The sequence below is a fragment of the Loxodonta africana genome, chromosome 4 (genome assembly GCF_030014295.1).
Source record: "Loxodonta africana isolate mLoxAfr1 chromosome 4, mLoxAfr1.hap2, whole genome shotgun sequence".
Lineage (NCBI taxonomy): Eukaryota > Metazoa > Chordata > Mammalia > Proboscidea > Elephantidae > Loxodonta > Loxodonta africana.
In genome coordinates, this window is record NC_087345.1 from 82674770 (window position 1) to 82746858 (window position 72089).

General features: G+C 37.5%; 3 protein-coding genes across 3 annotated transcripts; 2 read left to right on the top strand and 1 right to left on the bottom strand.

The window, feature by feature from the left end:
* The first annotated feature begins 42068 nt into the window (after positions 1 to 42068).
* Positions 42069 to 42995, top strand: LOC100662634 (olfactory receptor 2AP1-like). The gene has a single exon (XM_064285232.1). It carries the CDS (start codon positions 42069 to 42071, stop codon positions 42993 to 42995), a length of 927 nt encoding a protein of 308 aa, XP_064141302.1.
* A 7308-nt stretch (positions 42996 to 50303) lies between these two features.
* Positions 50304 to 51315, top strand: LOC100662351 (olfactory receptor 6C4-like). Its single transcript, XM_064285136.1, has one exon. It carries the CDS (start codon positions 50362 to 50364, stop codon positions 51313 to 51315), a length of 954 nt encoding a protein of 317 aa, XP_064141206.1. The 5' UTR covers positions 50304 to 50361.
* Positions 51316 to 60303: 8988 nt separating this feature from the next.
* On the bottom strand, positions 60304 to 61275 carry LOC135231363 (olfactory receptor 6C2-like). Its single transcript, XM_064285233.1, has one exon. The coding sequence runs from the start codon at positions 61240 to 61242 to the stop codon at positions 60304 to 60306; it is 939 nt and encodes a 312-aa protein (XP_064141303.1). The 5' UTR covers positions 61243 to 61275.
* Positions 61276 to 72089: the final 10814 nt, after the last annotated feature.

Genomic DNA, 72089 nt, shown 5'->3' on the forward strand with positions numbered 1-72089 from the left:
GGGGTATACTAAAACAAACAAACAGAAAAAGCAAGAAGCTACGACACAGTAAGTAAGCATAAACTAATACAATAACTTATAGATGGCTTGGAGACAAGAGTCAATATCAAGTCACAAAGAAACAGACCACGATCACCTCAACAGGCTCTCAAAACAAAGGATCCAGGGATCTTCTAGATGAAAGTGCATTCCTGGAATTACCAGAGCCAGAATACAAAAGTTTAATATACAGAACCCTTCAAGACATCAGGAAGGAAATGAGGCAATACACAGAACAAGCCAAGGAACACACAGATAAAGCAATTGAAAAAAATTAGAAAGATTATTCAGGAACATAATAAAAAGATTAATAAGCTGGAAAAATCCATAGACAGCAATCAGAAATTCAGAAGATTAACAATAAAATTACAGAAGTAGACAACTCAATAGAAAGTCAGAGGAGCAGAATTGAGCAAGTAGAAGCTAGAATTTCTGAACTCAAAGATAAATCAATTGGCACTAATATATTTGAAGAAAAATCAGATAAAAGAATTTTAAAAAATGAAGATACCTAAGAATTATGTGGGATTCTATCAAGAGAAATAACCTATGAGTGATTGGAGTACCAGAACAAGGAGGAATAACAGAAAATACAGACAGAATTGTTGAAGATTTGTTGGCAGAAAACTTCCCTGATATCATGAAAGATGAGAAGATATCTATCCAAGATGCTCATCGAACTCCACATAAGGTAGATCTTGAAAGAAAGTCACCAAGACGTATTATAACCAAACTTACCAAAACCAAAGATAAAGAGAGAATTATAAGAGCAGCAAGGGGTAAACGAAAAGTCACCTACAAAGGAGAGTGAATAAGAATAAGCTCAGACTACTCTGCAGAAACCATGCAGGCAAGAAGGCAATGGGATGACATACTAAAAAAATTGAAGGAAAAAAATTGCCTGCCAAGATTCATATACCCAGCAAAACTGTCTCATAAATATGAAGGTGAAACTAAGACATTTTCAGATAAACACAAGCTTAGGGAATTCATAAAAACCAAACCAAAACTACAAGAAATACCAAAGGGAGTTTTTTGGTTAGGAAATCAATAATATCAGCTATCAACCCAAGACAAGAACACTGGGCAGAGCAACCAGAAGTCAGCACAGACAGGAAAATCCAAAAATACAAAGCAAGAATATTAAAAAAAAAAAAAAAGCCCAACACAGGGTAACAGCAATGTTATTACATAAAAGAAGACAACATTAAAATAATAAAGAGGGACTAAGAAATGTAATCATACACCTTCCATACGGAGAGGAAGATATGGCGATATAAAGAAATAAAAGTTAGGTTTAAATTTAGAAAAATAGGGGTAAATAATAAGGTAATCACAAAGGAGACAAACGATCCTACTCATCAAAATAAAATACAAGAAAAAAATGGAGACTTAGCAGAAACAAAATCAACAACAACATATATGAGGGAAGGACAATATATAAAGATAATCCACTCAGCACATAGAATTAAGTGGGAAAAAGAAACTGTCAACAACACACAAAAAAAGACACCAAAATGATAGCACTAAATTCATACCTATCCATAGTTACCCTGAATGTAAATGGAGTAAATGCACCAATAAAGACACAGAGAGTGGCAGAAGAATTAAAAAACAAGATCCATCTATATGCTGCCTACAAGAGACACACCTTAGACTTAGAGACATGAAAAACTAAAACTCAAAGGATGGAAAAATATATATCAAGCAAACAACAATCAAAAAAGAGCAGGAGTGGCAATATTAATTTCTAACAAAATAGAATTTAAAGTTCAGTCCATCAAAAAGGATAAGGAAGGACACTATATAATGATTAACAGGACAATACACTAAGAAGATATAACCGTGTTAAATATTTACGCACCCAATGACAGGTGTGCAAGATACATAAAACAAATTCTATCGGCATTGAAAAGTGAAATACACAGGTCCACAATAACAGTAGGAGACTTCAACACACCACTTTCAGTGAAGGACAGGACATCCAGAAAGAAGCTCAATAAAGACACTGATGATCTAAATGTCACAATCAACCAACTTGACCTCATAGACACATACAGAGCACTCCACCCAACAGCAACAAAGTATACTTTCTTTCTAGTGCACATGGAACATTCTCTAGAATAGACCACATATTAGGTCATAAAGCAAGCCTTAGCAGAACCCAAACCATCAAAATATTACAAAGCATCTTCTCTGACCATAAAGCCTTAAAAGTGGAAATCAATAACGGAAAAAGCAGGGAAAAGAAATCAAACACTTGGAAACTGAAAAATACCCTGCTCAAAAAAGACTGGGTTATAGAAGACATTAAGGATGAAATAAAGGAATTCATAGAGTCCAACGAGAATGAAAGCACTTCCTATCAGAACCTTTGGGACACAGCAAAAGCAGTGCTTAGAGGTCAATTTTTATAAATAAATTGCACACATCCAAAAAGAATAAAGGGCCCAAATCAAAGATTTATCCCTATAACTTGAACAAATAGAAAGAGAGCAACAAAAGAAACCCACAGGCACCAGAAGAACACAATAAAACTTAGAGCTGAACTAAATGAATAGAAAACAGAAAAACAATTGAAAGAATTAACAAGACCAAAAGCTGTTTTTTTAAAAAAAAATCAACAAAATTGATAAACCATGGCCAAACTGACAAAAGAAAAACAAGAGAGGAAGCCAATAACCCGAATAAGAAATGAGATGGGTGATATTACAACAGACTCAGCTGAAATTAAAAGAATCATATCAGATTAGTATGAAAAATTGTACTCTAACAAATTTGAAAACCTGGAAAAAAAGGATGAATTCCTAGAAACACACTACCTACTTAAACTAACACAAACAAAGGTAGAACAACTAAATAGACCCATAACAAAAGAAGAGATTGAAAACATAATCAAAAAACTCCCAACCAAAAAAAGCCCTGGTCCGGACAGCTTCACTGCAGAGTTCTACCAAGCTTTCAGAGAAGAGTTAACATCACTACTACTAAAGGGATTTCAGAGCATAGAAAAGGATGGAATACTACCAAACTCATTCTATGAAGCCAGCATATCTGTGATACCAAAACCAGGTAAAGACACCACAAGAAAAGAAAATTATAGACCTATATGCCTCACGAATGTGGATGCCAAAATCCTCAACAAAATTCTAGGTAATACAATTCAACAACATATCAAAAAAATAATTCACCATGACAAGGTGGGATTCATACCAGGTATGTTTATGCAGGGATGGTTCAACATTAGAAAAACAATTAATGTAATCCACCACATAAATAAAACAAAAGACAAGAATCACATGATTTTATCAATTGATCCAGAAAAGTCATTTGACAAAGTTCAACACCCATTCATTATAAAAACTCTCAGCAAAATAGGAATAGAAGGAAAACTCCTCAACATAATAAAGGGCATTTATACAAAGCCAACAGCCAACATCACTCTAAATGAAGACAGCCTGAAAGCATTCCCACTGAGATCAGGAACCACACAAGGATGCCCTTTATCATCGCTCTTATTCAATATTGTGTTGGAGGTCCTAGCCAGAGCAATTAGGCTAGATAAAGAAATAAAGTGCATCCAGATTGACAAGGAAGAAGTAAAAGTATCTCTATTTGCAGATGACATGATCTTATACACAGAAAACACTAAGGAATCCTCCAGAAAACTACTGAAACTAATAAAAGAGTTCAGCAGAGTGTCAGGATACAAGATAAACATATAAAAATCAGTTGGATTCCTCTACGCCAACAAAAAGAACATCGAAGAGGAAACCACCAAATCAATGCCATTTACGGTAGCCCCCAAGAAGATAAAATACTTAGGAATAAATCTTACCAGAGATGTAAAAGACTTAAACAAAGAAAACTACAGTACACTTCTGCAAGAAACCAAAAGAGGCTTACATAAGTGGAAAAACATACCTTGCTCATGGATAGGAAGATTTAACACTATAAAAATGTCTATTCTACCAAAAGCAATCAATACATTTAATGCAATTCCGATCCAAATCCCAACGACATTCTTTACTGAGATGGAGAAACAAATCACCAACTTCATATGGAAGGGAAAGAGGCCCCGGATAAATGAAGCAACACTGAAAAAGAAGAACAAAGTGGGAGGCCTTACTTTACCTGATTTTAGAACCTATTATACCGCCACAGTAGTCAAAACACCCTGGTACTGGTGCAACAACAGACACACAGACCAATGGAAGAGAATTGAGAATCCAGACATAAGCCCATCCGCATATGAGCAGTTAATATTTGACAAAGGACCAAAACAGTTAAACGGAGAAAAGATAGTCTTTTTAAAAAATGGTGCTGGCATAACTGGATATTCATCTGCAAAAAAGTGAAACAAAACCCATACCTCACTCCATGCACAAAAATGAGCTCAAAATGGATCAAAGACCTAAATATAAAATCTAAAATAATAAAGATCATGGAAGAAAAAATAGGGACAACGTTAGGAGCCCTAATACATGGCATAAAGAGTATACAAAGCATTATTAAGAATGCAGAAGAAAAACTAGATAACTGGGAGCTCCTAAAAATCAAATACCTATGCTCATCCAAAGACTTCACCAAAAGAGTAAAAAGACTACCTAGAGACTGGGAAAAAGTTTTCACCTATGACATTTCCAATCAGCACCTGATCTCTGAAATCTACATGATACTGCAAAAACTCAACTACAGAAAGACAAATAACCCAATTAAAAAATGGGCAAAAGATATGAATAGACACTTCACTAAAGAAGACATTCAGGTAGCTAACAGATCCATGAGGAAATGTTCATGATCATTAGCCATTAGAGAAACGCAGATCAAAACTACAATGAGCTTTCATCTCACTCCAACAAGATTGGCATTAATCCAAAAAACACAAAATAATAAATGTTGGAGAGGCTGTGGAGAGACTGGAACACTTATACACTGCTGGTGGGAATGTAAAATGGTACAACCACTTTGGAAATTGATTTGGCGCTTCCTTAAAAAGCGAGAAATAAAACTACCATACGATCCAGCAATCCCACTCCTCGGAATATGTCTTAGAGAAATAGGAGCCTTTACACGAACAGATATATGCACACCCATGTTCACTGCAGCACTGTTTACAATAGCAAAAGGATGAAAGCAACCAAGGTGCCCATCAACGGATGAATGGATAAATAAATTGTGGTATATTCACACAAGGGAATACTACGCATCGATAAAGAGCAGTGAGGAATCTGTGAAATATTTCACAACATGGAGGAACCTGGAAGGCATGATGCTGCGTGAAATTAGTCAGTTGCAAAAGGACAAATATCGTATAAGACCATTATTATACGAACTTGAAAAATAGTTTAAACTGAGAAGAAAACATTCTTTTGTGGTTATGAGAGGGGGAAGGGAGGTGGGGTGGGAGAGGGGTATTCACCAATTACATAGTAGATAAGAGCTACTTTAGGTGAAGGGAAAGACAGCACACAACACAGGGAAGGTCAGCACAACTGGACTAAACCAAAAGCAAATAACTTTCCTGAATAAACTGAATGCTTCGAAGGCCAGTGTAGCAGGGGCAGGGGTTTGGGGACCATGGTTTCAGGGGACATCTAAGTCCATTGGTATAATAAAATCTATTGAGAAAACATTCTGCATCCCACCTTGAAGAGTAGCTAGCAAGCAGCCATCTAAGATGCATCAATGGGTCTCAATCTACCTGGATCAAAGGAGAATGAAGAACACCAAGGACACAAGGCAATTATGAGCCCAAGAGACAGAAAGGGCCACATGAGCCAGTGACTACATCATCCTGAAACCAGAAGAACTAGATGGTGCCCTGCTACAACAAATGATTGCCCTGACAGGGAACACAACAGAGAACCCCTGAGGGAGCAGGAGAGCAGTGGGATGCAGACCCCAAATTCTCATAAGACCAGACTTAATGGTCTGACTGAGACTAGAAGGACTCTGGTGGTCATGGCCCCCAGAACCTCTGTTGGACCAGGACAGGAACCATTCCCGAAGCCAACTCTTCAGACATGGATTGGACTGGACAATGGATTGGAGAGGGATGCTGGTGAGGAGTGAGCTTCTTGGATCAGTGGACACTTGAGACTATTTTGGTATCTCCTGCCTGGAGGGGAGATGAGAGGGTAGAGGGGTTGATGAAATGGACACGAAAAGAGAGTAGAGTGAGAGAGCAGGCTGTCTCATTAGGGAGAGAGTAATTGGGAGTATGTAGCAAGGTGTATATAAGTTTTTGTGTGAAAGACTGACTTGATTTGTAAACTTTCACTTAAAAAAAAGCACAATAAAAATAAAAAATAAAAAAAAAGCCAGAAACAGAAATTCCATACCATCCAGCAATCCCACTCCTTGGAAAATATCCTAGAGAAATAAGAGCTGTCACACAAATAAATATATGCACACCCATGTTCATTGCAGCACTGTTCGCAATAGTGAACAGATGAAAACCACCTAGGTGCCCATGAACAGATGAGTGGATAAAAAAATTATGGTACATACACACAATGGAATACTACACAACAATAAAGAACAATAGTGAATCCTAGAAACATCTCACAACATGGATGAATCTGAAGGGCATTATGCTGAGTGAAATTAGTCACAAAAGGACAAATATTGTGTGAGACCGCTTTTATAAGAACTCAAGAAAAGGTTTAAACTCAGAGGAAAACATTCTTTTATGGTTATAAGAGAGGGGAGAAAGGAAGAAGGGAATTCACTAACTAGATAGTAGACAAGAATCATCTTAGGTGAAGGGAAAGACAACACACAATTCAGGAGAATTCAGCATAACTGGACTAAAGCAAAAGCTAAGAAGTTTCCTGAATACAACCAAACGCTTTAAGGGACAGAGTAGCTGGGGCTGGGGTCTGGGGACCATGGTTTCTGGGGACATCTAGGTCAATTGGCATAATAAAGTTTATTAAGAAAATATTCTGCATCCCACTTTGTGAGTGGCGTCTGGGGTCTCAAAAGCTTGTGAGTGGCCGTCTAAGATGCATCAGTTGGTCTCAACCCATTTGGAGCTAAGGAGAGTGAAGAACACCAAAGACACAAGGAAAATATTAGCTCAAGAGACAAAAGGGCCACATAAACCAGAGATTCCATCAGCCTGAGACTAGAAGAACTAGATGGTGCCTGACTACCATCAATGGCTACCTGCCAGGGAACACAACAGAGAGTCCCTGATGGAGTGGGAGAAAAGTGTGAAGCAGAACTCAAATTCACGTAAAAAGACCATACTTAATGGTCTGGCTGAGACTGGAGGAGCCCCAAAACCATGCCTCCAGATGCTGTTATCCCAGAACTAAAACTATTCCTGAAGCCCACTCTTCAGACAAAGATTAGACTGGATTATAAAACAAAATAATGCTCATAAATAGTGGTTTTTAGTTCAAGAAAATACATGAGACCAAATCGGCGACTCCAGTCTGAAGGCAGGATGAGAAGGCAGGAAGGGACAGGGACTGGTTGAATGGACACAAGAAACCTGGGGTGGAAAGGCAGAGTGTGCTGTTACATTACAGGGATTGCCACTAATGTCACATAACAATATGTGTATAAATTTTTGTATGAGAAATTAACTTGAGGTGTAAACTTTCACCTAAAGCACAATAAAAAAAAAAAATTCAGTATTTCCATTAGCATAGATTAATAGTAAGAAATCTTCTTTTGTTGGTTTTACTTTTCTGAAAATGTCTTCATTTTACCCATACATTTGAAGGTTATTTTTGTTAGGTATGGCGTTCCAAGTTGGTAGTTATATTAGCTCAGCACTTCAAAGATAGCACTTCATTATGCCCCAGGTTCTATTGTCTCTGATGAGTAAATCAAATATCCTCTGAAGGACAGCCACTTCATCTTGATCATTAAAGAATTCCTCAACACTCATTTTTCCAGGTCAATGAAAAGTCTTACACCAACCTATTTAAGTATGTAAGATATGCCACGTGACTAAAACCCAACAGAGCAAAGAGCAAATATATATCAACCAAACGTATTATTTGGAAATTATCAGACTCAATTTATAGAATATATCTTACTATGCTTAGAGAAATAAAAGACAAGCTTGTATAATTCTACAGGAAATAGAATACTCTATTAAATAAGCTAGAGTATTTGAAAAAATTCAAATAGAAATTCTAGCAATTAAACCACAATAAACAAAATCTCTGTAGGTGACTTTAATGACAGAAAATACTACAGTATTAGAAGGCAGATAAAAAAGGGACAATACAATAAAATGGAACGGATCTAGAAACATGGAATAAAGAGTAAGAAAGAGTAACATGCTAATGTACAGAATTCAAAGAACAGAGGGAAAAAGAAGAAACAATATTCATGGTAATGGAGCCTGAGACTTTTCAGAACAGATAAGAGACACCAACCTATAGATTGTAAAAATGAATTAAACATTCATATGCTATATTCTGTGTCCGAAGCATTGTTTATGTTGAAAGTGGCTGAGAATTTTCCTGAACTTATGAAAAACACTAATCCACAGATTCAAGAAGTATCCAGAAATTCAGCAAGGCCAGTGAATCCTAAGAAGGATAAACAAAGGAAATCTGAATATAGACACATTAGAGTTAAACTGCAGAATACCAAAGAAATGAGTTCTAGATCTTAGAGATGGAGAAAGAATAATTGCTACCTAAGGAGCAACTACAGCCTTCAGTATGGATCACACCTCAACATAAAGAACACAAAAATCCTCACAACTGGACCAATAATCCACTTCACAATAAATGGAGAAAATGTTGAAGTTGTCAAGGATTTCATTTTACTTGGATTCACAATCAATGACCTATGGTAGGAGCCGTCAAGAAATCAAAGACTTGTTGCATTGGGCAAACCTGTTCTAAAAGACCTCTTTAAAGTCTTAAAAAGCAAAGATGTTGCTTTGAGCACTAATATGTGCCTGAGCCAAGCAATGATATTTTCAATTGCTTAAGCTGGACAATAAATAAGGAAGATTGGAGAAGAATTGATGCCTTTGAATTATGGTGTTGGCAAAGAATATTGAATGTACCATGGACTACTAGAAGAATGAGTCAATCTGTCTTGCAAGAAGTAAAGCCAGAGTGCTCCTTAGAAGCAAGGGTAGCAAGACAGTCTCACATGCTTTGGATATGTTATCAGAAGGGTCTAGTCCCTGGAGAAAGACATCATGCTTGTTAAAGTAGAGGGTCAGCGAAAAAGAGGAAGACCCTCGATGAGATGGATTGACACAGTGGCTGCAACAATGGGCTCAAACACAGCAATGATTGTAAGGATGACATAGGACTTGCAGTGTTTCGTTCTGTTGTACAAACGGTTGCTATGAGTTGGAACTGACTCAAAGGCACTTGACAACAAGTAGCAACCATTACCTTCTTAGTTTTCTTTTAAAAACAATAATGGAAGTTAGAGTTCAATGGCATAATGATGCATTGAGATAAAATAACTACAACTGTATATTTCCATATCTGGTAAAAACATGTTTCAAGATTTGATATGATGAACAAGAACTGAGTTTACCATCACCTGGCATTCATTAAACCAAATTCAATAGTTTTAAAAGGAAGGCAGTGCAGCAAAATAGAGTACCAAAAGGAATGTAAAATGAAGAAAGCAGTAAATATTAATGAACAAGTAAAAGTATAAAAAGAGAAGAGAAAATAATAATAACAATGCTAATTATAATGATAATACTGCTTATTGGGGCCAAATATGAGAATTTAAATGATGGACAGCACTGGGAAAGGAGAAAACAGAAAAAAGTTTCCCTAGGTTCCTGGAAGCTTTGGTCAATTTTGTTTTTTAAAAAATAATTGATTTCTCGGGTGGGACCAAGATGGCTGACTAGCCAGAAGCTTCCGCTGATCCCTGTTGCAACTAAGACTCGAAAAAACAAGTGAATCGATTACATACATGACAATCTATGAACCCTGACCATCAAATACAGAACTAAGGAATTGACCTGAGTGACAGGGAAGTGAGAAACCACATACTGAAGCAGCGACCAGTTCCGGAGCCCATCGTGCTGCGCCCAGCCCTGAGCCCTTGCAGTGGCTTGGTGCCAGAGCGGTGGGGCTGATCGTGTCTTCCTGAGATAAGGCAAGCACAGGACGCAGCCCTAACCCCCTGGGGCAATCTCAGCAGAGACCCAGCCAGCACACGCAGGCTACTCACCGACCCGGCTAACGGGAGCGAGAGACCGCGCAGAAGCAGAAACTGCTTATGGAGACTGGCGCTCGGTGTCCCAGCCCTGAGACCTTGGTGCTGGGCTTTGGACTAAGTGCAGCAGGGCTGATAGTGGCTTCTCGAGATAAGGCAAGCACGGGACGCAGCCCTAACTCCCAGGGGCAATCACCACAGGGTCCTAACCACCACACGCAGGCTACAAACCAACCTGAGTGACAGGGCCGAGAGACTGAACACAAGCAGCCACCTAGCCCTGAACCCTTGGTGTTGGGCTTTGGAGAGAGTGCTGCAGAGCTGATGGTGGCTTCCTGAGACAAGGCAAGAACAGGGCGCAGCCCTAACCCCCTGGGGTAATCTCAGCAGGGACCCAGCCAGCACACAGGCTACACACCCCTCTGGAATCTCAGATACAACAGTCTTCACCAAACAAGATAAGTGATTTTATCTATTTTACCTCCCTACCCTCTCCTATCTATCAGATCCCTCCCCTCCCTGCTCCAGCCGGCTTCATTAACATTGGAATTCCCTGGGCCAGAGAATGAGGTGCTCTGTGGTTTTTTTTGTTTTTTCCTAACCCATTCTCCAGGCCCGGGAAAAGCAGCAATGAACAATCAGGGGAAAATTCTTTCCTGACTTCCCTAAACTGGAATAACAGTACAGAAGCAGCTTCATCCAGGCATAAGAGATCCACAGGCTTTGGCTTTAACCCCTACATGGAACCTGTGGCTATTGTTATGCAAAGGCAATTCTGTTAAAGATCTGACTGTAATTGTTTTCGCTGAGCAGTGGAAAGGCAAGTTTTGGAGGTCTGATACTGCTCTATCTATTAAACAGAGCCCTCACTGATCCACAGCAGGGAACTGAGGCCTGAGGCTCCATCCATACCACCTAGCCACCTGCTAAAGGAGTCTGAGGATAGTGACACCTACAAATCTTTAGAGGTACAAGCATTGAGTGCCTAAGGTACAGCTGCAGGGCCCACCCACCAGAGCACTCTAGAGAACAGAGACACTCCTTCCTCACTGGTGCTTGGGGGAAGGCTGTCAGCACCCTGCCCTCCTCGGAGTGTGACCCCCTGCCGCTACTAGAAACCAGTGCATACAACCATCACCACTACTCCTCTAAGATAGTAGATGAGAGTCTACACCACACGCTAGGTGGCCCACTATCAGGACACCTGAGCTGATTCTATTCAAGAATAGTGCATGGACTCACAGGCTTATATATCTGCTAACAGCTCAAGCCAGCTGGTAACAGGACATAAGTGATTCAAAGGCTCCAAAAATCAAATTAGCGCACTCTAGTAGCCCATCTGAGTGTTGTACCGAAACAAAACAAAACAAGAAGATAAGACTCAGTGAGAAAATATAAAATAAATCATTACAATAACTTAGAGATGGCTCAGAGACAGCAGTCGATATCAAATCACATAAAGAAGCAGACCATGATTGCTTCTACAAACCCCCAAATCAGAGAATCAAAACCGTTCCCAGCTGAAGAGTCATTCCTGGACTTGCCAGATGTAGAATATAAAAAACTAATATGCAGAATGCTTCAAGACATTAGGGATGACCTCAGAAATGAAATAAGGCAATCTACAGAAAAAGCCAAGAAACACATAAAGTAGTTGAAGAAATCAAAAAGATTATTTAAGAACATAGTGAAAAATTTAATAAGCTGCAAGAATCCGTAGAGAGACAGCATTCAGAAATTCAAAAGATTAACAATAAAATTGCAGATTCAGACAACTCAATAGGAAGTCAGAGGAGCAGAATTGAGAAATTGGAATCCAGAATTGGGGAGATGGAGGATAATGGAATTGGCACCAATATATTTGAAGAAAAATCAAATAAAAGAATTTTTAAAAATGAAGAAACTCTAAGAATCATGTGGGACTCTATCAAGAAGAATAACTTCTGTGTGATTGGAGTTCCAGAACAGGGAGGGATAACAGAAAATACAGACAGAAGAGTTGAAGATCTGTTGGCAGAAAACTTCCCTGGTATTGTGAAAGAAGAAAGGATATCTATCCAAGATGCTCATCGAACCCCATACAAGATGGGTCCCAAAAGAAAATCACTGAGACATATTATCATCAAAGTTGCCAAAACCAAAGATAAAGAATAAATTTTAAAAGCAGCCAGGGACAAATGAAAAGTCACCTACAAAGGAGAGTCAGTAAGTTCAGACTACACAGCAGAAACCATGCAGGCATGAAGGCAATGGGATGACACATATAGAACACTGAAGGAGAAAAACTGCCAGTCAAGAATCATATATTCAGCAAAACTATCTCTCAAATAGGTGAAATTAAGTCATTTACACATAAACACAAGCTTAGAGAATTTGCAAAAACCAAACCAAAGCCACAAGAATTACTAAAAGAAATTCTTTGGTCAGAAAATCAATAATATCAGATATCAGCACAACACAAGGTCACAGAACAGAGCATCCTGATATCAACTCAGGGAAATCACAAAAACAAAATAACATTAATTTAAAAAAAATGTTCAAAACAGGGAATCATTGATGCCATTATGTAAAAGGTTACAATAATCAATAAAGAGGGACTAAATACAGGAGGCATAGATCTTCCATATGGAGAGGAAACCAAGGCGATACAGGGTGATACAAGTTAGGTTCTTACTTAGAAAAATAGGGGTAAATACCAAGGTAACCACAAAGAGGTCTAACAATTCCATACTTCAAAATAAAAATGAAGATAAACATAACGACTCAGCAAAAATAAATTCAACTACAATGCAAATGAGGAACACACAATTTACAAAGAAAAACTTCTTAGCACAAAAAAAGAAAGTAGAAAAATGAAATTGTCAACAACACAAACAAAAAGGCATCAAAATGACAGCACTAAACTCATACTTACCTATAATTATGCTGAACATAAATGGACTAAAGTCACCAGTAAAGAGACAAACAGTTGCAGATTGGATTAAAAAAATATAATCCAGCTGTATGCTGTCTACAAGAGGCACACCTTAGAATTAGAGACACAAACAAACTAAAACTCAAAGGATGGAAAAAGATATATCAAGCAAACAACAATCAAAAAAGAGCAGGAGTGGCAATATTAATTTCTGACAAAATAGACTTCAAGTTAAATGCACCACAAAGGATAAAGAAGGACACTACATAATGATTAAAGGAACAATTTACCAGGAAGATATAACTGTATTAAATATTTATGCAACCAATGACAGGGCTGAAAGATACATAAAACAGACTCTATCAGCATTGAAAACTGAGATAGATACCTCCACAAGTATAGTAGGAGACTTCAACACACCACTTTTGGTGAAGGACAGGACATCCAGTAAGGACCTCAATATAGACACGGAAGATCTGATAGCCACGATCAACCAACATGACCTCATAGACTTATACAGAACACTCCACCCAGCAGCAACCAAGTATACTTTCTTATCTAGTGCACAAGAAACATTCTCTAGAATAGACCACATATTAGGTCACAAAGCAAGCCTTTGCAGAATCCAAAACATCAAAGTATTACAAAGCATCTTCTCAGACCACAAGGCCATAAAAGTAGAAATCAATAACAGAAAAACCAGGGGAAAAAAAATCAAATACTTGGAAACTGAACAATACCCTGCTCAAAAAAGACTGGGTTATAGAAGACATTAAGGACCTGGATCAAAGGAGAATGAAGAACACCAAGGTCACAAGATAATTATGAGCCCAAAAAACAGAAAGGGCCACATGAACTAGAGACTTACATCATCCTGAGACCAGAACAACTAGCTGGTGCCCGGCCACAACCGATGACTACCCTGACAGGGAGCACAACAGAGAATCCCTGAGGGAGCAGGAGAACAGTGGGATGCAGACCCCAAATTCTCATAAAAAGACCAGACTTAATGGTCTGACTGAGACTAGAAGAATCCCAGCAGTCATGGTCCCCAAACCTTCTGTTGGCCCAGGATAGGAAACATTCCTGAAGACAACTCATCAGACATGGAATGGACTGGGCAATGGGTTGGAGAGAGATGCTGATGAGGAGCGAGCTACTTGCATCAGGTGGACACTTGAGACTGTGTTGGCATCTCCTGTCTGGAGGGGAGATAGGAGGGTGCAGAGGGTTAGAAACTGGCAAAATGGTCACGAAAGAAGAGGCTGGAAGGAGGGAGCGGGGTGACTCATTAAGGGGAGAGTAAATGGGAGTATGTAGTAAGGTGTATATAAGTTTACATGTGAGAGACTGACTTGATTTGTAAACTTTCACTTAAAGCACAATAAAAATTATTTAAAAAAAAATTCTAGCCAATAGAATCCAACAACATATCAAAAAAATAATTCACCATGACCAAGTGGGATTTATACCACGTATGCAAGAATGGTTCGATATTAGAAAAACAATTAATGTAATCCACCATATAAATAAAATAAAAGACAAGAACCCCATGATTTTATCAACTGATGCGGAAAAGGCGTTTGACAATGTCCAGCACCGATTCATGATAAAAACTCTCAGCAAGATAGGAATTGAAGGAAAATTCCTCAACATAATAAAGGGCATTTATACAAAGCCAACAGCCAACATCATCCTTAATGGAGAGATTCTGAAAGCATTCCCCTTGAGGACAGGAACCAGACAAGGATGCCCTTTATCACCACTCTTATTCAACGTTGCGCTGGAGGTCCTAGCCAGAGCAATTAGGCTAGATAATAAAGAAATAAAGGGCATCCAGATTGGTAAGGAAGAAGTAGAATTATCTGTATTTACAGATGACATGATCTTATACACAGAAAGCCCTAAAGAATCCTCAAAAAAACTATTGAAATTAATAGAAGAGTTCAGCAGAGTATCAGCTTACAAGATAAACATATAAAAATCAGTTGGATTCCTCTACACCAAAAAAAAAAAAACATCGAAGAGGAAATCACCAAACCAATACCATTCGCAGTAGCCCCCAAGAAGATAAAATACTTAGGAATAAATCTAACCAGAGAAAAGACATATACAAAGGAAACTACAAGGTACTACTGCAAGAAACCAAAAGAGACCTACATGAGTGGAAAAACATACCTTGCTCATTGATAGGAAGACTTAACATTGTAAAAATGTCTATTCTACCAAAATTCATCTATATATACAATGCAATTCCGATCTAAATTCCAATGACATTTTTTAATGAGATGGAGAAACAAATCACCAACTTCATATGGAAGGGAAAGAAGCCCTGGATAAGTAAAGTATCACTGAAAAAGAAGAACAAAGTGGGAGGTCTCACTCTACCTGATTTTAGAGCTTATTATACCACCACAGTAGTCAAAACAGCCTGGTACTGGTACAACAACAGACACATAGACCAATGGAACGGAACCGAAAATCCAGATATAAATCCATCCACATACGAGCAGCTGATATTTGACAAAGGCCTAGTGTCTGTTAATTGGGGAAAAGATAGTCTTTTTAACAAATGGTGCTGGCATAACTGGATATCCATCTGTAAAAAAAATGAAACAAGACCCATATCTCACACTGTGCACAAAAACTAACTCAAGATGGATCAAAGACACCTAAACATAAAGTCTAAAATGATAAAGATCATGGAAGAAAAAATATGGACAACATTAGGAGGCCTAATACATGGCATAAACAGAAATACAAAACATTACTAAAAATGCTGAAGAGAAACCAGATAACTAGGACCCCCTAAAAATCAAACACCTATGCTCATTCAAAGACTTTGCCAAAAGAGTAAAAAGACCACTTACAGACTGGGAAAAAGTTTTCAGTTCTGACATCTCAGACCAGCGCCTGAGCTCTAAAATCTACATGATTCTGCTAAAACTCAACCACAGAAAGATAAGCCAATTAAAAAATGGGCAAAAGATACGAACAGGCACTTCACTAAAGAAGTCATTCAGGCAGCTAACAGATACATGAGGGAATGCTCTCAATCATTAGCCATTACAGAAATGCAAATCAGAGCTACAAAGAGATTCCATCACACTCCAACAAGGCTGGCATTAATCCAAAAAACACAAAATAATCAATGTTGGAGAGGTTGTGGAGAGACTGGAACGCTTATGCACTACTGGTGGGAATGTAAAATGGTACAACCACTTTGGAAATCAATTTGGCGCCTCCTTAAAAAGCTAGAAATAAAACTACCATATGATCCAACAACCCCACTCCTTGGAATATATCCTAGAGAAATAAGAGCCTTTACACGAACAGATATATGCGTACCCATATACATAGCAACACTGTTTACAATAGCAAAATTTGGAAGCAACCAAGGTGCCCATCAACAGATGAATGGATAAATAAACTATGGTATATTCACACAATGGAATACCACGAATCCATAAAGACCAATGTTGAATCCATGAAACGTTTCATAACATGGAGAAATCTTGAAGACATTATGCTGAGTGAAATCAGTCAATTGCAAAGGACAAGTATTCTATAAGACCACTATTACAAGAACTGGAGAAACGGTTTAAGCAGAGAAGAAAATACTCTTTGATGCTTAAGAGAGGGGGGAGGACAAAATACAAATAAATGAAATGGAATACAGGAAGTTTGACAATAAAATGACGGAAAAATACACCATGTGCATATTGCTCAAGAAAAAACTAGTGCAAGTGTAATAATACAGCTAGAAACACTTCATAATACTTCAGGAAGTCGTAAAAGAGAAAAAATTCTGTACAACTGATAAAAAAAAAAATGACCTTAAAATATACAAAGCAAAAGAGAAACGGACAAGTCTATATTTTTAGTGGAGATTTTAATGTATTTCTCCCAGCAGAAAAAAATATTTAACAAACTTTAATTAATGGATAAATATAGAACTCTGCACCTCAAAACAGCAGGAAACTAAAATACTGTTGCAAGGATATATGAAACTTTAGTGACATCTGACCATATTATGTCATAAAGCAAGGTCCAACATATTTCCAAAGATTAAAATTTACAGTATATTTTCAGTTCAAAATGCAATTAAGTAAAATTAAAAAAAAAAAAACGAGAATATTGATACAAGTTTGAAAAACTGAATAAAATCCTTCTAGATAATTGAAGCCTGAATGAAGGAATCATAGCAAAAATAGGAAACTTTCTAAACAGAATAAAAATACAAATACTATACATACATATAGCAAAATCTGGCAGAAACCTGTCAGAGAAGAAAAACTGAAATATTTTCCACTAAAACAAGCTATAGAAAGTTAAGGCTGCATCCCGTCAAAGGCGGAAAACTTGCGAGACCCAGAAAAACAAGGCAGTCCCATTGAGTTCTAGCTCTGGCAGGAGTTACTCTATTTGGATAATCAGGTAAAGAAGTATTTAGAGGGATGTTAATGTTTTTATTGAGAAAAAAGAAGAATGAAAATTAATGAACTAGGCATCCATCTCAGGAAATTAAAGGGCATACCTCAAAAGTACTCTCACCCTTCTGCTAGTTTTTGGTACTGTGGGGGCTTGCAAGTTGCTATGATGCTGGGAACTATGCCACTGGTATGTGAAATACCAGCAGGGTCATGCATTGTGGACAGGTTTTAGTGTTCCTAAAACCTAATTAAGACAGGCTAGGAAGAAATACCCAAGGGTTTGCTTCAGAAAATTAGCCAGGAAAAACCTACGGATCACTACAGAATATTGTCTAATATAGTGCTGGAAGATTAGCCCTCTAGGTTGCAAGGCACTACAATGCCCACAACAATGGACTCAAATATACAAGCAAACATGATGATGGCGTAGGACCAAGCAGTGTTTTGTTCTGTTGTCCATGGGGTTGCTATCACTCAGAGCCAATCTGATGGCAACTAATGCAATAAGAACAACCTTAAAATAAGCTCAAAGAAATGAGAAGGAATGATATAATAAAGATTCCAGCAGAAATGAGTGAAATTGAAAATACATACAGTAAAGAAGATCAACGACACCCAACATTTGCTTCTTTAAACTAAAATTGATAAACTTCTGAAGAGAATGTCTCAGGAAAAACATAGAAGACAGTAGTAGAAGCAACAACCACTATGAAAGAAGTGGACATATTTACAGATGCTGCAGCTTTTAGGATAATGACAAGGAGATATTACGAACAGTTTTATGCCAAGGAATTAGAACATTTAGAGGAAGTTGATAAAGTCTTAAAAAATACAACCTATTTGCATCAGTTTCTTATTGGTGTGTAACAAATAATCACCAAACATAGCAGTTTAAAACAGCACACATGGAGGAATGGTCTGCCTCTATGCTTCCCATCCAGGCTGCCTAAGTAAAGGCCTGGGGTCCAGAGCATTCCCTGATAAGGAGGCTGGGAATTGAGTTGTCTTTTTTCTCCCAGTTCCTTCTCCTTATCAGAGAAGCTTTCCCCCTGTTCCAGGCACACAATAATTTTCTGTCTCTTGCACATGCACGGACATCATACACAACCTGGCCAACTCCACTTCTATACCTGTTATATAGAAGGGATCTCTTGTGCTGTGATAGGAGAAGGGGAATATGCCAGACTGTAAGGGTGGACTGAAGGGGAAACAGGGTTTGCAAGGCTGAACATGAGTGCCTTCATGGCCGGCTAGTTCACTAGTGTTTGCTGAGTCATTCTTATGTAAGTCCCTGGCTTGTAGCCACTATTGTCCACCACCACTATAAAACTTCTGCCCTCCCACTGCACAGGGCGGAGATCTGTTTTGATCCAGTAGCTGCCCAGGACTTGTCTCATCTGTTAGTCTCCCTAATAAACTCTTTGCTGCCACACTGAAGTTGCCCACCTCTTTCTTCAATCTCTCAGTGCCCTCTATTTTCAGAGGCAAATTTCGCAGTACTGGTCCTTTTTTTTTTTTTTTTTTTGGTCCATGCCTGGAAAACACATCTCGTGGCTTCTGTGAGTCAGGAATCTGGGTGCCCCTGATTCCCAAGTCTTTCTTTCACAAGGCTGTGATCCACGTATCAGGTGGGGCTGCAGTCATCTCAAGGCTCGACTGAAGGAAGCTCTGCTTCTAATCTTATTCATATGGCTGCTGGCTGGCTTCCTTGGTGGCTGTTGGCCAAAGACCTCAGTTCCTTGCCATGTGGGCCTGCCTCTGTTGTTGTTGTTAGCACCTGACTTATGATGGCCCCATGGTTACAGATTGTAACTACTTCAAAGGGTTTTTTTGACTGTAATCTTTACAGATGTAGATCACCAGGCCTTTTCTTCTAAGGAGCCACTGGGTGGGCTAAATCTCCAACCCTCTGGTTGGCAGCCGATTCCAAATTATTTGTGCCACCCAGGCTCCTATTGGGCCTCTCTATAGGGCTATTCACACATGGTAGTTTGTTGCTTGTTTCCCTCAGAACAAGGGCTCTGAGAGAAAGAGAGAGTAAGACAAAGTTCATGGTCTTTTTATAAGCTCTTACTTTGTGGTATTATATTCTTTAGAAGTAAGTCAGCATATCCAACTCACACTTGGGGTATTATACAAGGGCTTGAAAACCAGGAGGCAGAGATCACTGAGAGCCATTTTACAAGCTGCCTCCTGCACTCTAAACACTGATTTAAAATTAGAATGACGTTTTATCTTGTAGTAATTAAAGGAATGAAGCAATGGTCAAAACCCTCCTCACAAAAACACCTCCTACCCATATGACTGCAACCACAAGTTCTACCAGTCATCAAGGTAGAAATAACTTCACAGTATATTCCAGAGTTTAGGAGGAGTACTCCCCAGATCACTGTAGCATTAATTTAATACCCAACTCTGACAAGGATGGTCAAGAATAGAATATTATAGTCTAATCTCACTCACAAAATAGATGCAGAAATCCTAAAGAAAAGATTAGCAAACCTAATTCAGTAATATATTAAAAGCATAATTTAGTTCAACCAAGTTGAATTCATCACAGTAATGCAAGGTTAGTTAATATCAGAAAAACATTTTTATTTTTCACCACCTTAAATGAAGAAAAAGGTAGATGAATATATATACATATGTGTGCATGCATATAAAAAATACATATATAAAGTAGATATAGAAGAGACATTTGATAAAAATTAACTCCTTATTAATTTAGAAATTTTAGCAAACTGGAAATAGGTACTTACAATCTGATTAAAGAGTATCTACAAAAAATCTTAGAGCAAACTGTATGGTGACATATTAAATATTGGTTTAGATCTTTGTTTATTCAAATGGAAAGGTGATTTTTTTGTGACAAAGCAAGTTAATATGCTGTATATAATATTATACTTAAAAGTATTTGTGTATTTATAACGGTGGAAACTACTTTGAAAGACAAACACCAAAATACTAATAATGCTTATTTCTGGATGGTAGAGCTTTATGATTTTTTTTTTCAGTTTTGATATCTACTTTTGAGCTTGTAGTTAATGTGTACTATGCATATACTTTTACGTAATTGGCATCTTCATACTCATTGCATGTGTGAAGAAATAATGAAGAATAGGTTTTTGATTTGTCATTAGATCTTATTTTTCTACACTTGGACTGAGTTTATTGCCTTTTTTTAAATCTTTTTCTCTCCAAGGACGTTATCCCTATTGGTGTTTCTTTTAGGATTCTTGCCAAGTAAATTACGTTTTAGATTAATTAGAGACTTGAATTAGGGCTTCCAAATACCATTTAATGCAGTTGTTTTCTGCCTATCTCTTGCAGTTAGAGGAATTAAACAGGGTCTTTAATGTAAAAACCTGTTTGTGCAGAGAAAATCATAAGCCAGAGAGACTTCTTCATGCCTCCATGCTCTTCGAACTTTATTTTCTTCCTTTCTGCTACCCAGAGTGCACAGACAATATTTCCTGGTTTTAAAATAGGATAATATTTCTTTTAACTTCAGAAGCCACGCATACATTTATGGTGAATATAGGGTCTTGACTCATAGCTACTGTATAGGACAGAGTAGAACTGCCCCATAGAGTTTCCACAGAGCAGCTGGTGGCTTTGAACTGGTATCCCTTTGGTTAGCAGCCATAGCTCTTAACCACTGTGCCAGTCAGAATTGCCTCTACAGCAAAGGGTTTGGTTTTGGGGTTTTTTTTTTGGGGGGGGGGTGGTTTATAGGTTCCTGAGGCTTAGGGGCTCAGAATTCACTTAGATTCCCTACTAGCATATTTTTGTTCCATTCTGAGGATCTTTCATTTGAGGTGCAGCTTCCAGGTGAATCAATGAAGAATGTCTAAGGTAAGTACTGGATATTTTTCAAGCCAGGCATCTTTCCTCTTATAACTCATGCAGAAGGCATTTGTGATGGTGCTTCACTCTAGTAAAGCAAATGAATGACCAGTTTCAAAGTTTGTTTTTGATATTTCATTAAGAGCTAGTCATTGCTGAGATTATTTACAGAGTGCACGAGCCTTCATCAAATTGAGAACGTGGACAGGACTCATTTTATCTACCATTAACCTGGTGGAATGCCAGGTTTGGTGATGTGATTGGCAAACAGAACCAATTATCCTGATCTCTTCAAACCTCTCTCTCTCTCTCTCTCTCTCTGTGCCTCTCTGTTTCTGTCTGTCTCTCGTTTATCAGGTATTCATCTATTCCATTTGTGTCAATTAACACTGGTAAACATTCCATGGTTTTATTTTTATATCTCACTATTCTTCAATACCAGTATCACCTACCTGCAAATTATTTGTCTCAAAAACAAAGGTTACTGTCCCTTTTTCTATAATGATGTCTGCAAATCTGGCATCATTCTGCGGAAACTCTGTCCCCGGTGGGAGATGATACCACAAATCTCACAAACAGAAAAAGAGTTGCATTTTCTCAGATTCATGGAGCATAGACTTCATTGAAATTTGTGAGGAATATTGACAAAGAGTTAAAACGATTCATAAAATAAACTAATTGGGTCTTACGAGATTTTTTTTTTTTAATTCCCTAAGGCAATGGGACTTAAAACACTAGGACAGCACCATTTGATAGAAATAAGTTTCTATGAAGTTGTATTTGTAATTTAAATTTTCTAGTAGTATCATTAAAAAAGTAAAAACGAATGGGTGAAATTAATTTCAATTATATATTTATTTGACTCAATGAATCCATAATATTATCATTTCAACATGTAATCAGCATAAGTTTGTTAATGAGAGGCCTTATGTTATTGTTTGATTACTAAGTCATCAAATATAGTGTTTTACAGTTACAGCACATCTAAATTTGAACTAGCCACATTTTCCAACACTCACAGCCACATGGGGCAGGTGGATATTGGTACCAGAAGCATAGATAATTGATTGAAATAGTAAAGAGTTGAATAGATCAATGCTATTTGTTAGGTTATTTGAAGAACAGCTGTTATCTTGCTATTGTTCTAGGCCCAGAGTAACTGTGTACTTGGGCCTTAGTCTTGTAATCACACTGGCAGATGAAGTGAGTAAACAGAAATTGAATTTAGAAAAAGAGAAGGTCAAGAAAGGAAAATTCAGGGAACATTTGGTCATTTTTCTTCTTTCTCAGAATGACTGTATTTGGTCAGTTAAAAATATACTTTAAGAGGCACTGAAAAAAAAACAAAAAACCTCCCATGAAAGGTTTGCATCTGTTCACTAAATATGTTCTCAAATCTCCTGTTACTAAGGTAACTTACTTTACTATAGAGATGCATTCCTTTGTTTATATTTAATATTTCCTTTTTCAAGGATTCTAGTTTTGAAAGGGTAAATAATTCAAGAAATAGTCATCATAACCCCATTATATGCCAGACACTTGTCTCAGTGTTGGTTATAGAGGAGAGGATAAGACGTATTTCCCTTGGCAAAGAGGAACAAGTATTTTAGCTGGGAGTAAGGAAGGGGAACAGATAATTCCAGACAATGATGATTATTAGGAATACAATAAAAGAGGCTGAAGTAGATTAGAGTAACTGGATAGAAAATTCAAGTACAGAGTTTCCACAGTATAATCCAGATTTGCAGACATCATGATAGAAAAAGGGATATATTTTTTTTTAACCTTAGTGTTCACCAATTCAGAGGTCAGGCAGGGAAGAGGCTGATGAGCAGGTGATATTTGAGCTGAGCCCATGGTAACAAGAAGAATCTAGAATTATGCAGAGACAGGAGATGAGCAATCCAGGCAGAGGGCTCAGTATGTGCCATGTCCCAAAGGACAGAACAAGTTGGGCAGCTTTGAAAATCAGAGCATAAGCCAGAGAACTAGGGTGTAGTGAAGGAGAGTGAGAATTAAAGGATGTGGTTAGGGGGCTTTGTGATAGGCTTTGTTAAAAGCACTCTAGAAAGCTATCGTTGCATTCAAGTTCGGGGTGGAACATAGTTTGATGTACATTTTTAAGAGGTTCCTACAGCTTCCAGGAAGGAAGCAATTATGGCGAGGGTCAAGATGGGAAGCAGAGAGATAGTTAAGAGAGGTGGTGGAGTTTTTTGTCTAGTGCACTGGCAGTTGTGTGCTGTTAGATTAGGGATGCGTTTCAATGCATGAAAGAGAATTTGCTGATATACTTGGTGTGAGAGTGAGGTAAAGAAAAGACCTAAGTATGTCTCCTAAATTTCTTATTTGAAAAACGGGTAGGTTCAAAGTGTTTAGCCCAGGTTAATTTTAGTGGGATATAGAGATAAAAATCTGGGTTCCCAGTGAGCTTGCTGCTACTGGGGTATCTTTTTTCTTAGCCATTTTAGGGTACTGAGGAAATATATGCATTTTTTTTTTATATATGTATATATGTGCAATATATAAACATACACACATACATACATATACATACCTGCACATATATTGATGCATGTACATATACATACACATATTTTAGAAATTATGAATTCACACTGATACCTCTAATTCCAACACAACTTCTCTGGGTCCTTTCTTGCCTTCCCCCGATCCACATTTGTATCTCTTCTTTTCCTTGGTGAAAACCCTGATATTCTATAATATCAGTAAAGGTTGTTGTTAGGTGCAGCCCAGTTGGTTCCAACTCATAGCAACCCTATGTACAGCGAAACACTGTCCAGTCCTGCGCCATCCTCACAATTGTTGCTATGCTTGAGCCCACTGTTGCAGCCACTGTATCAATCCATTTCATTAAGGGTCTTCCTCTTTTTCCCTGATCCTCTACTTCACCAAGATGATGGCCTTCTCCAGGGACTGATCCCTCCTGAAATATGTCCAAAGTATGTTAGACGAAATCTTGCCAACCTTGCTTCTAAGGAGCATTCTGGGTGTACTTCTTCCAAGACAGATTGATTTCTTCTTTTGGCAGTCCAGTTCAATATTCTTTGCCAACATCATAATTAAAAGGCATCAGTTCTTCTTCCATCATCCTTATTCATTGTCCATCTTTCACATGCATATAAGGAAGCTGAAAATACCATGGCTTGGGTCAGGTGCACTGTAGTCTTCAAGGTGACATCTTTGCTTTTTAACACTTTAAAGAGGTCTCTTGCAGCAGATTTGCACAGTGCAATGCATCTCTTGATTTCTTGACTGTTGCTTCCATGGGTGTTGATTGTGGATCCAAATAAAATGAATTATTTGACAACTTCAATCTTTTCTTTGTTTATCATGATGTTGATTTTTGGCCTAGTAGTGAGGATTTTTTATTTCTTTATGGTGAAAGGTAATCCATACTGAAGGCTATAGTCTTTGATTATCTTTAGTAGGTGCTTCAAGTCCTCTTCACTTTCAGCAAGGTTATCTGCATAAGGCAGGTTGTTAATGAGTGTTCTTCCAATCATGATGCCCCATTCTTTTTCATATAGTCCAGCTTTTTGGATTATTTGCTCACCATACAGATTGAATAAGTATGGTGAAATGATACAGCCCTGAGGCAAATCTTTTCTAAATTTAAACCATACAGTATCCCCTTGTTCTGTTTGAAGGACTCCCCCTTGATCTTTGTACAATTTCCTCATGAGCACCGATAAGTGTTCCGGGATTTCCATTCTTGGAAAGTTTATCCATAATTTGTTATGATCCATTCAGTCAAATGCCTTTGCACAGTCAATAAAACACATCTTTCTGGTATTCTCTGCTTTCAGCTAGGATCCACCTGACATCAGCAATGGTAACCTGGGTTGCATGTCCTCTTCTGAATCTGGCTTGAATTTCTGGCATTTCCCTGTGGATATACTGCTACAGCTGCTTTTGAATGGTCTTCAGCAAAACTTTGCTTGTGTGTGATATTATTGATATTGTTCTATAATTTCTGCATTCTGTTGGATCACTTTTCTTTGGAATAGCCATAAATATGGATCTCTTCCAGTTGGTTGACCAGGTAGCTGTCTTCCAAATTTCTTGGCTTGGACTAGTGAGCACTTCCAGCGCTGCGTCAGTTTGTTGAAACATCTCATTTGGCATTCCGTCAATTTCTGGAGCCTTGTTTTTCAGCAGTGCCTTCAAAGCAGCTTGGACCTTTTCCTTTAGTACCTTTGGTTCCTGATCATATGCTACCTCCTGAAATGGCTGGACATTGCCTAATCCTTTTTGCTACAGTGGCTCTGTGCCTTCCTTCCATCTTCTTTTGATGCTTCCTGAATCGTTTAATATTTTCACCATAGAATCCTTCAATATTGCAACTTGAGGCTTGAATTTTTTCTTCAGTTCTTTCACCTTGAGAAATACTGAGCACGTTCTTTCCTTTTGGTTTTCTAACTCCAGGTCCTGTTACTTGGCTTATCTCATTTAAACCTTACAGAACTCTATGATGTAATATTTTTGGTAACTCATTTTACAGATTAGAACCTGGGAGCTCAGAGAGGTTAAATGACTTGCCCAAGGTGACTGAGGCTGTAGATGACAGAGATATGATTTGTTCCCAGACAAACTGTTCCAGGGACCATATAATCAACCCTGTGCTGTGTTGATACATGTATCACACTTCTGCCATAATAGCAAGAGGGAAGCAAAGTATGTGATGGTACACCTGAACTCTTTATACTTTTTACCCAAGATTTAGTCATGTATCCTAGCCCTCTCTTGGAGATGGAGAATAAGGGAATAATAAGAATTTAGAAAAAGACAACAAAACGGGCCATCATATGACTGCTTAGAGGGAAAAATTTACCTTGACCCTAAAATAATGTCTACATTAGTAGGAAAGAGATCTGTATAATCAAGGTAGGGTATAATCACCATCCTCCTCATTTTTTCATTTTTATCAAGTACCACAGCTTGAAGCAAAGGAATTGTAGGATTCAAATTTTGAGTACATCACTTTTGGGAGAATTAAGAGACTCTATGACCAATCAAAATCTCAAATGCAGTTGACTTCTAATCTAATGTGAGAATCCCTTTTAAAGTATGCCCTTCAAGTATATAATAAGTTGGAAATAGTCAATGAATTGGAACTCCTGGAAACTTTGGGACAATTTCAATAGTCGTAACTTTCAAGAAAAATCTCCTAAAGCATAGCTTCCCTGTGTTACATTTCAGTGATGTTGAGAGAGTCACCCCATCAAAGACTGATGATAAGGTTTTAGAAGAAAATGCATGTGAGTGGGGGCTCGATTGATGCTTGTTACCACTGTCCAATACTGTCATACTTTGACATTGCTCCTCAGATCCAGTTTCTTTGACTTTTATGTGAAGATTGTGCAATAGTGTGAAGTCAATGATAAGAAACCACACAGCAATAACAACATTCACCATAATGGGATTTACCAGTGACCCACAACTACAGATTTTGATTTTCATCTATGTGTCTACCTCATACATATTAAGTGTACTTGGGAATCTGATCATCATTTCTCTCATCTTGGTGGATTCTCACCTAAAAACAGCTATGTATTTTTTTCTTCAAAATTTTTCCCTCTGAGAAATCTTAATGACAACTGTGTGTATCCCCAGATACCTGCACATCTTATCAACTAGGGATAGAACCATCATCGTCAAAGCCTGTTTCAGCCAAGTGTTTTTTTTTTTTTTGGCCTCTTTGCAACTACAGAATTTTTTCTCTTAGCCATCATGTCCTATGACTGCTATGTGGCCATCTGCAAACCCCTGCATTACATTATCATCATGCATAACAAAATCTGCAGGATTCTGGTCCTCTGTTGTTGGGTGCTTGCCTTATTTATTATCTTCCCACCTCTTGGTTTGAGCCTTCGTCTTGAATTTTGTGACTCTGTCATTGACCATTTTTACTGTGATGCTTCTCCAATACTGAAGAATGCATGTTCAGATACATGGTTCGTAGAGCAGCTGGTTATAGTTAGCGCTGTGCTGACCTTCCTAATGAATCTTGTGTGTATAGTTCTCACCTATGTATTCATCATCAGGGCCATTCTAAGATTACCTTCTGCCCATCAAGGGAAAAAAGCATTTTATACTTGTTCTTCCCACATGATTGTGGTTTCTATGACTTATGGCAGCTGTATATTCATCTATATCAAACCTTCAGCAAAGGAGGCAGTAGCCATTAATAAGGTAGTTTCTCTGCTCCCTACATCTGTTGCCCCTTTGTTGAACCCCTTCATTTATACCCTTAGAAATAAACAAGTAAAGCAGTCTTTCAATGATATCCTTAAAAGACTTGCATTTCTTTCAAAGAAGTAGTAGAATTGCATATTGGGAATTCAAATTCAAATAAAAGATCCATCATCAGCATATGGATAGAAATCGAAGCCACTGGGAGTTGTGCATGCTCCTAATGTTGAAGAGCATTAGAGCAAATTAAGAAGAAAGCCTCTTAGAGAACTCTGAAGGACCCAGCATAATGCAGATGGAAAGTTCTCTACTCTCCTGAAAATGATAACCCTTTGTGTCTCTTCTTTGTCTACAATTCAAACAACTCTTGTTAGTCTTCTCAAATATCCATTTACCATTAGTCTTGTTTGTGGAAACTAGTCTGGACATGCAACTGTTCTCCCTTCCTTAAAACACAAACTCTTCAACATGTCTTTTCAAAAGGGTAAGAACAATTTTTATGAAATATCAAGGTAGCTTCATCTTTAACTTAACCACGTCAATTCTGCCCTCACGATAAATACTACATAGACTTCCACAACATGATAATATAACAATATTCCTTTCCTCTTTCAATTTAAACTTATTAAAACATATGGCAAAAAAAAAAAACCCACCTACAAAAACAAAAATGGAACAATATAATTTTTTGTATAGTACTTTAGATGAGGGTTTGCAGAACAAACTAGCTTCTCATTAAACAGTACACATATTTTTTGATGACATTGGTTAACGACCCCACGACATGTTAACACGCTTCCCTTCTCAATCTTGGGTTTCTTATTACCAGCTTTCCTGTCCCTTCCTGGCTTGTAGTCCTTGCCCCTGGGCTGGTGTGCCCCTTTAGTCTCTTTTTGTTTTATGGACCTGTCTAATCTTTGGCTAAAGGGTGAGCCTCAGGACCGGCTTCATTACTGAGCTAAAATGGTGTCCAGGGGAACAATATAATTTTTAAAGATAACTTATAGACTTCCTCTTCTGAGTAATTGTTCTAAGAACATCTAGAAAACCAGATGCCAGAGAAAGATAACTGGCTTAAAGTCATTGGTTTTCCACTGAAACAATGAGGGCCAGAGGGACCGACATCTGGGAAGGATAGAACTGCAGAAGAGTGAGCTGATTATATGTAATTGCATTTGTCCTTGGAAGCATCAGATTCTTGCCTGTGGTAGATTAAGGATAGTGGCAAATTCTTTGTCACTTACCTCATCAAGAGATGGAGTTTTTTTCTTCTCCCTTTTAACTGGGTTGGCCATATGACTTGCTCTGGACCATGAGAATGTGATAGGTGCAGAGTTGTATGACTTAAGAGATTAGGTCATGTCATCATTATCTAGTGCTGCTGTAATAGAAATACCACAAGTGGATGACTTAACAAACAGAAATTTATTCTCTCACAGTTAGGAGCTAGAAGTCCAAAATCAGAGCACCAGCTCTAGGGGAAGTCTTTCTGTTTCTGTTGGCTCTGGGGGAAGGCCCTTGTTATCTAGGAGTTTCTCAGTGCAGAGCTCTGGGCCACTCACTCCCAGTTCTTCTTTCTTGGTGGTAGGAGAGCCCTCTCCTCTCTGCTCACTTCTCTCTATTATATCTCAAAAGAGAGTCACTCAAGATACAACCTAATCCTGTAGATTGTGTCCTGTCTCATTAACATAACTGTCTTTAATCCTGCTTCATTAACATCGTAGAGGTTAGAATTTACAACACATAGAATAATCACATCAGATCACAAAATTGTGGACAACCGCACAATACTGAGAATCATGGCCTGGGGAAGTTGACACACATTTTGGGGAGACACAATTCAATTCATAACAGGCCACAGGAGGCCTTGCAGCTTCCACCTTCTCTTTGGGAACATATGCCCTGGTGAATCCAGCAGCCATGTGAAAATTTCAAATACCCTGAGACTGTTATAAAATGAGGAAGCCTGAGCTAGCCTCCTGGAGAAGCTCTGTGGAGAGAGAGAGATGCCTTATCAGTTCTCGTGTCATGTAGCCGTCCCAGCTGTGGTGCCAGACATGTAACTGAAGAAGTCATTTTGACAAACAACGTAGTCCAGTCTTCAGATGATTGCAACCCTAGTCACCATCTGATTACAACTACGTGAGAGACCCAAATGAAAACCAGAAAGAAAATCTTGCCTCAGGTTAATTCTTAGTTATTTTCTGCTTGTTGTGGTGGCTCCAGCCAACATGTCGAGGACATGCCAATGCTGGCAGTTAGAAGCTGAGCAGAGTGCACAGAAATCAGATGATCCAAGGTGATATATGCATAGTACCGACAATGACCACAAGAGTTATCCTAGAAATTGTATCATGTGACCTTGACTTATAAAATATAACATCATTTAATATTTTAAATCCTCCTGGATAATGCAAGAAACTTAAAATATTTTACTATCATATCTCAGAATCATAAGGCATTGTTGTCATGTATTTGATTTCCTTATATACTGTAAAACCTTCTATTTCTGTATATGTTTTATATCCATATGTATTTAAACCTACATTTATTTTCTTTGTATTTTCATCCTAGTATTATTGTTGTATATAGTCAATTTTCATTTGTATATATTTACCCTCTACTTACTTTAATTATTTCCTGAGTCCCAAGCTTCAAACTGGGATCATTTTCTTTCCCCCTAAAACATACCCCTCAATATTTCCATTAGTGTTGATTGCCAGTAAGAAATCTTTTTTTTTTCCAGATTACCGGTAAGAAATCTTCTTTTGTTGGTTTTATTTTTCTGGAAATATCTTCATTTAATCTCCATAATTGAAGGTTATTTTTGTTGGGTATGGAGTTATAGGTTGATAGTTATATTAGCTTAACGCTTCAGAGACAGCATTCCATTATGCCTCAGCTTCCATTGTTTCTGTTGAGCAAATGAAATAACCTGAAGGGCACTCCCTTCAGCTGAGTCACAAAAGAGTTCCTCAACACTCATTTTTCAAGGTCAATGAAAATTCTTGGGTCAGAGTAACCAAGTATATAATAAGGAAGACTGCCCTGTGAATAAAACCCAACAGAATCAATAAGGAACAAATGTATACCAGTAAACATATTATTTGGGAATTATCAGACTCACTTTATAAAATAAACCTTGTTAATATGCTTAGGGAAATGAAGGATAAGCTTGGACTTTTCTGGGTGGAACAGAAAACTATATTAAATGAACTGTACAAGTATTTGAAAAATATTCAACAGAAATTCTAGAAATTAAACCACAGTAAACAAAACTAAAATCTGGGTTTTTTTTAACAAAACTAAAATCTTTATGGGTGTGTTTAATGGCACAAAATGCTGTGGTATTGGAAGCCTAATAAAAAGGGACAATAAGATAAAAATGTGAGAGATCAAGATATATGAAATAAAGAATGAGAAAGAGTAACACATAGAATTCTAAGAGCAGAGAAAAAATAAAAGTATTATTTATGGTTGATAGAGCCTGAGAATTATCAGAACTAAGAAAAGACACCTACCTACAGATTGTAAAAATATATCAGTCATATGCCATATTCCGTTTTTGAAGCAACATTTATGTTGAGATTGGCTGCTTATTTTTCTGAGCTGATAAAAAAAACACTAATCTATAGATTCAAGAAGCATCCATAGATTCAAAATCCAAGTGATTCCAAGAGGGATAAATTAAGAAAATTTGAATGTAGACACGTTGGAGCAAAACCACAGATATCAAAGAAAGGTGGCAATCTCAATTTTAAAGACATAGAAAGAATAATTGCTACCTTCCTAACAACAATTAATTAATTTTTGTACAATAATGGAAGCCAACGGTCAATGGCATAATAATGCACTGAGAGAAAATAACTACTATTCTATACCAGGTAAAAACATTGTTCAAGATTTGTTATGATGAACAAGAACTGAGTTTACCATCATCTGGTACTTGTTAAACAGATTCTAAAGAATATAGTTTTAAAAGGAAGGGAATACAAAATTGAATAGCAAAAGGAATGTAAATCAAAGGAAACAGTAAATATTAATGAATGAGCAAAAGTTAAAAAATTAACAGATAAAATTATAATGGTAATAGTTGTAGTATAATGCTAATTATGCTTACTGAGGCTAAACTTGAGAAATTAAATACTAGGCAGCATTAGAAAATGTCTTAGTTATTTAGTGCTAATATAACAGAAACACCACAAGTGGATGGCTTTAACAAACAGAAATTTATTTTTTTCACAGTTAGGAGGCCAGAAGTCCAAATTCAGAGCATCAGCTCTAGGGGAAGGCTTTCTCTCTTTGTCGACTCTGGAGGAAGGTCCTTGTCTCTTTAGCTTCTGCTTCCTGGTTCCTTGGAGAGCTCCATGCATTTTGGCATCTGTTTTACCTCATCTCTGCTTGCTACCTTGCATTTAATCTCTTTATATCTCAAAAGAGACTGACTCAAAATACACCCTACACTAATTCTGCCTCACTAACAAAACAAAGACAACACATTCCCAAATGGGATTGTAATCACAGCCTTAGAGGTTAGAATTTACAACACATACTTTTGGAAGACATAATTCAATCTGCAACATTCTACACTTTAGCCCCCCAAAATTAATGTCCTTGCCACATACAAGACACATTCACCTCATCACATCATTGAAAAAGTCTTAAATCAATTCCAAGTCCAAAATCTCATCTTCCAAATTGTCTAAATCAAATATGGGTGAGATTTAGGCATATTCTACCCAGGGACAAAATTCATTTTCATCTGTGAACCTGTGAATTCTAGACTACAAGTTACCTATTTCCAAAGTACAAAGGTGGAACAGGCACAAGGTAGAATTTTCCATTACAAACGGGAGAAATTGGAGGAAAAGAAGGAATAACAGACACCAGGCAAGTCCAAAACCCAGCAGAACACATTAATTCTCAAGTCTTGAAAATAGTCCTCTGTTCTCTGAGGCCATTTGGGCAAGGGCCCTGCCCTCCAGACATTGGTGTTAATCATGCCTTCTGGATTCTGAATGGAGGCCCCTTAGGCCTGGACTTCAGCTCTGCCTTCTAGGCCCACTGGGATGGCAAATCTGTTCCCTCCGCTTTGGGTGGCCCCATTCTCCTAGTCCATCTGAGTGGTGAACCCACACTCTTTCCCCCAGCAGGCCCCATTCTTCTGCTCCTTGGGCATGGCAGTCCCACCTTCTCAGCTTTGGGTGGCTGCCCCATCTCCCTGACACACCTTAATGGCAGGCTCACACTCCGGAACCAAGTTGACAAAGATCCAACTCTTTGAAACCTAGAAGGCTGTGGTCCCACCCTTTGAGATTCTGGAGACCTTGCCCCTACCCTTTGAAATCCAGAAGGCCACGCTTTCCATGCTCCTTCCAACAGTTCTGCTGATCTCGGAGCTTCTCCAGGGATGGTCCTTTTCTTTTCTTAGAGGACAACAGATATAGCTTCTTTGGTCTGTTTCCTGCCTGTAGAATTCCAAGAGGCAGGCACTGTTCTTTCCTTTCATTCTTTCTCTGTCCCCTTCAGTCTAAGCTCATGGGTTTTCTGCTGTGGTAATTGTTTAGATCCATCAGTCACAGGCTTAAATTCTTTAACAAAAGATCATATAGCCACATCCTTTGTGAACATTTTAGGACATGCATCCTTAGTTTGTACAACAGAATTATCCAAATTTTTAAGTTTGTTTTCATTTTGCAAAGTTCATTTTTCAGTCCATCTCTTTTCTCTCACATTTTACTATACATGGCAAGGAAAAACCACAATCCCCCTTTAAGATCTTGCTTAGAAATCTCTTCAGCTAGATATTCAAGTTCATCACTTACAAGTTCTACCTTCCACTAAACATTTGAACATAATTCAGACAAGTTCTTTGCCACTGCATAAAAAGCATCACCCTTCCTTCATTGTTCAACCACATGTTCACCATTTTCTTTGAAAGCCTAATCAGAAGCACATTTCACGCCCACATTTCTAGCAACGTTTTGTTGCTGTCGTCATAGGTATTGTCTGTGATGCTAGAGGATCTCTCTGTAGCTTTCTTCACTTCCTTCTGAGCCCTCACAAGAATTGCCTTTGACATCTATAATTTTCCCAACAGCATCTTCAAGGAAATCTAGGCTTATACTATTAAAAAAAAAAAATTAGGGAGCTTAAAACTCTTCCAGCCTTTACCCACTACCCAATTCCAAAATCACTTCCACATTCTAGTATTTGTTAGAGCGGCTGTAACAGAAATACCACAAGTGGATGGCATTAACAAACAAGTTTATCTTCTCCCACTTTAGGAGGCTAGAAGTCCAAACTCAGAGCACTGGCTCTAGGGGAAAGCTTTCTTTCTCCATGGGCTCTGGAGGAAAGTCCTTGTCTCTTCACCTTCTGGTTCCTTGGAGAGCTCCATAGGTCTTGACATCTATTTTATCCCATCTCTCCTTGCTACCTTGCGTTTAATCTCTCAAAAGAGATTGACTCAAGACACACGCTACACTAATCCTGCCTCCTTAACATAACAAAGACAATCCATTCCCAAATGGGATTGTAACCACAGGCATAGAAGTTAGACTTACAGCATATATTTTTAGGGGACAAAATTCAATCCATAAGAGGAAGGGAGTAAGTAGAAAAAAGCTTCCCTCAGTTTCTGGATGCATTGTTTAATTTTGAGTTTGCTGAGATCAGGAAGTTTTTTTTAATTTCCTGAGTAATCACTAAAACAAAAGAAGCTGAGTGCATATACCAAAATGGCAACCACAAAAAGTAGCAAAAAAATGGACAGAAAAAGAGACATGTTAAATGTGATACAAATAAAAACCACAAAATAATATCGCACATTTAAATCTAATATATCAGTAATTACATTTAATATAAATGGACTAACAACTCCAATTAAGACCAAGAGTGTCAGATTAGTTGGCAAAATCCAAATGTATGAAATGGGATACAGAAATGCTGACACAAAATGACAGAAAAATACTCTAGTGAATATTGTTTAAAAACAAACTAGTATAGTTATAATAGTTAGGAATACTTCATAATATTTCAGTCATAAAAGAGTAAAAAGTCTATGTAACTAATAAAATGACCTTAAAATATATAAAGAAAAACTTGACAGGAGTACAAGGATGAACAGACAAATCTATATTTTTAGTGGGAGATTTTAATGTATTTCTACAAGAACAAACAGAAAAAGAATTTAACAAACTTTATTTAATGGATACATATAGAACTCTACACCTCAAAATGGCAGAAAAATGAAATCTTCTTGAAGCGAATGTGTAATTTTAATGACATTTGACCATACTGTCATAAACCAAGTTCTATGATTTATGAAATTTACATTTTATTTTGGGATCAAAATGCAATTAAGCAAGAAATAAAAGATAACTGGAATGTTCACACATGTTGATAAATTCAATAAAAACTTTCTAGATAATTTAGGTCTGAATGAAGGAATCATAGTGAAAATAGGAAGCTTTCTGAACAGAATAAAAACACAAATGCTACATATAAGTATTTGGATAATCATCCAAGAAGTATTCAGAGGGATTTTACATGTTTTTTATTGAGAAAAAGGAAGACTGCAAATTAATGAACTACTCACCCATCTTGGGAAATTAAAGGAAGCATCTTAAATGCGAAGCCCTGGTGGTACAGTGGTTAAAAAGCTTGGCTGCTAACCAAAAGGTCAGCACTTCGAATCTACTAGCTGCTCCTTGGAAACCCTATGAGGCAGTTGTACTCTGTAATATAGGTTCACTATGAGTCAGAATTGACTCAATGACAATGGGTACCTTAAATATATCACCACACCTCTGTCAGTTCATCATACTATAGGAGCCACCAGTATTTGAAATACCATCAGGGTCACTCATGGTGGACAGGATCAGTAGAGCTTCCAGTCTAAGGCAGACCAGGAGGAAATGCCTGGTGATCTACTTCTGAAAATTAAGCAATGAAAACCCTATAGATCACAAAAGAATATTGTTCAATATAGGGCTGAAAGATGAGCTCCCTAGGTTTAAAGGCACTACAATAGCCACAACAGTGGACACAAACATACCAACAAACATGACGATGGCGTAAAACAAATCAACGTAATGGGGTTGCCATTAGTTAGAGCCAACTTGATGATAACTAACACAACAACAACTTTAAAATAAGCCTGAAGGAATGATATAATCAAGATTCCAGCAGAAATGAGTGACAGAAAATACATACAATATAGACAACCAACACACTTAACAGTTGCTTCTTTAAGCTAAAATCAACAAACCTCTGAAGAGAATGACTTAGGAAAACATAGAAGACAGCAGTATAAGCAAAAACCACTATGAAAGAAGTGGACATATTTACAGATATTGCAGTTTTTAAGATAATGACAAGGGGATATTATGAACAATTTTATGCCAATAAATTAGAATATTTAGGAGGAGTGGTCAAGCTCTTTAAAAAACATAAATTATTTGTACTAGTTATGTATTGATGTATAACAAATTATCCCCAAACTTAGCAGCTTAAAACTACACACATCTCACAGTTTCTGGGGTCAGCAGTCCAGGTGCCTCCGACTCCCAAGTCTCTCACAAGGCTGTGATCCAGGTATTATCTGGGGCTATAGCCATCTCAGTGCTTGACTGGGGGAAGAACGGCTTTCAGTCTCACTCACATGGCTGGTTGGTAGGCTTTTTGAGGCTGTTGGCCAAGACATCAGTTCCTTGCCATGGGGGCCTCTTTATAGAGTTATTTCACAACATGGCAACTGGTTGCTTTTTTGCCCCAACAAAATAGGAAACAGAAACACAATAGAGAAAAACAATAAAACCAAAAGCCAGGATTTTGAGATGATCAATAAAATTGACAAATCTCTAGCCAGGTTAAGAAAAAAGAAAAAATTACAAATATCAAGAATGAGAGGTAACATTTCTATAGACTCGAAAGATATTAAAAGAACAATAAGGGAATATTATAAATAACTTTATGCCCCAAAACTGACAATTTAAATGAAATGGACAAATTCCTTAAAATGTACCAACTATCAAAGCTTATACAAGAAGAAAAAACTAAAACTCATTGCCGTCCAGTCCATTCTGACTTTAGGAACACTACAGGACACAGTAGAACTCCCCCATAGGGTTTCCAAGGCTGTCATCTTTATGGGAGTAGACTCCTGGTCTTTCTCCCACGGGGTGGCTTGTGGTTTCAGCCACCCACCTTTTGGTTAGCAACCGATGACTTAACCACTGCGTTACCAGTGCTCCTTACAAGAAGAAAGGAATAACCTGAATACCCTCATATCAATTAAAGAAATCAAAATTGTAGTTAAAAGCCTTCACACAAAGAAAACTCTAGAGGAAGAGACTTCTCTGATAAATTCTACCAATCATTTAAGGATGAAATAATACAATTTATTCAACACAAACTATCCCAAAAACTGAAGATGAGGAAAAATTTCCCAACTCATTCTATGAGACTAGCATCCTGATGCCAAAACCAAAGACACTACAAGGAAAGAAAATTATAAATCAATAACCCTCGTGAACATGGGTACAAAAATCTAAACAAAATTTTTGCAAATCAAATGTAATCATTGTAATTCGTCATAGTAACAAACTTAAAAAGAAAAACCAAATGATTATCTCAATAGATGCAGAAAAGGCACTTGATAAAATCAAATTTCATTCCTGATAAAAGATTTCAATAAACCAGGAATAAAAAGAAAATTCCTCATCCTGTTAAAAGCCATCTACAAAAAACCAGCACCTAACATACATAAAGAGGAAAGACTAAAAAGTTCCCCACTAAGATCAGGATCAAGACAGGGATGTCTGCTCTCATCACTTCTATTTCAATATTATACAAGAAGGAAATTAATGCCTTAGGTTATTGTCATTAGGTACAGGACCCTAATCATTATTAGTTCAAGCACCGTAAATGCTTAGTAAGACTATGAACTAAAATATTCCTGAAGTCAGGTCAGAAATGATCAAAGGTTTTACTGATTCTTATCATAGCATCTCATAAGCAAAAGTGATTTTCTCCTTTCTTCATCTCAAGACAACATGATCATAAATGGAACACCTATAAAATCAGCAACCAGAAACCTCTGGCATTACAATGCTACCCCAAATCAAACAAATATGTTATAATTTCTAAAATTCAGAGAAACCTGTAAGAGCTGGACTTGACGGGGCTGCCTTGTTTTTCCAGATCTCCCAAGTTTTCTGCCTTTGACAGGGTGCAAAACCGAAAAAACCAAACCCAATGTCCTCGAGTCGATTCTGATTCATAGCAACCCTATAGAACAGAGTAGAACTGCCCCATAGAGTTTCCAAGGAGCACCCGGCAGATTCAAACTGCCAACCCTTTGGTTAGCAGCCGTACCACTTAACCACTACACCACCAGGGTTTCCTGACAGGGTGCAGTCACCATTTTTCTATCACTCTCTATTTAAATTTAGCGGAAAATATTTGAGTTTTCTTTTGGCTTAGTGGTTAAGTGGTACGGCTGCTAACCAAAGAGTCGGCAGTTCGAATCCGCCAGGCGCTTCTCGGAAACTCTATGGGGCAGTTCTACCCTGTCATATAGGGTCGCTATGAGTCAGAATCGACTCGATGGCACTGGGTTGGGTGGTTTCTCTGACAGGTTTCCGTCTTACAAAGTTTCCAGCTTTTACCATTTTTACTGTAACAGCTATTTTCCATCAGTCCCATTTACCTCAATCGTTTCTTTATTATGCAATTTAGGCACCTGCTAAATTTTCTAAAATAGCCTAGGCTTTTCAAACAACTTGCTATCAAATTATTTCCTCTGTGAATTATTTCTTCAGCAGAGTCTCACATCTTCCTCTTGCTGCCTTATTTTATGTTGATTCTTGCTCCCAAATTCAAACCCTACACAATTCACAGCCTGTGCTGACTCATCAATGAGGCATGACCCCTCACTCTATTTACCTCTTTAGCTACCCCATCCACAAGAAGAATGAGTCTCCAAGATTTCCTAGAACAAATGCAATATTTACAATCTGTCAGAACCAAATGGTTTCCAGTGGTGACTTTGGCTTTGTTTTCTACAGATATATTTGAGAGAAACAACTGAACTATTGCATACAGTTTTACAACGATTCCTTATAGGAAAAGAGAAAGTGAGAAATATATTTGTGGACATATATAATGCTATTTTTTATTATACCCATTTTACAGAACAGGAAAGTGAGACTTAGGGAGTTGATGTCTCATGTGTCAATCAAGATTGCGATGATTATTGTGCTACATTTGATTAGGCCTCCTTACTTCCCTGGTCCTCAGCATTGTTGTGAGAATTATATTTGAGGAAGCCATTTATAAAACATTTGCATTGTGTATGTTTTGTCCCTAATCTGGCATTTTGTTCCCAAGGCTGACGTTGGGTTTTCTGGTGCTTGCACTCTACAGATAAATAGATGATTAACCTGATAAATGAATGGCTGTGAAGGTGTCCCAATATGGAAATGGATTAGTCCTCCCAGGGCTTAACAAATTCTTCAATGCCCTAAACTGGAGATTTACAAGGCTTTTCTCAGAAGTGATTACAGGTCAATACGGGCTCCTATCCCTGCCTGAACCTGAGCATTCCACATTTATCTGATTTGCATTTTATTTCTGCATGTGTCCTCAGAAACATGAAAACTGTTGCCTTACTGACTTTAGCCAATAGTCTATAAATGGGCTAAATATAACCAGGCTGGTGATGTTCAGACAATATGACTTTTCAAGACCTTCATGATCTCCAAATGGTTCCACCTACGCTGCTGTCCTTTCTATCCACTGCCAAGTCCAGCCACACCACCCACTGGGGAAGGCAAATGCTGTGACCTCATACTCTTCCTTTTCTCTGCAAGCTGATGCTTTCTTGTTACCCTCCACCCTAATCCCCCAAGAAAGGCTCTCTGGACCCTGTTTCCTCAGCATATGTTTAAAGATTTTTCCCAAAATTGTCAACAAAGGACATTCATTAGCCTTTAGCAAACATGGATCCCCAGGGCAACTTGTGCTCCTTCACACAATTGATCCCTCAGTGCACACTCTCAACAGAGAAGATATAACCTGTGTCACTCTGGGTAAAGTATGACCTGGGGATGAGAGGGGGAGTTTATATTCTTTTGAGGTCATCAGCCTTCTTTCCTCTAGAACAGAAAGCTCCTAAAAGTCCTCCTTTCAGCTTCCTGTTTATTGGCTGTGTTTAAAAAGAGCAGACGTCCGAAAACTGATTCAGCATCAGTCCGAATTAGTGGAAGAGCAGCAATAAACAAATCACCACTAAATGATAAGAGGCAGAGAAGAGTATTACTTCTTCTAAAACAAGCCCTCAAAGTGTGTGTATTTCTGTGAAATGCAGGACAGGACTTGGCAGCAGAGTGTAGAAAACACGATAAATTTTATATTACTTTGTAGTTATGTGATCTTAACATTTTGATTCAACTCTAAGAATTTTTAGGATTAAAATCCCACTATACTTGTTTAGATAGTCAAGTGAGCAAGTATGTTCCCCCGTTTGTAGCTTCATTGATTTTTACTTCATTTACTTGGTTGATTTTATTCTGCGGTTGTGAAACCTGAAAGGAATGCAGGTGTGAATACTCAACCACTCCCTGAAGACTCCAGGTTGGTAACAAGGAGGGCAAGGGCATCAGGGCCATTATGTGGTATATTCTGATCTCTGATCCCAACTATGGGCTGCAACCTATCAGGGGGGTCATGAAATCCATTTAATGAGCTGCAACCAGAATTCAAAAACAAAATTTAAATATGGAATAAAATTTAAAAAGTCAGATTATATTGCATGTTTTAGTAAGGTGTGCTCTATAAAGCTTTTGTTAGGTATATACATGTTTGCTGAGAAATGATATAAAATGCAAAATGTATTAAAGCCTAAAACATCACAAAGCTGTTTCCTTATAAATGTTTATAAAAACAATAACTAGAAAAAGTCTTGAATAAATCAAAAGTCACCCCCAGAAAATATGACTCTTTAACCACATGAGCTTCCAAATCACTAGAGACTTGGAAATGATCTTAAAGTGCTCAAAGATGGAGCCTTCCAGAAAAATCCCAGAAAACAAGTTGCACGCAATGGGACCATCAGCTTAGCTACAAAAGGTTTCAATGAGCAATTTCCTGATGTCCCGTTCCCTGAAATCTATGCTAAGATTATATTTGTATTAAAAGGAGAATTACTCAAAACAACCTTCTGAAAGCTGAGAAGAGGATCTACATCTTGATTAACCCTACAACCAGGCTACCACTGAAAAGTCTTGAACATAATGGTTCTTAATATTTTTGATGAGATAACAGTTGCATTCCCAAATTTACATACACAAAACATTTTACACATGATTTTGTGGATTCACAAACATAGTAAATCTAATCTGGGAAATAACAGATCCCTGGTTAAGAACTTCTGATTTAGTATTCTTAAGCTCCTAAAATTTCCTTGTAATGTAATAGAATCTCCCTATTTTTATGGAAAATTCTTATTGGAGTCCTGGTAGTGTAGTGGTTAAGAGCTACAGCTGCTAACCAAAAGACTGGCATTTCAAATCTACCAGCCTCTCCTTGGAAACCCTATGGGGCAGTTCTACTCTGTCCTATAGGGTCGCTATAAGTCAGAATCAACTCAACTGTAACAGGTTTTTTTTTTTTTTCTTTTTTATTCTAATGGAAAAGCAAAACTCCTGTTCTAAAGATTCAGAATGCATTGGAGTAAGTTAATGCAGATGATTATTAGAATTTACTGTTTACTGAATTCTAGACAGGCATGTGGAAAGGTTCAAAGGACAGACATACTCCTAACTCAAAGGTCTTTGAATTCTAATGAACAGACATCGGCAGAGAAGAATGGAGGGTCCGTTGGGAAGAAGTGAGGAACTGACACTATTTAGCATTGGGGAGTTAAGGGACCTGGACCAGAAAGAACACGAGAGATTGCTATAATTAAATGAAAAATAAAAACAAAAAAAGGCAGAGAAGAGTAAGAAAAACAGCATTTTAAGGACAATTAGACAGAAGGAGAGCAATGAGTGGAGTTCAATGGGAAGTAAGGAAAATAAATGCAGGAGGAAGCAAATTAGTAATTATTCTGGAAGAAGACAACTCCTGGAGGCATTCCTTTATTAATTCATTCCACAAACTTTTTGAACCTCATTTATGGAGCAGGCATTTGCTTCTGGCTGACACTGATAGGGTACCATGAGGAAACAATCACAAAAACTTTTCTATATGGGGCAAATAAAACCAGGAAAGACCCAACACCATTCAAATTAGTGACTGGTCGGGTTCACGTCATCAGAGGAAAACTTCATGGTTTGTCTCCTTTTCTTCTCCTCAGATTTCACCTGTCCATTTCAGAGCATATCTTCCTTTTTCACATTTGGTTACTGTCTCTTTTTCACTTTGACACTCAAAAAATTTCAACAATGAAAAATAAAACTATGGTAATGGAGTTCATCCTGCTGGGACTAACAGATGTCCCTGAACTCCAGGTAGCACTTTTCGCCTTTCTGCTCATCGCCTATTTGCTCAGCATCATTGGAAACCTGACTATCCTCATCCTCACATTGCTGGATCTCCACCTTCAGACCCCCATGTATTTCTTTCTCTGGAACTTCTTCTTAGAAATTTTCTTCACGAACAACATCGTTCCCAGGGTCTTGATCAGCATCACAACAGGGAATAAGAGTATTAGCTTTTCTGGCTGTTTCACTCAGTATTTCTTTGTCATCTTCCTTGGGGCAACGGAATTTTATCTTCTGGCCGCCATGTCCTATGATCGCTACGTGGCCATCTGCAAACCCCTGCATTACATGACCACTATGAACAGCAGAGTCTGCACCCAGCTGGTTGTCTGCTCTTGGCTGGCTGGGTTAATGATTATTATACCACCTATCACCCTAATGAGTCAGCAGGACTTTTGTGCATCCAACAGGCTGAATCATTATTTCTGTGACTTTGAGCCCCTTCGGGAACTCTCCTGTTCAGACACGAGCCTTTTAGAGAAGGTTGTCTTTCTTGTGGCATCTGTGACCCTGGTGCTCACTCTGGTGCTAGTGACTCTCTCCTATGCATTCATCATCAGGACTATTCTGAAGCTCCCCTCTGCCCAGCAAAGAACAAAAGCCTTTTCCACTTGTTCTTCCCACATGATTGTCATCTCCCTCTCTAATGGAAGCTGCTTTTTCATTTATGTTAAGCCCTCAACAAAAGAAGGGGACATATTCAACAAGAGAGTAGCTCTACTGATTACCTCAGTTGCCCCTTTATTGAACCCCTTTATTTACACCCTAAGGAACCAGCAGATAAAACAAGCCTTCAAGGATGCCATCAAAAAGCTTATGAACCTTTAAATAATTTCAGAATTCAAGTCCTAATGGATGAGTCTCTACTATGTACCAGCTCTGTGCCAGTTACTACGTATCCAGTGAAAAGTTCAACTCTGGTTCAGTAAGAGAGACTTGGAAATAGATAACTTACAGCCTATTAAGTGTTAATACAAAGACATGAATAAGGTTTCATAAATGAGAAAGCAACTCAATCAGAGTTAAAGAGTCAATAAATATTTTCCGAGAAGATAGCATTTAAATTGGGCCTTAACATGTAGGAATAGGTCAAGCAAGCAAAACAAAGAAAGAAGGAATATTGCACAAAATTTCAATCCTAGGAGACTGAGTATATGTTATTTTCATTGATTTCAATCAAGAAAAAAAGAGAAGGAAAAAGATTACAATGTGGAGATTATAATTTTGATTTTGAGTTAAATTCATGTTTAAAATAAGTTGAATGCCCATAACGACACGGCACCTGGATTTGAAGTCAGATATATATGGGCTTAGAAGCCCTGCAATGGAAATGGGAGGGTGGTGGGTCAGTGGTTAAGAGCTACAGCTGCTAACCAAAAGTTTGACAGTTCAAATCCACCAGCTGCTCCTTGGAAACCCTTTGGGGCAGTTCTACTGTGTCCTATAGTGTCACTGTGAGTTGGAACTGACTGAATAGGTTTACGGGATATGGATTTAGTAATCCTTGCCATAGAGATAGGCAGCTGGGTGACACAAAGCGTTAAGGGCTAGATGACTAGTCTAAAGGTTAGTGGGTCAAACCTACCTACGCATAGGCAAATGAGAAGACAGGCCTGCCAATCTGCTTCCCAAAGTTCATATCCCTGAAAACCTTATGCAGTAGTACTCCCCTGCAAAAACAGGGCAACTAACAATAACAACCATAGAGATGGTAATTGATGGTATGAGATTAGAACCAAAACCAAACCAAACCTGTTGCCACCCAGTCAATTCTGAGTCACATTGACCCTATAGGACAGAGTAGAACTACCCCATGCGATTCCAAAGGAGCAGCTGGTAGATTTGAACTGCCAACCTTTTGGTTAGAAGTCTGAGCTCTTAACCACTGCACCACCAGGGCTCTTATGGGAATAGAGGCAATCACAAATAGAAGCAAGTATAGAAGAGGATTTAATATTAAATTCTAAAGACCTTCCAAAATCTAAAAAGAAGAGGAAGAGAATATCTCCGGAAACATAGATGGATGGCAATGTGAAATGCTGCAGACAGCAATTAATATGAAGACTGAAAATATAAGAACTGACAATAAGGGCACTGTTGGTGAACTTAGCCATTTTCAGAAAATGTGGGAGTAGGGGGTGAGGTAACTGAAAGAGAATAGTAAAATGGAATTTCAAGAGTGAAATAATGAAGACGAGAAGGATGGCCCCCAAGTTATGTACTAGCATGGTATCCTGTGCTGTTTCATTAATAGTACCCATAATAAAACAATTATATATTTAAAGTCTGTATTCACCTTTATTCTGCACTCCAGGAGTGCAGGGATAGAATCTCCTTGGTCGCAGTTCTATCTGCAATGCCAACCAGTGGTAGGTGGTGCTGAATATATACTTGTTGAATAGTTGAAGAAATAATGGATGTGGACATGTATGGACAGACAAATGAATTAGGGAGCCCAGAAGAGAATATTTTAAAAGGGAAGAGCCTTAGCCATTTGAGAGTTTATATACTGAGAACAATGAATTGGCAAAGCATGCCTCACATGGACTTCTTAGATCCACCTGGAAATTCCATTCTATTTTACAGATGAGAAAAATGAAACCTACTGAGGTGAAATAACTTAATGTAAGGTCACAGAGTTAAGTGATTTAACTAAAATCAGAAGCCAGATTTGTGTGGAGCCAGAGCCCAATGGCTTAACCACAGAGCAATACACCCACCCACCCATTCTAACTGCTCTTAACATTCATGTTCAATGTTTCTAAGTATTTCTAAGTGTTTCTAAGTATTTCTAAGTGTTTCAAAGTATTTTAAGTGTCCTTGGCTTCCCTCCTGTATCCCATCTTTCCAAGCTCTCAACAAACTTCAGTTAGAAGCCTTTAGAACATGAATCTTTAGGAAATTGGAAGCTTACAAAAAGCCATGTTTTTCCATCTGATAGTTTGTGACTTTTCTCAAGATGCCTCTCCTTTCCATTTCCATATTTCTTCTGGACAAAGTGGATACTTTATTCCTTTTCTTTCAGAAGGAATAGAAAGTCCTCCAGAAAACATTGGACCTGAGAAAGCAATATTTTGCCTCCACTCTCACCCCCAATAAGCTTCCAATAAAGATTAAATTATGAACAAGGGTTTTTTATCCACTGCTAACTGTAGAGGGTCAGAGAAAAAGAGGAAGAAGCTCAATGAGATGGATTGACACAGTGACTGCAACAATGGGCTCCAGCATAATAACGATTGTGAGGATGGCACAGGACCACACAATGCATCATTCTGTTGTACACAGGGTTGCTATGAGTTGAAACTGACTGGACAGCACCTAACAACAACCGCATTGACTATACTCCCTCCTCCCTATTCATTTTCATTCGCATTATGGGCCAGTGGCTTTGGTTCCTGGGCTTGAGGGCAGGAATGATGATCTCACTGCATATAACATAGTGACAGCCCCATAATCCAAACCCATTGCCAGCAAATCGATTCTGACTCCTAGTAACCCTTCAGGACAGAGGAGAACTGCCCCATAGGATTTCCAAAGCTATAAATCTTTATGGAAGCAGATTGCCACATCTTTTTCTTGTGAGCATTTGGTGGATTCCAACTACCAGCCTTTCAGTTAGCAGCTGAGCCCATTAACCACTGCACCACTAGGGCTCCTATGCCCATAACAGGCACTCAGTAAACGTTCAATTAATAAATGAGCAAAGTCTCCCTCCACCTCAGTATTTGGTAATTAGATTTTCCGCTTGCTCCAGCCAAAAATCTTGGTTCCTCTCTTGTTTTCTCCAATCCCGTATGTGGTCCATGAGTAAATCTTTTACCCTCAAAATTTACCCCAAATCTGACCACTTCTTGCCACCTTTACTGTTACCATCCTGACCCAAACCTCCATCATCTCTAACCTGGATTATTACAATAGCCCAATTGACACTATTTTCAACCCTTGCTCCCTTGACATTTAATCTCAATGTAATACCCAAAGTGATCTTATTAAAACATAAATTAGAGTTTAGAAACTTCTAAGCTCAGATTCTTCTCTGCTCAGGACCTTCCAATGACTTTCTATCTCACTCACTTACAATGACCTACAAGGCCCTACGAAATGGTCCCCAGTTCCTCTTTGACCTCATCTCCTACCACTATCTGCTTACTCACCACTCCAGTAACACTGGCCTGCTTCCACCTTCTACCCTTTGCACTTACTTTTTTCCCTCTTCCTGGAATCCTTTTCCACAAGATATACATAACTCACTCTCTCACTTCCTTCGAATATTTACTCAAACATCACCTTCTCAGGGAGGCTGTGTGTGGCCACATTTTTAAAATTGCAATCCACTCATCAAAATTCCCTGTGCTCATTACTTGCTCCATTTTTCTCCTAGCATTTACCATTCTCCAACACAATATGGATTTTATTTACATATTAATTGTCTTCCTCTTCCCATGGAATGTAAAGATTCATGAGAACAGTAATTTTTTTCTGTTTTATTCGCTGCAGTGTTCTCAGTATCTGAACAGTGCCTAGGGAAAGTAGTGGCTCGATAAATGTTTGTTGTTATTTGTGATTAAATGTTGGCTCGTGTTCAAGTAGAGAAAACCATTCAAGAGAGAGAAATATAAAGGTAAGAGACCCTTGTGACCTCTAGGATTGGGGAGATGAGTGACCACGGGGCCATAAGAGGGAGAAAAAGCAGCTTCTAATCCTTTAAGTTTTCTAATGTCAGTTCCTATAAGAACCTGCACCCATTGCATTACCTGGCAGATCCCTAGCATAAATATCTTTTACTTGGGCTAGCTTGAGAAAGTTTCTGTGACTTAAAAAGCAAAGATCCTTGACTAAACATCCACTCTACAGGTAAAGCGACTCGTGTTTCTGAGAAAATGTGAACAAAGGAATTATATCATTCCCATGAGGTGATCCCAGCAGGTCGTTGGCCCACTCAACGCACTGCGTCAAGTACTTATTTCCACAGGAGATCTAGTAGATTCAGGTCACATTTGGAAACAAGTTTCCGACTTCAAGAATCTCCTCCAATTATATTATGATCTTTTATCAACAAAACTTTTTTTTTAAAACCCAGATTCATTATTCCAGGCAGAAGTATGTAAACTAAAGAATTACAGTGCCCTTAGACAAACATTATATTAGCTTGTTGCACCCAGCCAGAACTTGAAAAAATAATATTTTGGGGGCCTAAATTAAATATCATATTCTCAGCAAGTATCTTAGGCTTTTTCCTTCAATCCAGCCTTCTCTACTCACTTTCTACTACATTATTGCCATTATCTGATTCTTTACATTTTAGATTTATCATCTGTTCCCAGAAGAGCCCTTACACATGAGAGAAATCGTTTCCAAGTATGACCCCAGCTCTGCTATCTCTTGGACCCAATTTTCACTAGACTTCCAGGCCTAAGCACTCTTGGAAACTCAAATTGACCACCATGCCAAATTAGGTTCTGAACAACACTGTAGACACTAAGAGACAAACATAATTACTCCTATATTTGGACCATGCTTCAAAGGTAATGGTGTGCTCCAACCACATTCTTCACCATTCTCTCTGAAACCTCTTTCCTCCGCCATCTATTTCAAGTTCATTTCCAACTTGTCAACAAAGGAGGTTTATTAGCACCTTCTGAAGACAGATCACAGGAGACCTTCTGTTGTTAACTTAGTTAATCCCTCGTGTTTTCTCTGAACAAGGCAAATAAAAACTGCCTCACTCTGGGTGACATGGAAACTACAAAGAAGCCAATGTCTACCTCGTAGAAATCACCAGCTTTTTTTCTACTTAAGACATAATTAGAAGGAAGGAAATAATATTTTGAAGCACACCATTCTCCTGGAACTTGTAACTATTCTATTTATTTGCTCTACATAAACGGTATAGCGTCTCTCTGGGTCTCATTTCTGTTACTGTTCGAATTAGTACAGGAAGCAAAGCTGACAAATGCCCACCAGAATGATATGGGGTGGAAAGAGCTGGAATCTATTTCTTTACCAAAAACCTGTGAAAGCTTACATAACTCTGTCACAGAGTACACAAAGACATGATATAAGGCAGATACAAAAGATTTCAGAAATTGATCCTACCTAACCTCTCATCTTTCATTCATAATTTCTCATCTTTCATTCATAATTTAGGATACTTTGGATTAAAACCCCACTGCAACCATCTGGATTAACCAACGTAAATATCTTCCTAGTTTTCAAAAACTGTAATATTATCTTGCTAAGGTTGTGAATCATTAAAATGATTTGATTGTGAATTTCTGAAAGGAAATGCATAGCAGGTGAGCAAATGAGTAAGAACACTGAGTTATACATGTCAATGAATCATATTGTTTACTGTGCAGAACATGTGAATATAAGCAATGACTACATCAACGCAACGACATAATGGAGGGTCTGAAATGCACACTGATTAAAGATGTGTCTCTCCCTATAGAATCCTGAAGGAGGCAGTCAAAAGTGACATGACCTACAGATCCTGTCTATAAAAGTCTTTTGTCCAAAAACGTGGGAGGGGATGGATAAGAGCTTTCTCTGCTCTATTTGGTAAGGTTGCATTTATGTCACAGCGAAAGCAGTTATTTCTCATATTGGAAACAAAGAGAGAATAAAAAGGCATCCATGCCATGATTAACTTCGTCACTCAAGAGATTTTAAATCATTCATTGGGAGCCACTCCTGAACACTGCATCTCTTCTCCCATTGGTAATTGTTAGATCAGTGCCTGAAAGACTCTGATTTCACCAAAAAGCAGACAGATCCATACAGATTAATGACAACTGAGCCCAAGCCACGCACAGAGATGACTCAAACTACAGCAGAACTCGGCTTTAAGCCAAAAGCCTTCAAATTCTACCAGGAACACAGGGACAGAGGGTAAGGCAGGACCCACTGGGAATTCACCCATGGGGAATAGGTGGGGAGATAATAAAAATCATTTAGGAGGAAGAGACATGAGTAAAATCAGAGGAAAGGAACGGAAAAAAGGGACTGCAAATGAAAGAAAATACAGCATGCTTGAGACTCTCACTAATTCAGCAATACTTTCCCACCACCTATAAGGTGGTGGAAACTTAACTGAAGCAAGTACAACCAATGAAACAAACATTACTCCACAGTTAAATTCCTACGCTACTGCTACCAGAGAATGTTCCATATTGTTACAGAGGCAAAGTTAGTAAATGCTAAGGGGACTTAAATTCAGGTCTTAAAGAGGACACTACTTTCCCCACCAAGTGATTAATATAAAACCCTCTTTATCACTACAGCACAGAAGATACACTGATACAAGGGGGAAAAAAACACTCAAGAAAGAAATATGGGATATTTACATTGGAGAAGAATTCAACGTACAGCAAGGCTCTGCCTCTTCCTACAATTTAGCTAGAATCAACCACTGTTTCACAAAGGATGGACAGTAAGAAGGAAAAAGGTGGATAGAGGGTATTTCAAGTAAACTTTGACAATTACATACGAAATGAATTCAGAATTGCTGGCAAATGATAACATAAGTCTCTTTCTAAGGACAAGGATGGCATGGAGAATACAGGAGAATCAGAAAGAATCTGAAGGAAGAAAATCTTAAACAGATAGGAAGAGGGAATTAACTCTAACTCCTTAGTGTGTCAGAATTGGAATTGTATCCTATGATTCCATTCCATTGCTATTGCAGTTTTTTATTACATGTGCTAGTAAAGGAAGGTAAAACATTTATAGTTATCATTCCACAGCATGGAACATCATTGTCAACTAAGACTTGTATGGTCTTACTAAAAGTGTGATCTCACAAAGGTCTTCAAATACTGTAACATGAACACACCTGTACTGGGTAGGTCTCACTTGACCATGACAGTCAAAGAGGTAAAGGAGTGAGTTGGTAGAAGAAAGTAAGCACCACCCAAAACAGATTATTGCCTGAATAGTTCTTTGTTTTTCTGGATGGAATATAAAATATCCTAGCATACAAGGATCTGTCAAAAACTGTATTAATAGGGCCTCTGTGCCAAAGAATTGCTCTTCCCAAGAAGTTAACTCAAGTACAATATGTCAGTAGTAAACAGAGGAAATGTACATGAGTTGGCTTTGTGTACTAGATTCATCTCTGGCACCCTGAGCTCCCATTCCACACTCACTACTGATTTGTTTCCTTTTATTTGTAAGAGTTCAACAAAGGCTAATTATGAAAAACCAGACTTCTTTGACTGAGTTTGTCCTACTGGGATTTACAGACAACCCAGAGCTTCAGGCCATGGTTTTCATCTTCCTGTTCCTCACCTACGTATTCAGTGTCATGGGCAACCTGACAATCATCACCCTCACCCTGCTGGACTCCCATCTCCAGACCCCTATGTATTTCTTTCTCCGGAATTTCTCCTTCTTAGAAATTTCTTTCACTACTATTTTCATTCCAAGATTCCTGAGCAGCATCCTGACAGGAAATAATACCATCAGCTTTGCTGGCTGCTTCACTCAGTATTTCTTTGCCATATTCCTCAGGGCCACAGAGTTTTACCTTCTGGCTGCCATGTCCTATGACTGCTATGTGGCCCTCTGCAAACCACTGCATTACACAACCATCATGAACAGCAGAGCCTGCACCCAGCTGGTTCTCTGCTCTTGGCTGAGTGGTTTCCTAATCATCTTATCCCCCATCATCCTTACCAGCCAACTAGATTTCTGTGCCTCCAACGTGCTGAATCATTTTTATTGTGACTATGGGCCCCTCATGGAGATCTCCTGTTCAGACACCAGTCTCTGGGAGCTGATTGACTTTATCTTAGCTATTGTGACCTTGGTGGTTACCCTGGTGCTGGTAATGCTTTCATACACTTACATCATCAAAACAGTTCTGAAGATTCCATCAGCACAACAAAGAAAAAAGGCCTTTTCCACATGTTCTTCCCATGTGATTGTCATCTCCATCTTTTATGGCAGCTGCATCTTCATTTACATTAAGCCTTCAGCAAAAGAAGGAGTTGCCTTCAACAAGGCAGTAGCAGTGCTCATTACTTCTGTTGTTCCCCTATTGAATCCCTTCATTTATACCCTACGGAACCAACAAGTGAAAAGAGCCTTCAAGGATACAGTCAGAAAAATTGTGAGTCTTTACTGCCACATAGAATTCATCCCATAAGAGAAAATTTGTTGATAAGGAATTATTTATTAAACTCTTTTCACATACAATGCATTATTCAAATTTCTGGGCAAAAAATGATGAATGAGACAGTATCTTTGAGAACTTACTTTCAATGGTGAGATGAAGACATGGAAAAAATATTATTAACAGTCTGTTGAGGGCAAAACCAAGATAAAAATAAAGTGGTCCAACTAACAAACTGAACAGTTCGAGAAGGTTGTAACTACTTGACATTCAAGTTTGTCTTCAAGTTTTTCTCCCAATGAATAAGCCTACAGTGGTACTCTCCAAGATAGAGATTATTAAAAGCTCAGGGTGTTGGAGTAACAATGAGAAGTTCAATGCCTCAGAAGAAAAATACCCATAGGTGAATGGAATGAAAAGACTGGGAATGTAGGGTCCAAATTATCCAATGCTTTCTACATTAAGCTAAAGTTAAAAAAAATAATAATAATTAAAATAAAGCATTTCTATGCTAAGTTAAATTTGACTTAAGAACTGAAAAAAAGTGAAATGAAGAGAAATGAGACACTTCTCAAAAAAGCCTAAAAAACCGGCCTAGTAAGACCATTACAGTGCAGACAGAGAAGAAAGATCAGATTGTATATACATTACTATACATTACCATCTAGTTCTTCTAGGCTCAGGCTGGTGAAGGCTGTGGTAATTTGTGGCCCATTAGTCCTTTGGATTACTGTTTCCCTCGTGTCTTTGGTTTTCTTTATTCTCCTTTGCTCTGGATGTGATGGGACCAGTAGATGTATCTTAGGTGTCATTTGCAAGCTTTTAAGACCTCCGATGATACTCACCAAAGTTGGATGTAGAACATTTTCTTTATGAACTTTGTTATGTCAGTTGACCTAGATGACCCCTGTAACCATGATCCCCAACTCTTAGCCCCAGTAACTCAGTCCCTCAGGGTATTTGGATGTGTCTATCAAAGCTTTTATGACTTTGTCTTGGTCAAGTTGTACTGAATTCTCCTATATTGTGGTTTTTCCCTTCACCAAAAAAACACTGACCTAAAAAACGTCTAGTTAATAACTTCCCCACCTCAACCCTTCCCTCCCTCATAACCATCAAAGACTGTTTCTTTCTGTGCGTAAACCTTTTCTTGAGTTTTTATATTAGTGGTCTCATACAGTATTTGTCCTTTCATGATTGACTTATTTCATTTAGCATAATATCCACCAGATTGATTCATGTTGTTAGATGTTTTGTGGATTCATCATTGGTATTTATCATTGTGTAGTATTCCATTGTGTGTATGTGCCATAGTTGGTTTATCCATTCATTTGTTGAGGGCACTTAGGTTATTTCTATCTTTTTGCTATTGTGAATAATGTTGCAATGAACATGAGTGTGCATATGTCTATTCATGTGATGGCTCTTATTTCTCTAGGATATATTCCTAGAAATGGGATTGCTAGATCATATGGTATTTCTATTTCAAGCTTTATAAGGAAACACCATATTGTTTTCCATAGTGGTTGAATAATTTTACATTCCCACCAGCAATGCATAAGAATTCCAATCTTCCCACAATCTCTCCAACATTTGTTATTTTCTCTCTCTCTCTTTTTTTTTTTTTTGATTAGTGTCAGTAATGTCGGAGTGAGATGGTATCTGAATGTAGTTTTGATTTGCATTTCTCTAATGGCTAATAAGCACTAGCATTTCCTCATGTGCATGTTACCAACCTGAATGTGTTCTTTGGAGAAGTGTCCGTTCATATCTTTTGCCCATTTTTTAACTGGATTATTTCTGTTTTTGTTGTTGAGGTGTTGACGTATCTTGTACATTTTAGAGAGTAGACCCTTATCAGATATTTTGTAGCCAAAAAATTTTTTCCTAGTCTGTAGGTTCTCTTTTTATTCTTTTGTTGAATCTTTTGATGAGCATATGTATTTAATTTTTGGGAGCACCCAGTTATATAGTTTATTTTCTGGTGCTTGTGCATTATTAGTTTTGGTTTATATCCTATTTATACTGTATATCAGGGCTCCTAGTGCTGTCCCTATTTTTTCTTCCATGATCTTTATAGTTTCAGGTTTTATATTTATGTCCTTGAATTAGTTTTTGTGTATGGTGTGAGCTATGAGTCCTGTTTCACTTTTTTTACAGATGGATATCCAGTTTTGACAGCACAATTTGGTAAAGAGACTGTCATTTCCCGGTTTAATAGACTTTGAGCCTTCGTCAAGATCAGCTAACCCTAGGTGGATAGATTTGCTTCTGAGTTCTTAATTCTGTGCCTTGGGTCTATGTGTCTGTCATTGTGCCAGTACTAGGCTGTATTCTCCACTGTGTCTATACAGGACGTTCTCAGAACAGAGTGTGATATCCTCTACTTTGTTCTTCTCTTTCAATAATGCTTTACTTATCTGGGGCCTCTTTCATTTCCATATAAAGTTAGTGATTAGTTTTTCCATCTTGTAAAAAAATCCTGTTGGTATTTGGATTGGGATTGCATTATATCTGTACATTGCTTTGGGTAGAATTGACATTTTCACAATATTGAGTCTTCCTTTTCATAAGCATGGTATGTTTTTCCATTTATGTAGGTCTCTTTTGGTTTCTTGAAGTAGTGATTTGTAGTTTTCTTCATATAGGTCTTTTACATCCCTGGTCAGATTTAATCTTAAATATTTTATTTTTTTAGGGATGATTATAAGTGTTATTGCTTTCTTGATTTCTTTTCAAAGTTCTCTTTGTTTGTGTATAGGTACCCAACTGATTTTTCTATGTTAATTTGTGTCCTTCCTGCTACTCTGCTGAATCTTTTAGTTCCAGTAATTTTCTTGTGGAATCTTTGGAGTTCACTATGTATAGTATCATATCATCTGAGATGAGGGACAGTTTTACTTCTTTCTTTCCAAACTGAATGTCCATTATTTCTTTTTCTTGCCACATTACTCTACCTTGGACTTCCAGCACAATGTTAAATAAGCATGGTTATAAAGGGCATCCTCGTCTTGCTCCCGTTTTCAGAGGGAATGTTTTCAGCTTCTCAACATTGCAAATGATGTTAGCTCTTGGTTTTGAATAGATGCTCAACTCTTTACTTTTAAGTCACAGGATGGGTAATCTTCACTTTTTCTTCCTTAGTTCTCTGGGACAGGTTTCATACTTGGGAAACTGCCCTAGCTCAGTATGATTTTCATAGTTCTACAGTTAGTATTAGGAATTCATGACTGATAGTACATATAAATAGAATTATAAAGTCCTTCACTTATTTTTTTTTTTTTTGGATGCAGGGTAAGGGTATCGTAATGGAAGTTGTATAATTTCAGCTAGTTTACCTCAAATTGAACATCTCTCTGTTACTTTGTTGTATAAAAAAAAGGCAAAAATAAACATGACTATACAAAGCACATTATTTTTTTCATTCCTTTATCCATTCAGTTTACAGTCTCCACTTACATGCCATTATTTCAACCTTTCATTTATTCTTCAGCTCACAACAATAAAGCTCATTATAATATCCAGATATTTATGATTAAATTTCCTCTTTTTTGTTCCCTGGATTATGACCACCTAAACTTTAGGGCCTTGGAGATTGCTCATTTAGGTGTCTTATTTTCCTTATCTCCTGAAGGTAAGTAGACTTTTCAGAGAATATTTACAACTAAAAGGAGATTAATCATAAAGAAAACAAATGATTACACTTACGTGTGACAGAAATGCCATCTTGTTTCTTCCAATCTCGTTCCATCTATTTCTCTTCTCCTCTTCTAACAATACTACACAGGCCTTCCTCTTTCTAGGTTTTTAATACCTTTATATCTGTTTCTTTAAATATATTTTTTGCTGTGTGCCATCAAGTCAATTCTGACTCATAGTGACCCTATAGAACGGAGTAGAGATGCCCCATAGGACTTCTTAAGCTGCAATAAGCTTTCAGGAGCCCATCACTAGGCTTTTTCTCCTACAGAGCTGTGGCGAGTTTGAACAACTGACCTTTCTTTTAGCAGCCTAGTGCTTAACCATAGCACTACCAGGGGTCCTTTTCTTAAATATATAGTTGTATTTCATGGCTATATTTTATATCATATACATTTAAGAAATGTAATAAGATTTGATGGAAGAAAGATAATCATGTTATTAATTAAATAATAGAGTTAAAAATCAAATCGCCATGCATCTATCCTTTTGTCATACTTTGGTGGCTTGCATGTTGCTGTGACACTGGAAGCTATGCCACTGGTATTTCAAATACCAGCAGGGTCATCCATGGTAGGCAGGTCTCAGCAGAGCTTCTGAAACAAGACAGAATAGGAAGAAGGGCTTAGCCATCTACTTCTCAAGAATTGGCCAATGAAAACATTATGAATAACAATGGACATTGTCTGATACAGTGCCATAAAATGAATATCTCAGGTTGGAAGGAACTCCAAATATGACTGGGGAACAGCTGCCTCCTCAAAACAGAGTTGAACTTAATGATGTGGATGGAGACAAGCTTTCAGGACCTTCATTTGCTGATATAGCATGACTCAAAATGAGAAGAAAGAGCTGAAAACATTCCTTAATAATTGGAAAGGAGAATATATAAAGCATGGATGTAGGAAAATTGGAAATCATCAAAAATGAAATGGAATGCATAAAGATCAATATCCTAGGCATTTGGCCATTTTGAATCAGACAATCATATGGTCTACTATACCCAACTAACCCAAACCAGGAAGGACAAATTGAAGAGGAATGGCATTGCATTCATTGTCAAAAAGAACATTTAACGATCTACCCTGATGTACAACACTGTCATTGATAGGATAATATCCATATGCCTACAAGGAACACCAGGTAATGTAACTATTACTCAAATTTACTCACCTATCTCCAATGCCAAAGATGAGGAAATTGAAAATTTTTACCAACTTCTGCAGCCTGAAACCGATCAAATATTCAGTCAAGATACATTGATAATTATTAGTAATTGGAATGAGAAAGATTGAATCAGAGAAGAAGCATTTGTAGTTGGAAAATATGGCCTTGGTTATAGAAAAGATGCTGAAGATCACATGATAGAATTCTGCAAGACCAATGACTTTTTCATTACAAATACCTTTTTTTATCAACATAAATGGTAACTATACGAGATGGAAAACACAAGAATCAAATTCACTACTCCGTGGAAAGAGACAATGGAAAAGTTCAATGTTATGTATCCGAACAAGGCCAGGGGCCAACTGTGGAACAGATCATCAATTGCTCATGTGCAAGTTCAAATTGAAACTAAAGAAAATTAGAATAAGTCCACAAGAGCCAAAGAACAACCTAGAGCATATCCCACCTAAATTTAGAGACCATCTCAAGAATAGATTTGACACATTGAATACTAGTGTCTGAAGACCAGATAAACTATGGGATGGAATGAAGGGTATCATACGTAAAGAAAGCAAAAGGTCATTAAAAAGACAGGGATAAAAGAAAAGACCAAAGTGGATGTCAGAACAAACTCTGGAACTTGCTCTTGAATATCGAGTATTTAAAGCAAAAGGAAGAAATAATGAAGTAAAAGAGCCGAACAGAAGATTTCAAAAGGCAGTTCAAGAAGTCAAAGTAAGGTATTATAATGACGTGTACAAATACCTGGAGTTAGGAAACCAAAAAGGAAGAACAGTCTGGCATTTCTCAAGCTGGAAGAACTGAAAAAAAAATTCAGGACTCAAATTGCAGTAATGAAGGATTCTATAGGCAAAAAATTGAATGACACAAGAAGCATCAAAAGAAGATGGAAGGAATACAAAGTCACTGAACCAAAAAGAATAGGTTTATGTTCAACTATTTCAGCAGGTAGCATATGATCAAGAACCAATGGTTCTGAAGGAAGAAATCCAAGTTGCACTGAAGACATTGGTGAAAAACAAGGCTCCAGGAATTAATGGAACCCCAGTTGAGATGTTTCAACAAACGGAAGCAAGCTGAAAGTGTTCCCTAGTTTATGCCAAGGAGTTTGGAAGCTATCTGGCCAACTGACTAGAAGAGTTTCATATTTGTTCCCATTCCAAAGAAAGGTAATCTAACAGAATGTGGAAATTATCAAACAATATCATTTATATCACACATACGTAAAATTTTGCTGAAGATAATTAAAAAATGATTGCAGCTGTACATCAACAGGGAATTGTGAAAAATTCAAGCCAGAATCAGAAGAAGGCTTGGAAGGAAGAATATCATTTCTGATGTCAGATGGAACTTGGCTGAAAGCAGAGAATACTAGAAAGATGTTTACCTGTGTTTTATTGATTATGAATTGGTGTTTGACTGTGTGGGTCATAACAAATAACAGATAACATTGCAAAGAATGGAACTTCCAGAACACTAAGTTGTGGTCATGTGGAACCTGTACATAGACCAAGAGGCCACTGTTTAAACAGAACAAGGGGATACTGTGTGGTTTAAAATCAGGAAAATTGTGTGTCAGGGTTGTATCCTTTCACCATACTTATCCAAACTGTATGCTGAGCAAATAATCCAAGAAGCTGGACTATACGAAGAAAAATGCATCATCAGGATTGAAAGAAGATTCATTAAAAACCTGTGATATGCAGATGGCACATTCTTGCTTGCTGAAAGCAAAGAGGAATTGATGTACTTACTGATGAAGATCAAATACTACAGCCTTAAGTATGGATTACACCTTCCATAAAGAAAATAGAAACCTTCACAACTGGATCAGTAAACAACATCATGATAAATGGAGAAAAGACTGACGTTGCACAGAATTTCATTTTATTTGGATTCGCCATCAATACCCATGAAAGCAGCAGTTAAGAAATCCAACCACATATTTTATTTGACATCTGCTGCAAAAGACTTCTTCAAAGTGTTAAAAAGTGAAGATGACTCTTGGATGACTGAGGTGTTTCTGACTGAAGCCATGTTATTTTCAACCCCCTCATAATCATGTAAAAGCTAGACCATGAATAAGGAAGACTGAATAAAATTTCATGCATTTGAATTACGGTGTTGGAGAAGAATATTGAATATATTACGGACTGCCAGAAGAACAAAGAAATTTATCTTGGAAGAAGTAGAGCCAGAATGCTGCTTAGAAGAAAGGATGATGAGACTTGGTCTCACACACTTTGGGCTTGTTATCAGAAGGGAAAAGTCCCTGGAGAAGGACATAATGTTTGAAAAAGTAGAGGGTTAGTGAAAAAGAGGAGGATCCTCAACAAGATGGATTGAGATAGTGGCTGCAACAATGGGCTTAATCATAGACACCATTGTGAGAATGCCCCAGGACCAGACAATGCTTTCTTCTGTTGTACCAAGCATTGCTATGAGCCAGAACCAACTCCATGGCACCTAACAACAACATCAAAACGGTATCTACTCTTTAAAAAATTCAAAAATAAGCTATTTGTATAAAAATGTAATCAATGAATTCACATCTTCTAAATGCAATGTCTTTGACAAAGTTTTTCAGGTTTCCTTCATATAGAAAGTATTGTTTCAAACAGTAAAGCAACTACTCCAAACTACTTTAAACCACTAATCAAAGTAGTGCTAGTGCTTATTTGGGGTAAAAAAAATAAATAAAATCAGAAATGATTAATATTCCATTAAAGAGGCAAGGTAAAATGTCAGCTTTAAATCTACTTAATAATTTATTTGGCTTAGACAGATAATATTGAATTGCATTGTATTTCAATTTTGAAGAAGTTTCCAGTATCTATTTTAAATATCTAGGAGAAAAAAAATAAATAAAAGCTGCTTTTTTTGAATAGCATGAATGAAACAAGATCTAACATAACAATTAGTGAATATACTCCCTATGAGAAACTAGTTAAATTTTCTAGCAGTATTTAGCTAAAACTAGCATCAAAGAATTTTCATCTTAGAGGGTCCCTTCCAGTTAAGATGGTCTTCTCCACACATGAATGACAATTTTTATGTTATTGCAGGGCAGACCGCACTTGTGATGTTCAGCCAAACACCACTTGACAAACACTAACCGAACTTCAGGAATGGAATCTTAAACTTATGATAAATTAAATGATCTTAGTCAAATGTTGAACAGATCATGTGAATGGCTTACCCCAAATTCTTAGGGAATACATTCCTGCAGCTGGATTTTGAATTGCATGCACACTTCATGATATATTTTTTTCAGGGTCATTTTTGGTGAGATTCAAGATTTATAGGAAATGGTGGTTCAAATTTGCTTTTAAATGGGAAAGCAGATGATTCTCCATTTTTTATCAAATATGGATATGCTTTATTGGATAGTATGAGATCTAGGTAGACAGAATAGGCAGGCTTCCCAAAATAGTGACCTTAAAATCTGTTTTGAAGTATACTCAGGGACAAAGGAGGAGGTTACAGAGGGAAGGACTAAACTAGAAATTTTTTAGCTGGCCAACAAGTTGAAGGGTCACGCCTTGGAGATCTCTGGGCAGGTGAAGGCAATGTGGTTGCATAGCGGTCTACTTCCTATTATTTTCTCCCTAAATGATATAAAATCATGAGAGCAGAAAGTAAATTCTACACCCTAGGTGGGAAAACTCTTTTCGTAAAAGACCGGATAGCAAATACTTTAAATCTTTAGGCAATAAGGTTCACTAAACTACTTGATTCTTTCATTAAAAGCAGCCATAAGCAACATATGCCAGTGAAAGGGTATAACTCTATTCCAATGACACTTGATTTAAAAAAAGAGGAAGTGGACAGAGTTTGTTCCCAGGCCTTGATTTGCTGACTCTGTGACATGGTCATTACTCCTAAGGTATTCTCATGTGGCTTTGAAGAAGTATTAATAAGGCCTGTCACTCTGGCTGGCCTTGTTCTCTTAGCCATGAAAGCAATTCTGACTGAGATTGAAGAGGGTAAGGAATTACTTGATCAGAGTAGGTTCATGAGTCAAAATGAAAGGACCATAAGAAAGTTAACCTAATTCAACTAGTTAGAACTTTAGAAGAAATATTAAGGAACTAGCCTTCCATTTTCACTTGATTGCACACTTTCAGTGTACTCTTACTTTTGTGAATTAAATGCAATTTTTTTAATCATATCATTGAAAGATTGTTTTACCTGCTTATTTCTCAAGGTATAAATGAAGGGGTTTAACAAAGGAGCAACAGATGTAGTGAGCATGGATACCCCTTTATTAATGTCCACATCCTCTTTGGCTGAAGGTTTGATATAGATGAAGATACAGCTACCATAGGTGATGGAAACAACAATCATGTGAGAAGAACACGTGGAAAAAGCTTTTTTCCTTTGCTGAGTAGATGGGAATCTTAGTATTGTCTTGATGATATATATGTAAGAAAGAACCACGCCTATGAGTGTGATAATGAATGTCAACACTGCACAAATTATAACTACCTGTTCTGTGAACCATGTATCTGAGCATGAAATCTTAAAAAGAGGAGCTGCATCACAGCCAAAATGATCAATGGCATTGGAGTCACAGAATTCCAGCTGCAGGCCCATACCAAGCGGTGTGATGATGATCATCAACCCAGAGATCCAGCAGCAGAGGACGAGGATGGTACAGACTCTGCTGTTCATGATGGTCATATAATGGAGGGGCTTGCAGATGGCCACATAGCGGTCATAGGACATGGCAGCCAGGAGAAAAAACTCTGTGGCCCCAAAGAGTCCAATAAAAAATATTTGACTTGCACAAGCATCATAAGTAATTGTATTATCCCTAGTTGATATACTGTACAGGAATCTGGGAATACAGACTGTTGTGAATGAGATTTCTAAAAAGGAGAAGTTTCGAAGGAAAAAATACATAGGTGTTTTAAGGTGGGAATCCGTGAGAGTAAGAATGATAATGGTCAGGTTTCCGGTTATACTCAGAATATACATCGGAAATAAAAAGATGAAAACCAGAACTTGCAGCTGTGGGTCATCAGTAAGTCCCAGCAAGATGAAAGTTGTTACTGCTGTATGATTTCTCATTACTACCTTTGATCTTTAGGCAATCTGCATGTAAAGAAAAAATCAGAAAGTGTACAACTCACCAGAAAGAACAAATACTAAATGACCCCTTCCTCTTATTCATTATGGTTTTCAGTGATCTATATGAGCCTTACTTTAAAATGGACTCCACTGAAAAGAGCTTTGAGGTTTTATTCCCTTTTTTTATTCTCAAAAACTCACATCAGGTTTTGTCTATTACATCTATAGCTTATAAAATTTTTTTCACATTTTCTCTGTAATATTTTTAAGTACTGTGAAAATTTCTCTGGTAAAGTATGCTACCTCACCTTCAAATAGAAAACTAGAAAGGCTAAAAAACAACAAAATAAACAAGTAAATAAACAAAAAAATTATCCCTTGGAAAGTACCAAAATGGTAATAGGGCAAGAAGGACTTGTGGGATAAAGATCCATAGAAAGGTAAGATGGATATTTAACAACATATTTCCCATTGAGGTATTAACTATTTTTCATCTGAAAGGTGTGATATCTTTCTGTGAGTCTCATGAGTTTGGATAAGCACACAAAATGAAGTTCAGAGTCCATCAAGGATGAGATAATCTGGGAAATATCAATTGGGACTTTCATGGACTATAGGAGTTATGATGAACTGGAATTAGACCATCTTTTGTAATTAGTTCCTGATTGGATTAGGATGATATGGCCTAATTGACTTCCAGGGCAAAATAAAGTGCCAATAGAAGAACAACTGTTCATCCAGGGTTTCAAATTATTTCTAAAATTTTTCTTTTTTTGTGTTTGATTTTTCTTTTCTTTCTTTTCTTTTATTGCACTTTAGATGGTTTACAGAACAAACTAGTTATCATTAAACAGTTGGTACCCATATTGTTTTATGACATTGGTTAACAACCCAATGACATGTGAACACCCTCCCTTCTCCTCCTTGGGTTTCCAATTACCACTTTCCTGTCTCCTCCTGCCTTCTAGTTCTTGACCCTGTGCTGGTATGCCCCTTTTTTTTATTTTCTGGGCCTGCCTAGTCTTTGGCTGAAGGGTGAACCTCTGGAATGTCTTCATTTCTTAGCTAAAAGGGTGTCTGGGGGCTATACTCATGGTTTCCTCAGTATCTGTCAAGCTAGTAATTCTGGCCTTTTTTTGTGAGTTAGAATTTTGTTCTACATTTTTCTCCAGCTCTTTCTGGGACTCTCTATTGTGATTCCTGTCAAAGAAATCAGTGGTGGTAACTGGGCATCATCTAGTTTTACTGGACTCAGTCTGATGGAGGCCATAGTAAACGTGGTCCATTAATCCTTTGGACTAATTTTTCTCTTGTACCTTCAGTTTTCTTCATTCTTCTTTGGTCCCGAAGGGGTGAGACCACTGAAGTATCTTAGATGGCTGCTCACAGGCTTTTAAGACCCCAGACACTAATCACCAAAGTAGAATGTAGAATATTTTTCTTTAAAAACTATTGTGTGCCAATTGAGCTAGATGCTCCCTGAGATCATGGTCCGCACAGCCCTCAGCCCAGTGATTCGTTCCCTCAGGGAGTTTGGATGTCTCTAGGGAACTTCCATGACCACGCCTTATACAAGTTTTTCGTATGTAATACCCACAGTGACAAACAGAAACAAAGACAAATTTAACAATCATTGGAAGAGGCATGACCACATAACTGAAAGGTAAATAAGGAGAGCAAAACAGACAAACAGAAGATTGATATATTATAGTTTTCAAGCACAGACATATTAGAATAACTCAAATTAATATGCTCATGACATTATATAACAAGAAGAATTTCCATGAACACTATAAACCGAAATGAAATTTAAATTTTCAAGTTAAAAATAAATAGAAAATAAAAGTTGGTAGCTAGAACACAGTAACTTGAACGCAGCTGAAGAAAGAATAAAGGGAAATATACATTAAAATTAAACACCTAGATTAAAGCACAGAGTGACAAATAGATGGAATATATATAAAAAGGAGATAGAACACGTAAGGGGTTTAGTAAAAATCCAAACAATTGTGTGGAATACCAGATAAAAGAGACAGAAAAAGATGCAATATTTAAAGAAATAATGGCCAGAAGGTTTCCACTTCAATTCAGGATGGATGCCCAATATTTATATTTCCACTGTAAAAAAATAGTAAAAGACATAGGAAAATATGTGAAACAACAATTTTCAGATACCAAGCATTAGGTAGCAAAGGACAGTTATCCCTGAGAGGGAGAAGCAAATGGGGTGAATGTACAATTAACACAGTTTACTAATTAGTGTTTTCATGTTGCAACACAATGAAGGGAAAAGCAGAAGCAGACTAGTCATCTTCCAAAGTTGAGAGAACAAAGCTGTAAATTTAGCCAAGGTGGCTAAATTTTACACGGCAGAGAACCAGAGAGGTGAGAACTATAGAGAGAAAAGAGAACTGTGGAGATGTTCAAAGAGAAGCCCACAAGTCACAAGTCTTCAACTGAATATTATTGTTGCATGTTTATAAGGAAACTACTGAGGCTAGGAAAAGAGCCACCAAAAAATAATAAAGAGTAAAATCCTGAAGATAAAACAGGGCTGGGAATGAAAGGAAAAACTCTTAATTCAAGGGAATTTGGTAGAGTACATAGAAGTTTATTTTCTCAATAATATAGAAAAATAATCCATAGACTGAAAGGAGATGTTGTGGTCCCACCTAACAAAGGCAAACATAAACCTCAAAAAGATGAATTTATTTCCAAGTAATATAACCATATCCAAGAACACAGCTCAAGAATATCCAACGCTGAAGAACTCACAATGTCTGAAGTCTAATGAAAAATGCATAGGTATGCAACAAAATAGGCAATTACAAACCATACTAAGGAGAAATATTAATATACAGCCACAAACCCAGGAAAAGCATGCATGATAGAAAAAGTGGAAAATAAAACCATTGTAATAACTATTTCCCATATACTCAAGAAAATAGAGAAAAGTGTGAACATATTAAGTAGAGACATGTCAGATAACTGAAAGAAACACATCAAAAATTTAGAGATGAAAAACCCTCTTTCTGACATGAAAAATATACTGGATGGGATTCAGAGCAATTTTAGATGCTGCAGAAGGAAAATTAGTGAAGGTGAAGAAATAGCAAGAAAGTATCCAAAACTGAAATAGATGGAAAAAATGAAAACAGCCAATGAACAGAGCATCAGTGCACTTTAGGAACACCCTGAAAGGCCTAGCGCATGCGTAAGCGAAGTCACAAAGGAGAAGGGACAAAGGGCGGGAGAGGAAAGTATATGAAGAAATAATGGCTTTCTTTACATTTTAAAAGGTCCTATAACTATCTCAGAGCTGTATCGTATTGCTCATTTATTGCTCTGTCTCCCCATTATACTCTAATATTCTTGCGGTAAGAGCCTATTTTGTTCATAACAGCATACTCAGATCTTAGCACACTTGCAGAAATATAACAGTTTTTCAGAATAAATCATAGATATTTAAAAGAAGATCAGGATATCTTCTTTACTCATAGTTCAAGATTCTATTTGAAAGATCTCTCGTCTTTTTGGGTTATTTGGGAGATTTCTCGTGCTCCTGAAGCCTGTGTAGAAAGTACTGCACTCATATCGAAGATACTCCCTTCAATATAACTGTTTGATACGTGAGACACATCTTCCTGATACATCAGTGCGAAGATTTTTTGAGTAGTAAGACATAGCGACTTAATTTTTGAACTTAGTGGTCAAACTTCACAAAGCTTTTCATTAAAATTCTTCTTTCTGTTATCGACTATAGGAGCCTGGGTGGTGCATGCTGCTTGCAATTGGTTGGCAGTTCAAACCCACCTAATGGCTCCATGGAAGAAAAGGCCTGACAAACTGCTTCCATGAAGATTACAGCCCACAAAACCCTGTGGAGAAGTTCAACTCTTTAATACACTATGGGGTCGCCATGAGTAAACAGTCGACTCGAAGGCAGTTAACAACAACGACGGTATAGACTATGAGAAAAAAACGAAAACAAAACAAAGAACAAATAAAAAACAGGAATCAAAAGTGTAGTAAAATAAGGTCTTTTTAAAAAGTTCTAGATTATGAACCAACGATAACTTGTACTAACTAAGCTTGAACTTAAGCCTTTTAAAATTTGTTAGGGACATTCTTTCAGATTTCACTGATAGTATATGATAGTATATAGGGCTAACTACCAGACTGTGGAAGCCCTGGTGGCTAGTGGTTAAGTGCTATGACCATTCACCAAAAGGTTGGCAGTTTGAATCCACCAGGAGGTGCTCCTTGGAAACCGTGTGGGGCAGTTCTATTTTGTCCTACAGATTTGTTATGAGTCCGAATCAACTCGACAGCAGTGGGTTTGATTTGGGTATTTTACCCAGACTGCAGTCCCGTTCGACTGGAATTGGCATTTCTTTTGGATGGCGTGTGATGAGATGATTAGTTCCAGTCAAAGCCTGCGCCCCGGTTTCTTTTCTGGGACAATTGCCTCAGGTGGAATCAGTGTAAGGGGAGCCATCGCTGAGATTTTATAGACACTTTATCAGAGAGATCAAACACTGATATAGGCTCAGGGACAAGAAGAAAAGAAATTGCCTAAAGCTAATATCCTCTGCTGCTCTGCAGATTCACATTGGAACTATCTGCAACAGCTCACGTTGAGAAACAGGGCAATGTTTTCCACAGTCCACCTTCCCTTCTTCTTGCAGCCGTTTTCTCTTCGTCCCCATTGTAACCTCGCTAAAGTCCTGGCTAATCTTGGTCATTATCCCCGGATACAAAAAAGTTCTTTTGTCCTTCTAGTTGCCTACTTCTGAATCCTGCCTTAGAAACTTTCTAATTATTGTGCAGGTGTAACTTCTGGTTAATATACTTGGACTTGAAACAGAATTTACGATTTAACAAAGACATTTTATAAGTGAAATGTCAGACTAATATTCGCTAAATTGAGGAGACATATTTACGACTTTGAAATGGAGTGTGTATGTGCATGAGTGCATGTTTGCAGTGGGGAAAGTAGATGTCACCTTGGAAGCCTATCAAATTTGACAATTTTATTGCCCACATATTTTATCAATTCATCAATCAGGCCTGAAAACATCTTCATTTACTTCTATCACTAATATTCTCAAAACGTAGTGACATTCCAGAAATGAAATTAATTTCTTATATCTTTATGGACTATCCAAATTTTATATACGTATATATGATTTTATATATATGTATATTTATATGGTTATGGAAGATTATAATTATTTTACCCAATTTAAGAAAGAAAAAAAATAATTGGCTTGAAAAGTGCTAAAATACTTACTGTTTGGTCTTTTATTCTGGTTTTAGTACTTGTTTTATCCATAAAGATCCTTAGTGGAATGCAAAAAGTTAGTATTGACACGGATATTCTTTCTAGTTGTGCTTTCTCATTGAACTTCTACTCAAAAGTCGTAGTGTGAATACACACACAGGGTATCTCAATTTTCCTATCCCTATGTCTAACATTTTATCATGAAACACAATTTCAAATCTAATTTAAGAGTGGAGCTATTTCTGCATAATTTCAGTAGCTAACTAGAAGGAAAGATTAGTAAACAGGTGGGGAACAATTAGAAATTCTAGGTAGGTATTCTCTTTGATTTTTGAAAAGTTGTAGATCTGACCTAACCATCTTAACACAGACTGATTCCCTTGAAATTTTACCACAAACAATTCATTTTATACAGTCAACTGTTAACTGGGATCAACTAAGATAAAAAAAAGAAAGAAAGAAAGAAAAAAAAGGGTCCTTGGTGACCCTGCTTCAAAGTCACTATTGAATTAAAAATATAATTAATACAGCAGAACAAAGGCTAACTAAGGCAACTAGGAATTGAGATGGTGTCCTTGGAGACTGGAAGATGCAATAATAATACAAGGCCAGAAGGATTATTAGCCAACTAAATCTTATCAAAATGATGAGTCAAATAATTTTTTTTGTCACTTTAACTCTCAGTTTGTTGATTACCAATGATACAGAACAATTTTTCAACCGTTTATTAGTAATTTGTGATTTACTTATGAAGAGAATGTGACTGCCTTTTGGCTGTTTTTGAAGGAAAAGTTTCACTGATTCCTTATCCTTTTCTACAATATTTGCATATGTTGAGGATATTTAGTCTTTGGCAGTCATACATGTTACGAATCCTATTTCACAATTTATTAAACATTTAATACAACTTTTGGTGGTGTTGATGTATGGACAATTTGATTAAAATGTGGTATATTCATCATTTATTTTATTATTTTTGCTGCCCTTATTTGAGATACTTTACTCTTCCTGATATATTTTCCTCTAATAAAAATTATATCACTTTATTTTTTACTTTTAAATCTCTAGTCTCTCTGGATTCTAATTTTGTGTAAAATATGGGGATATTTGGGAAAAAAGCCTGATGCTGTATTTCCAAAATCAAGCAATGACAGTCCAATGACTCACAAGGTTCTGATCAGCAATTGATCAAGGGGATGGTGCAGGACTGGGCAGCATTTCAATGTCGTGCTTTAAGTCACCATGAGTTGGGGCCCACATGACAGTAGCCAATAACAATGACAGTGAGTATATCTAAATTCCTCCAAGTGATTAGCCAGTTGTTCTAATGCAATTTGATAAAGAATCAACTATTATATTACTTATTTTGACTGATCATTAAATTTGCTTCTAGAATTTATCTTAGTTTCTTCATTCAGAAAGGACGAAATATGGCTGACATCATCATACAAAATTTTTAAGAATTCCTCAAATTTTTCCACTAAAGATATTGAAAATTATGCTTTAATTGTATGAAAAGTGTAATTTCTAGGAATGAATACAATTATGCATGTTTTAAGTTCCTGTTTTCCCCTTTAAAGTAAAAAACAAAAGGAAAGATGTTAAGTTTTATTAACAAATACATTGTATAAAATTTTTTGAAATTAACACAGGCTTCTGTTTGCTAAATAAAGAGTCCATTAAGTATGAATTTAATCTGCTTTCAAGAATTTCAGAAATTAAATGGCCTCCTTTGTTTTCACATTTAAGAACCACTTAACTTTCTACGATGCAGGAAAACAGCAACAATAACACCCACAACAACAACAATGAAAAGAAGATTGGAAAGAACTGTGGGAAATATACTTTATCTTTGTTTCAAAAATACTAATTACATATAATATTAATAAACATTTATAATACTATTTTCCAATATTGTGAAAACTATCACATTTTCACACTTAATGTTAATTTGTTTTCACTTTTTGATATAGGTGTAATTTTTTTTAAGAGACTAAGGTGATCTTTTTACTAAGCGTTTTGCAAAACTCAATCCCTGTGGATTAATAAAGTATAATTAGAAAATATATATTCCATATTCAGGTTTCCCCAAATGTTACAATAATGGTCATTACAGGTATCTTTCTTGATCTTCCTAATTGATCCAGGATACAGTCAAAGATTAGTCTCTGATATAAGCAACAGTTCCTGTAACTTTATTTTCTTTCACAATACTGATTCTTTTGAAGAGTCTTGTGTAGTATTTTGAAGAATACTTAATAAATAGAATTTTTCTTTTTTTTTTTTTTGTTGTGAGTAGTTCCCGAGTAACTGTTTTTGGCAAGAATACTACCTAGTCATATTGGGTCCTTGACAGCACCTCACATCAAGAGGCACAAGTGTCTGTGAATCCTAGAACTGGTGATGCTAAGTGTGACCATTTGTGCAAGTGGGTATGACAGACTTATCTATTATAAAGATTCCCTTCTAATGTAATTGTGGTGATGATTTGAGACGTTGACTATTCTTTTTCCTGTAATATTTCACTCAATGATTAAATTGAATTTTCTATAATTCTTGAGAAGACAACAAAAGTCTAGGAAGAACAGCGTACTTCTCAGCAACTCTCTGGAAGCTAGGGGTGGGGCCAAGATAGTGGAGTAGTCAGATGCTTCCAGTGGTCCCTCTTACAACAAAGACCCAAAAAACCAAGTGAGCCAATTATGTATGACAATCTAGGAGCCCTGAACGCCAAACGCAAAGTTGAGAAATCAGACTGAGCAGCAGGGGGAGGCATAGACGGTTCAGAAGCAGCGAGGAGTTGCTGGATCTGACCCGGTGGGAACCAGCACTCAGCAGGCCAGATTCACTGGTGTGGCGCAGGAGGGGTGAGACAAGCAGTGGCATTCAGGACACGTTTTCTACATAAGCAGAGAGAGAGGCAGAGAGTTCACTCATGCTTTCAGGGTCAGTAAGTGCAGCACTCTCGGCATGAAATAAATACTTGCATCTAATCTACCACATGGACCAAAAAATACCCCTTTGGAAAAAAACTGTCTCCCATTTAACTGCTGGGTCCCAAGCCAGCATCAGTGATAGTCACCTTCCCTGGGCTGGAAGTAAGACCTGTCATATGCCCTGAGCCATCCTCATAGCCTTGGAGAAAGAATAAATTAACAAACAGGGGAAAAATAATCTGCCAGCTCCCCTGAGCTGGGAACTCAGTGCAGAAACGCCTCCTTTGCCTAAGCATAGGCATAAGCAGTCCATGGACCTTGAATGCCTTTCACCCCTGCATAGACCTGTGTGGACCAATTTCAACAGCATAGGCCCTCATTGGCACAGTACAACAGGGTATATGCCTGAAGGTAACTACAACTGTTTCAGTTATATGCTGGAAAGGTAGGTTTGTGACGTTTGGCACCACTCTGCCTATAAAGACATGGAAGATCTAAATGCCAAAATCAGCCAACATAACCTCATAGACATATAAAGAACGCTGATTTTTTTGGACTATCCAACAATAGCCAAATAAACTTTCATTTCCAATGCGCATAGAACATTCTTCAGAATAGGCCACATACTAGATCATAGAGCAAGCCTTAACAAAATCCAAAATATCAAAATATTACAAAGCATCTTTTCTGATCATAAAGCTGTAAGAGTAGAAATCAATAACAGAAAAAGCAAGGAAAAAAAATCAAACACATGGAAATTGAACAATACCTTGCTCAAAAACCACCGGTTTATAGAAGAAATTAAGGATGGAATGAAGAAATTCATAGAATTCAGTGAGAATGAAAACATGTCCTACCAGAACATTTGGGACACAACAAAAGCAGTGTTCAGAGGTCAATATATACCAATAAATGCACACATCCAAAAAGAAGAAAGGGCCCAAATTAAAGAATTATCTCTAGAACTCCAACAAATAGGAAGCTCTCAGGCACCAGAAGAAAGCAAATAATAAAAATTAGAGCAGAGTGGTTAACAAGACCAAAATCTGGTTCTTTGAAATGATCAACAAAATTGTTAAACCATTTGTGAAACTGACAAAAGAAAAACAGTAGAGGAAGCAAATAACCCCAAAAAGAAATGAGATTGGTGACATCACAACAGACCAAACTGAAATTAAAAGAATCATGACAGAATACTATGAAAAACTGTACTCCAACAAATCTGAAAACATAGAGGAAATGGAAAAATTTCTAGAGACACACTACCTTCCCAAACTAACACAAACAGAGATAGAACAACTAAATAGACCTATAACAAAAGAAGAGGTTGAAAAGGTAATTAAAAAACTCCCAACAACAACATTAAAATGTCCTGGCCCTGACGGCTTCACAGAATTCCACAAAACTTACAGAGAAGAGTTAACCCCACTACTACTAAAGGTATTTCAGAGCATAAAAAGGATGGAATACTCACAAACTCATTCTATGAAGACAGCATAACCCTGATACCAAAACCAGGTCAAGACACCACATAAATAAATAAATTGCAGAACAATATCCCACATGAACTTAGATGCAAAAATCCTCAATAAAATTCTAGCCAATACATCTCAACAACATATCAAAAAAATAATTTGCCATGACCGAGTGGGATTCATACCAGGTACTAGAAAAACTATCAATGTAACCCATCACATAAATAAAACAAAAGACAGGAATTACATGATCTTATCAATTGATACAGAAAAGACATTTGACAAAGTCCAACACCCATTCATGATAAAAACTCTCAGCAAAATAGGAATAGAAGAGAAATTCCTCAACATAACAAAGGGCATTTTTACAAAGCCAACAGCGAACATCAACTTAAATGGAGAGAGTCTGAAAGCATTCCCCTGAGAACAGGAACCAGACAAGGATGCCATTTATCACCACTTTTATTCAACATTGTGCTGAGGTCCTAGCCGGAGCAATTATGCTAGAAAAAGTGGTAAAGGCCACTGAAATTGGTAAGGAAGAAGTAAATGTATCCATATTTGCAGATGATATGATCATACCTGTTGCCGTCGAATCGATTCTGACTCATAGCAACCCTACAGGACAGAGTAGAACTGCCCCATAGAGTTTCCAAGGAATGCCTGGTGGGTTCGAACTGCTGACCTTTTGGTTAGCAGCCATAGCACTTAACCACTACGCCACCAGGGTTTCTGATATGATATGATCATATACACAGAAAACCCTAAAGAGTCCACAAGAAAACTACCAAAACTAATAGGAGAGTTCAGCAAAGTATCGGGATTCAAGATAAACATACAAAAATGAATTGGATTCCTCTATAACAACAAAGAGAATGTCAAAGAGGAAATCACCAAATCAATAGCATTTACAATAGCCCCCAAGAAGATAAAATATTTAGGAATAAATCTAATCAGAGACGTAAAAGACCTATACAAAGAAAACTACAAGACGCAACTGCAAGAAACCAAAAGAGACCTTCACAAGTGGTAAAACATACCTTGCTAATGCACAGGAAGACAGCATTACTGAAAAACAACAAAGTGGGAGGCCTCCCACTACCTAATTTTAGAACATATAATACCACTACGGTAGTCAAAACAGCCTGGTAC

Coding starts and splice junctions, on each gene's coding strand:
- LOC100662351 (XM_064285136.1), top strand. CDS start 50,362: ATGAAAAACCAGACTTCTTTGACTGAGTTTGTCCTACTGGGATTTACA.
- LOC100662634 (XM_064285232.1), top strand. CDS start 42,069: ATGAAAAATAAAACTATGGTAATGGAGTTCATCCTGCTGGGACTAACA.
- LOC135231363 (XM_064285233.1), bottom strand. CDS start 61,242: ATGAGAAATCATACAGCAGTAACAACTTTCATCTTGCTGGGACTTACT.